Source organism: Diceros bicornis, assembly GCF_020826845.1.
Source record: "Diceros bicornis minor isolate mBicDic1 chromosome 30 unlocalized genomic scaffold, mDicBic1.mat.cur SUPER_30_unloc_1, whole genome shotgun sequence".
Taxonomy (NCBI): domain Eukaryota; kingdom Metazoa; phylum Chordata; class Mammalia; order Perissodactyla; family Rhinocerotidae; genus Diceros; species Diceros bicornis.
Genome location: NW_026690899.1, coordinates 971,271 through 1,043,359, shown reverse-complemented (window position 1 = coordinate 1,043,359; position 72,089 = coordinate 971,271). Strand labels below are relative to the sequence as shown.

The 72,089-nt window shown below is 42.7% G+C and overlaps 1 long non-coding RNA gene across 1 annotated transcript; it reads right to left on the bottom strand.

Annotated features, from left to right (window-relative positions):
- Positions 1-43,049: 43,049 nt before the first annotated feature.
- On the bottom strand, positions 43,050-46,861 carry LOC131402085 (uncharacterized). Its single transcript, XR_009218256.1, has 3 exons — positions 46,755-46,861; positions 46,338-46,405; positions 43,050-43,111 (listed from the first exon to the last, which is right to left on the bottom strand). It is a non-coding gene; the product is annotated as an uncharacterized LOC131402085 (long non-coding RNA).
- Between the last annotated feature and the right edge of the window lie 25,228 nt (positions 46,862-72,089).

Here is a 72,089-nt window from a genome sequence, read left to right as displayed (position 1 = left end):
CAAAAGACATAGACCAATGTCCTAAAATGAGTTACTTGGAAGGGTGCTTAAGGGGAAAAGACCAATTTACATATTTGTTTACAAGTCAAGCACTACTTCATGCAGTGACAGCAACATGAGTTTCATCATGGCCAAGTGCTGGTATAATAGGATGAAGAAAAAGTTCACGATCCATACAAAGAAACTAGGTAGGACAGGGATGTGCAGAAGAAAAGCTTGGAGGAAGGGCAAGTCGAAAATAGAATGGTGTCATCAAAACATTTGCAATATACCTTTCTAAAACTGCCTGCCTCACAGACTTAGGAAACACATACTACCAGAAGCAGGGAAACTGCATCATAATAAATAAGGAGATAGTCTTAGGGAGAAAACAAAGAGAAAGGCAATTTATGACTCTATGTTTTTCTAAAAGAGTAAAAACAATTCAGAGTCCAAGGAGCAGTGTAAACTTGCAGCTTTTCATCTATTTCTTTACAGATTAGAAAACCATCATAGGCAGTGAGCTTTAGAGCTTATCTTTGGGTTGATTCCGCTCTTGCACATCTAAGTTCAATCCAATGTTAATTTTCAAACAATTTAATTGAGAAGGTACAACACACAATTCCAGAAGATTGCACAATAGAACATAGACTTTTGTTGCTCTAATATTAAAATATTTTCACTGGTGTATATAGCTTTAAAAAACAAAATGTGATACTGTAATTCTGAGTCACCCAGAGACACTCAGATTGGATTAAAAGAGGACTTGTATTCATTTCCTATTGCTACTCTGAGAATCTACCACAGATTTAGAGGCTTAAAACAACACAAATCTATTATCTTGTACTTTGGTAGGTCAGAAATCTAAAATGAGTCTCACTGGTGAAGATCAAGGTGTCAGCAGAACTCCATTACTCCTGGAGGTTCTAGGGAAGGGTCCTATTTCCTTGCACATTCTGGCTTCTAGAGTCTGCCCACTTTCCTAGGTAATAGCCTCGTATCACTTCAATCTTTGTTTTCATTGTCATAACTCCTTCTCTGACTCTGACTTTCTTGACTTACCCTTTTACATGTAAGGACACTTGTGATTATATTGGACCCATCCAGATAATTCAGAATTATCTCCTCATCTCAAGAACCTTGACTTTATCACATTTGCAAAGTCTCCTTTCTATGTTAGGCAGCATATTCACAGATTTGAAGGATTTGGACTTGGTCACCTTTGGGGGCACATTCCACCTATCACAGGACCCAACTACATGCTTTCCAATACTTGAAGCAAAACATAGAAGAGATTAAAGTAGATAGAAATGATATTCCGTTTAAATATGAACCAAAACAAAGCATGGGTATCCTTGTTAATATCTGATAAAATCCGAGTTCAAAGCAAAAACATGTGAAATGTCAAAGGTGGTGACCATATGTCATATGTGATATATGTGATGACCATATGTGGTGAAAGGAAGAAAAGATCGAGTGCTAACAGTCAATATATATAGCCCCACAAAGTAAAATAAAGCTATTAGTTATAGACCCATGTACATAAGTACATATATGTACAACCAGATTTGGAGTATTAACACATCCTCTGGTCAGATTAAAGACAATAAAAAATATGCAAAGTTATGGAAGAGTTAAGCTTAACAGATATTTACATAAAAATGTAAATAACACTAGTATATTATGAACACCAAAGAATATAAATACATTTGACAATGCACTGGGCCATCAAGTAAGCCTTTGAACATTGAAATTATACACAGTGCATTCTCTGCCCACAGTATCATTAGGCTAACAATTAATAAAAGGACATCTATAAAATAATTATATATATATAATATATTATATACATATTATATATATATGATAAATACTTGATCTTTGATAAATACTAGGGATCTAATGTACACCATGACTATAGTTAACAACACTGTATGATATGAAATATGTTAAGAGATAAAACCTGAGTTCTCATCACAAGGAAAAAATATTCTTTGCATTTTTTGCTTTTTCTTTTTATTATATTTATATGAGATGATAGATGCTAACTAAACTTATTGTGGTCATCATTTTACCAAATATATATGTCAAACCCTTATGCTGTACACTTTAAATTTATACAGTGATGAACGTCAATTACATCTCATTAAAACTGGAAAAAAACACCTTTTTCAGAGAATACTCCAAATTATTTTAGACCATAAAGGATACTGAGTAAATGCATTTTGAAGAAAAATGAGTATCATCTCAATAAAAAGTTCGTTTTTGAATAATCTATATATTTTGATGAAACTTGCTCTTAGCACTAACTTCTAGCCAATATATGGTTTGCCCAAGGATTCTCTCCCCTCCCACATTATGGGTCAGGAGCAGGATGGCATGTGGGTCACTGCAGTGGGATCTTGGTGTTTTTGCCTGCAACTTGTATCCTTTAGGCTTTCAGAAATTAATCACTAATGGAGATTATTTCAAGGTAGGTGAAAATAAAAGATGCTTATTTCTGTCTTCTGTTTGGAAGGAAATATTCCAGAAGGGAAAAAGAAAGGAAGCCACAAATAATTATTAAAGGAAAAGAAAGGAGCTGATGATTCACAGTTTATGGGAGATTCTCAACACAGCTTTTATATTCAACTTTCATAACTGTCAGAGGGATTCACACACACACATGAACTTACAGGTAAAATGTGACATCTTTGCTTGGAAGAATCACAAAGAAATTTCTGTTGCATTTCGGATTCCTGAGTCAATGTATAGAAGGGGGAAAACCCACTGACCATCAAGTTCCCTTCCTTGTAGACACTGGGCCTTATGTAATCAAAGACGTCCAAATAACTCATCATGCACATGGAATGTGGAAATTTCCCAAGGAGGGGCAGAAGAAGCAGAAAGAACATCTCAGCTGACTCAGCAGCTTGAGGCAAGGCCTCTAGTCAGTTGTGACTCGGGGAGCAGAGCTGGAAGGAGACCTGCAGTGTAGCCCTCTGCAGAGAAATTTTACTCCTGTGCAGGGTACACGTGTCTAAAAGTGCTCTGCCATTCAAGACCATGGAAAGAAGATCTGTTATTGATCAGAACTAGGGCATTTTCAGAAGCGATATATACTGGCTCAGATCTTCCCTCAATGTCACTGTGGATCAGAATTGCTTCTGGTCTCTTCTCTCTGTCACTCCCCCAGTCCAGGCCTAACTGGTCACTGGTGTCAGAAAGGAGCTCTAGGGTCCCCCTGGCCCTGGGGCTCTGCACCTGGCACTCTCTGCCCTGGTAAGGACAAAGGTGAAAAATCTGTTTGGGTAACATCTTCCACTGCAGGTGCCAGAGATGTCATCAGGGCTGCGGGTCATCAAGGATCTGGGAACTACCCCATCCTGAGATGATTAGATTTTTCCTTTCCCAGGCAAACATTCTGTTTCTTGCAATTGACTGAGAGGTGTTGCATCCAGCAAAACACAGTATCAGAAAGAGCTGGTATTGCAATCAGCAAAAACAGCCCAGCATGATTCCTGTGATACCCAAGGAGGAGGTCATTGACCATGCCTTGGGTAACCCTCAAGGGTACTTTACAGCCTATATCGCCAACCTCACCCTTAGGTCTATTTGACCATTGTCTGAAGAACTGGTCTCATGCCCAGTTCAGGGAATAGATATCCATTTTCCAGTTCATATCAGTTTGTCATGAGATAAAGTCTAAAATCACATATATTTACACCTAACCTATTCCTTAGACCTACGTCCTATGCCAGGACTCCAGCACTTAGTTACTACATGTTCCAGTATCTTCCATTTAAAGCCAGTCTCTCCTAAACCCAAAGTCTCTCTTAACAGATCTTTTGCCATTTCTCTGCTAATCTTCAAGGCAAACATTTGCAAGGACTGTTAGTATTCAAATATTCCTCTTCCTCAATTCCCAATCTTTTCAACCCACTTCAATCAGGTCTGTCCAAGTATGTCACTCAATCTGCTCTTCTCAAGGACATCAGCAGCTTCTATGAGGCCCAAATCAGTGGTCATTTTTTACCCTTATTTTACTTCACCACACAGCATCATTTGACCCGGCTGACTGCTCTATCTTTAGGACACTACTTCTTAAGTGTTTTCATTTTTCTAAGTTCTCCATATTTTTCCTATCTCATGTATAACTTTCTCCTGATCTCCTGTACTGTAGTCTCTTTATTTTATTCACCTTTAAATGCTTGATTTTTTTTACATGGATCCTGTGTTCGCTCCATTTAAGAGTATTTTTATTCCACTTCAAACAATGAATATATTTGCTATATTCTAAAGTTTTGTTGTTTTACCTTCTACTTTTAGATCTAAAATCCACTGTGAATTGATTTTTATGTACGTTGCGAAGTAGGAGTTAAGATTCATTTTTGAATAAAGACATCCAACTAGTGGAGCACTACTGATTGAAAAGACTGTCCTCTGTCTACTTCTCTGCAGTGGTGTCTTTGACATAAATCAGAGTTCCATATGTCACCATGTCTGTTTATGGACTCTATGCTCAGTTCCATATTTTATATCACAATACCAGGCAGTGTTAATTACTGTAGCTTTATGGTAAGTCTTGATATCTGGCAGTGTATATCCTCTAAAATACTTCTTCCTTAAAAAACACCTTGGAAATTCTTGATCCTCTTCATTTCCTAATAAATTTTATCATCAGATTATCAGTTTCTACCTATCATCCTGCCAAGATTTTGATTGAGATTATGTGGAATCTATAAATCAATGAGAGACAATGTCCTTAAATAAGTGATCCTAGCAATGCATGATGTTGGTATTTCTCTCCATTTATTTATATTTTCTTTAATTTCTCAGAAGCATTTGGTACTTTTATTTGGAGAGACTTTGCACATCTCTCATTAGATTTAATTCTATTTCACAGTAGTAAATGTTGTTGATCCAGCCCTTGTCATTGTATGACACATGTCTCTAATGTTCTTTATTCTGTAATTTCTATTTGCTTTTCTTTCTACTTCAGTTTTGGGTATGTTTTATTTTCTGAAATTTTTAGCCTCTCATCTGCTATTAAATTAATAAATCAATATATATTGGCTCAGCGCTCCCCTCAAAGTCACTATGAATCAGAGTAGCATTTTATAAATGCTCCAAGTTTCTTTGAAAGCAACGTGTATTCTCTTACGTTTGGTTATAGAGTACAGGCCCAGTAACTCAAGCTAATTTTGCTTTTGGATATATTATTACATTCAGATTTTTCCCTCAAACTTATTTAGTGATAGAGGTGTATTGAAGTCTTCTACTACGGGTATAGATCAACAAATTCTTTTTTGTCATTCTGTCATTTTTTCTTTATATATTTGGATGTAATGTAAATAAGTACATACAGGATTAGGTCTTTTCTTGTCAATTGTTCCTTTATGTAATGCGGCCTTATTTTTTCATAGCAAAGTATTTCAGTACATTAATAAATGATCAAACATTTCTTCTGATAGACCAGGCACTCTTCCAAATGCCTTATGAATATTAACTTAGGGAGTACTAAATATAAACTTAAGAAGTATGTACTAGTATCATCCCCACTTTAGATATGAGAAAACTGGCATGTCACTTGCCTGAGCTCTCTGGCTAGCAAGTGGTAGAGCCCGGATTTGAGCCCAGTGTCTCTGAGTGGCATAAGTGGTGGACCATAAAGGAGACAGTGGTATATTTTCTAGATTCTTCTTTCAGGACTGTCATTCGCTTTTGTAGCTGCAGAAAGTCTTCTAAGGGCTCATCCTGCCAACCTCACCGGGAATTTCCTTGGGCCAAAGGAAAGTGCCACACCTAAGATTATGACCACTCCCAATGGCAGCCCACTTCCAATGATTGGTTCACGGGGGAATACAAAGGCCCAATTCCTTTGTCTCAATTTGAGAAAGCCCTGAAGGACCACCTCAGCTCCAGAGCTCCCACTGGGATAAACTCTTGTGTCCATTTTTAACTTATCATAGTTCAATCTCTTCTTCTGCCAATCTCAGTTCTCTTCTTTACAGATGGTTACCTCAAGCAAGTAACAAACTTTTTATGCCAAAGTTTCTTCATCTGTATAATGCGAACCATAAGAGTGCCTACTTCACAGACTTGTATTAAATATTCAATCAGCTACGATATGTAAAGCATTTATGAGACTCCCAGTATATAGGAAACATTATATATTACATCTTTATTGTGAATTAATTTAAATCCATTGTAGGATTATACTGAGAAAAATGAGCCACACACAAAAAAGAGTAAATATTGTATGATTCTATTTCTATGAGTTCCAAGAACAGTCAAAAAATAATCTGTGATAGGAAAAATAATCAGAACAGTGGTTTCATCTAACCTCAGATTGTGGAGAAGGGGTGAGGCAGGAGCAAGGATTGACCGAGAAGGGACATGGAGGAATTTTATGGGGTGAGGAGAACGTTCTATATCTTGAAAGGAGTGTAGGTTACATAGGTGTATGCATTTGTCAAAATGCATTAAGTTCTACACCTAAGATCTATGTGTTGTGCTATATTTAATATATACCTCAATTTAAATCAGATTCATTTTCCTAAGTGAAAGAAGCCAGAGACAAAAAGCCATTTATTGTATATTCCATAGTACGCCATTTGGGGAAAAGCTAAATTGTAGTGAAGGACAACAAATCAATGTTTCCTGGGGCAAAGAGTAAGAAAGGGGGATGTCTACAAAAGGGCAGCAGAAAGGAATTTGGGAGTGATGGAATTGTCCTATCAAGACTGTTCATGTGTGTATCATGTTCGATCATGACTATGTTGATGGACACATGACTCTATGCATTTGCCAAGACCCATAGAACTGTACACCTCAGAGTGGATATTACTGTAGGTTAAAAAAATTAATCCACCAGGTAGTGAAGGGAACATAAAATGGAAAACAAGCTATAACAAATGAATCTAAATATTGTGGAAAAGGAATAACACAGCCACAATGAAGGCTATGAAAAGGAAACCAAATTTACTTTGGAAAACTATGTTTTACCAGATCCTGTAAGCCTGGATCAAAAGAAGTGACCAGAAATCATGTATTCTAGTTCATACATAATGTTTCTCAGAATGGTATGGGTTAGCAATTCTGAAATTAGTTTATGCATATACTAGATCTGAAAAACTAAGTAAATATATTGTAGACAATGAGAGCCAGTGTATCACAGTCAAAGAAAGATGTTATAACCAAGGAAAGAGAGAAGGTTAGCTCTTATTACACTCCAACTGAGACGTTTGGTTGGAATAAGAGCTACTGTTATCAATTCCGGCTTTTCAGGGATGGATGGGTAGATAAAAAGAGAGAGATAATGTGTGCATGTAGAGGATAGTATAGATTCATATCCTTCCAAGGTCTCTCAGCTCAGAAGACCTAGAAGAACGACACTCCAGTAATAATGACAATACATATCAACCACCCAGAAATTGGTTTCTAAGATACTATTCTAAAGAAAAAGGAAGAAACCAGGGCTCTCTGGAGGAATAGTGGATTCCAGGGCTACGGTAAAGGAAATACAACCTGATCCTGAAATATCACTGAAGGATATTCTAGTGGAAAATAAATTCACAAAAAGAAGCCCCTAAAATGTGCTTAAAAATCCCCCCTCAGCTCTTTGAATAGCACCGGACTTGTGCATGTGCAGGGAATGAATCTATGAGACTTAGAAGAGAAAAGCCACTGAAAACTGAATATTGTACAGAAATTTCTAAGATCACATATGCCAGGAGTTGAAGGTTGGCTTTTGGAGTCATCTGGAGTGGAATGACCTTGATAAAAAAAAAAAAATCCTGGCTTTCAATTATGACCCTAGAAATGTCACAGCCTGAGAGTCAGTGCCACACACTAAGAGTAAGATCTACATCTCAGGAGTCAGTGCAAAACTGAAATAAATAAGTCATTTTAGGTTCTCCTTCAGAGGCTCAGCGTGATCCATTCGTACTGGAAACCTAATCTTTAGAGGAAGGAAACATGATTAAGAGCTTCTACAAGGTATTGTTCACAAGATCCAGCACACAATAAAAGATTAATAGACATGCAGAGCAGCATGAAAATGCTCTCAATTATGAACATATAATCAGTAGAAGCAGACCCAGAGACAATCCAGATACCGGAGTTAGCAGACAAGGATTTCAAAATAACTATGAATGAAAGAAAGATGGACAATTGTAGAAAGTGAAAGACAAACTAGAAATCTTAAAACAACCAAAAGAAAAGGACACGTTTCCTTCAAAAGAGCAATAAGAAGTCTGGTAACTTTTCAAAAGAAACTGTGGAAGCAAGAAGACATGAATGACATCTCACAGTTGAATGGGAGGGAAAAAAAACCTGCCAATTTAACATTCTTTGACTTAAGAAAAATATACTTCAAAAATGCAGACAATTTAAAGATATTTTCCAAAGGGGGTTTAAAAAAACAAGCTAAAACAATTAAACAACAGCTGAACTGATATTCAAGAAAATCTAAAGAGAGTTTTCAGGCTGAAGGAAAACAATTACACGCAAAGGCACATAACGTGAGGAATGATGATCGGCAGGAAACAAATGTAGCTAAAACAATTAAACAACAGCAGAACTGAAATTCAAGAAACTCTAAAGAGAGTTTTCAGGCTGAAGGAAAACAATTACACCCAAAGACACATAATGTTAGGAATGATCATTGGCAGGAAACAAAATGTAAGTTTTTATAATGAATATTGACTTACTAAAACAATCCTGTATACTTTTACAACTTTTACGTAAGTCTAAACATTTTCAAAATAAAATGCGTTTAAAAAGACGTTGAACTGATACCCGAAAACTAGCGATGATGGAATCCCTTCCAAGGGAATCCCCACTCCACCCCCCAAGACGAGAGATTATGGAACCCCAGCAAATGGTGCTCACAATCTGCATCCAAAAGCAGATGTGACAGAAGCCCTAGCGAGATACCACCAGTTCCTTCCAAAACTAGAGGCAAGCGAAACTCCGATAACATCTGTCATCCACAAACACAAATGCTGGGGTCTGAGCAAGCAAGACCTCCATCTCCTCAAAACTAGAAATTATGAGACTCCAGCAAGAACCCCCTAGTAACTTCTAATTCTAGAAATGACAGCAGCCCCATAAGTCACACTGTTACCTGCTCCTCAACACTAGAAAATGGGAAGCCACTGCCCAGTGACTCACCCAGTCTATGCCAACAATACCGACAAGGGCAGACCCAGAAAGAGAGACTTCTGATCTCCCCCAACACTAGAAGAAAGGAGTTCTATAAAGACCTCTCCAGAGCCCCCTGACTAAAGATAAGTCGAATCTCATGCAATTATCCTAATCCTCTCCCTGAATTAGACACAATGGCCCTCCATCTAGTGACCGCTCCATGTCACCCCAACACTTGAGAAGTGTGAGCCCCATACAAGCAGTGGTCCTCCAGCGTCCAAGCACCAGAGACAACAGGAACCGCACTCTCATACCTCCCAGTTATCCCCAACATCATGAGGACTGCATCAAATGATGGAAGCTTCAGGAAGTGATCTCCTATATTCCTGCAAGATTAGAGATGTGGGAAACCCCAAAAAGCAACTTACAACCCCCTATACACCAAGAAGAAGGGAGCCCCAACAAATACCACACCATTTTAACCAACACAAACCCCAGCTTGCCTCTTTACTCCTCAGACTAGATATGAGTATACCCAGTGAAGAGTAACCCAGTGTCCCTGCCCAGAAAAGAAATGACCAGAGTCTCCCTAGGCAACACACCAGGCTCTCCAATGTAAGTGTCAAACATATCCTCAGAAAACTCCCTCTCTTCCCATTATCACAAAATAAGAGTCTATAGAAGCATCAGCAAGCAGCACTCAACACAAATAAGAGGAACCCACAATGCAAGACCCTCAAGTCCCTATCAACATGAGACGACGGCCCCTGTGGTGATTGCTCCCTAATCTCAAAAACAAGGATCATTCTCAGCCCCAACTGCCAGCTCGTAAGCATCCTCTTGTTAGGTATATGTCTCTGTCCCCAACTGTAGTGGAGAGATGGCGCCCCATCTAATATCCCCTGCCCTGGGGAATGTTGAGGACTCAGTCTCAGAATAAGGAACACAGAAGTTGTCCTTACAAGCCACCAAACACCCCCAAGCTCCCCTTCTACAGAAGGTGACAGGAGCCAAGGAAGCAGACTTTCCCCCACCATTTCCTACTCCAGCAAACCCCTCTTATCTGTTGCACATCCTGCTGACCATTAGAATATCCTTTACTGCTAGAAGAGTCACTAGGAGCCAAGGAAGGCTGGAGCTGGGGGAGAGGCTGAGAAGGATAGAGAGGGGAGAGGAGCAAGAGCAGAGGGAAAGATGAGACTTTCCATGTTGTCCCAAACACAGCCATGAATTCCAGAGGGCCCAAATAGCTCCAATCAAACCAGGTTCTCAGGGGTGAGCTGGAGCAGAAGAAAAGGAATTCTGGGCTGATGAGGATAGGTCGCCTGGAGGAAAGGTCGGTGTGTAGGCTAGCAGCCAAGATAGCCACCTATGCTACTTTGTACCTGTATTTAGGCCCTGTGAAGTCTCCTCTCACATCCGATTTGCCGTGAATTGTCATGAACCCAAATGATCAATACAGTGTTGCAGAAATGACAGTGTCTCACATCTGAGGCTACATCCTAAAACACACTGAAGCTTCCTCCTTGGTCTCTTAGATTGCTCCCTCTCTAGGGGAAGCCATCCACCATGCCATGAGGATGCTCAAGTAGCCCTGTGGAGAGGTCCACGTGGACAGGAACCAACTTGTCAGCACCAATTGCTCACCATTCAGTGAGCCACCTGGGAAGCTCTTCCAGCCTCAGTCAAATTTTGAACTTTAATGACTATGTATGCTAGCATGTTTAGGAGTTAAGTATACTGCTGTCTGCAACCTACTTGAAAATGCATTAAACAGAGATGGATTCTTGGGTGATAAATAGATGGAGGTGGCAAAGTAAATATAGTAAATGATAACTGATGGAATGTAGGTGTGGGCTGTCTTCATTAGGGCTGCCATAGGAAAGTACCACAGACCGGGTGGCTTAAACAGCAGAAACTTTCTTTCTCATAATTCTGGAGGCTGGAAGTCCAAGATCAAGGTGCCTGCAGGATTGGTATCTCCTGAGTCCTCTCTCGTTGTCTTCCAGATGACCATCCTCTTGCCGCCTCTTCACGTGGTCATCCCTCTGTGCATGCATGCCCCTGGCGTCTCTTGGTCTATATGTCCTAATCTCCTCTTATAAGGACAGTGATAAGATTGGATTAGTGTCCACCCTAATGGCCCTATTTTATCTCAGTTACTTTCTATTAAGTCACAGCATCCAAATAAATTCACAATAAGAGGTACTAGAGATTAGCGGTTCAACACATGACTGTTGAGGGGACAGAATTCTGTCCATAACTTGACTGTTCAACTCTTTCAAATTATCTCCATGCCTGAACATTTTTCCTAATAAAGTGGGTGCAGGTGATGTTCTAAGGCAGGAAAGAAAAAAATAATTGTTAACAAAAAAATTATGTTGGAACCCCCAGTTGTTCTGTGGAATAAGGATTATCATGGATTTAGTATAAATATTAAAGCTGTGAAAGTCCTAGAAAAAACCAAGGGATAAGTATTTTATATAGAATCTCAGAGAAAAGATGGTCTTTTAAAAGTATAACATAAAACAAGAAACGAAGTTAACATGTTTGATTTCCTTTAAAAAATCTGCATGGCAGTCGTTGCATGGCAGCACTGACTAGAGGCAAAGACAAAAAAAAAGAAAATAGGAGAATGTTGGCAACTCATCACAAAAATCTAATTTATTAACATTAAGGAACACTTACCAACCAAAAACGAACAAGAATCCGTTGGAGAAATGGACCAATTACGAAGAACAGTTCACAGGAAACACAGAATGTTCTCAGTATAATAGATGATTCTCAGCTTCACCCACCAAAGGAAAAATACGAAGTAAAACACCAAGATTCTTGTTTTTATTTATCAGATTAGGAACATTTACTGTTTGTTTAATATGTTGATCTATTAGGATGTAGAGAAAGTGGCACTCTCATACCACAGTGAAGAGGGGGTGAATTTGAACAACCTCCGCCCCCAGACACTAGGAACTTGACAGTCAGAGAGAACCCAGCTGAGCCCAGGACTTGGCGGGAAAGAGCTGAACTGTGGCAGTGAACTCAGAGAAAGCCGAAACCAGACAGAGAGAGAGTAACCGGAACCGCTGAGCCGAGGAGTGGCAGGGAGAGGTGGAGGGAGCAGAGGCGGGCGGAAAGAACTGAAGAGAAACGGAAAGAGCCTAAGATGTGAAGACACAGCAGAGGCCAGGCGGAAGGGTCCTAAGCCTGGTTGGAGGAGCCAAGCCCAGCCGAAAAGCGGCGAGAGGTGGCGGAGAGAGCCGAGCCCAGGGGCCGCTGGGAATAGCTGAGAGGTCGTGGGCGGCGGAGAGAGGACAGGCTGGCGGCGCCGCAGGAGGAAGCGGAGGCGAGGACAGCGGAGAATGAAGGCGACCGCGCTGGATGGGAGCCCGGAGCCTCCCACGCGCCCGAACTGCTCCAAGCGCACCGCTGGAGGGTCGTCGACCCGGTCCCCGCTGCCCTCCTCCCTGCTCCTCCAGCCCCGCTGCTGCCCACAGCGCAGGGCAGTCTGGCCGGACAGCGGCGTGTCCTCCGCCCACGACGAGGACGCGGGTGTCCCCACGTCTGGATCCTCCGGACGTGATGGCTGCGTGGAGTCTGGAGCTGATGTCCAATGCGGGGACTGACTCTGGAGGTGCAGAGTCTGACCCGCAATGAGCCTGCAGCCCCAGCCTGTGCGGAAGGCCGCTGGGGGGGCAGTTACCACGCTGGCTGACCAGAGGTCTGGGAAGAGGCCCCCATCCTAGACCAAGACTGGAATGCGAACTGTGGGCCCCTCCTGACCATCTCCCCACTTCCAACACCAATGCCAGGCTTTCATTCAGGGCTCTTGATTGTGTCCAGCAGAGGATTGCTAGAGTAATCGCTCATGGAGCCTCTGGGAGGACGGGGATGGGCTGGACCCCCGCTGAGGCTGCTTCTATTAGCTGTTGTACAAATCCATCGTCATCAGAGCGTTGCTCCCACCTCCTGGTTCAGAGTCTGTGTGGATGCTTCTGATCCACAGAACTGTTACCCTGGCTGCAGTGTGAAGGCTGCAAATGGACGTATCTGGCATTTTCTGCTTTTAAATCAGGAAGCTGGTGTTGTCTTCCCCCAGGATCACAAAGTGAGGGAAGCCAACAAACCCAGGATAGGGGTTCAGTGGCTGAGAAACCAAGAAGGATGACAGATGTCTACTAGGAGGCCCTGTACTTGAAGTTTGTTAAGAGGAATCCCTGGAGACCACATGTGTCAGCAACCTTGGGAATTTCCACTCTAATTGTTTATGTTAAAGTTGCTGCAGCTGGAAAGCGTGTATTGGACTTGACAGTCTTCACCGAGGTGGCCACTACTGGTCCAAACCTCTGCCTTTTAGGGCCCTTGCTAAAGGCTCCACCAGTGTTTACATTGAGGAGACCTGGTGCCTAAGCAGACCTGAGCTGACTGGATGGCAGTGAATACGAAGGGTGATGGGAGACATTGATGTTGGGCCACTGAACGTGAGAGTGGGACCAGCAAATGGTGGACCAGAGCAACCCAAATATCATTATCTGATGAATGTATAAACACAATGTGATCTGTATCTCTGTACATTGTATGTTCTTCAGCTATAAAGATATGAAGGACACGTGCTACACCATGGATGCACTTTGAAGACCATCTGCTAATTGAAAGCATCTAGTCAAAGACGACCACTTATTATACGATCCCATTTACATCGAATGTCAAATATGGGCAAATCTGTACAGACAGGAATTAAATTTGTGGTTGTTTAAGTTTGGGGGTGGGAGAAGGAAGTGATGGGTAATACTCAATTATTTCTATTTGGATCTTTTTACAATTTCTATTTATTGATATTCTCTGTGAATTGAGACATCATTCTCTTTATTTTCGTTGGTCCTTTGTCCCTACTTTCCATTAGCCCTTTGAGCGTATATAAGAGAGTTGTTTTAAAGTCTTTGTCTCATGAGTCCAATGCCTGGGCGTCCTCAGGAAAAACTTATGTCAGTTTCCATTTTATTCATATGAACCGGCTATACTTTCCTCCAGCTTCACATCATTTGTAATTTTGTAGTGATTCCTGGACATTTTGTGTATTAGAATGTGGTCCTTGTGAGAATCAGATTCTTCTCTCTCTCCAGGTTTTGCTGTTGTGGCTTTTTATGAGCTGCAATCATCCTTTTGTTTAGTGACTTTTCAAACTATTTTTGCAAAGACTATATTCTTTGATGTGTGTGGTCACTGAAATCTCTTTTCAGTTGTCTTAACAATCAGCAAGTGACCTGACAGAGATTTCTTTAAATACAAGGATCCAAAAGAACATATTTTAACAAAAGAAAAACTTAAAATATCTCTAGTCTTTTTTTTTTTTGTGAGGAAGATCAGCCCTGAGATAATATCCATTGCCAATCCTCCTCTTTTTTTTTTTTTTTTGCTGAGGAAGACTGACCCTGGGCTAACATCCATGCCCATCTTCCTCTACTTTATATGGGACGCCATCACAGCATGGCTTGACAAGCGATGCATTGGTGTGCACCCGGGATCCAAAACTGCGAACCCTGAGCAGCCAAAGCAGAGCGCGTGCACTTAACTGCTTGCGCCACTGGGCCGGCCCCAAAATATCTCCAGTCTTTGCAGCTGGGCCCCCTGTAACTCTTCCTTAGACTTTACCCCCTACCTACATGGAACCAACAGATCTGCCAGAGGTGCAAGCTCAGGTCTTCTCAGTTCTTCTCTGAGCATCCGTCCATCCTGGGCATGCACATTGCATTCCGGCTTCCCTGGTAGATGCAGTGGCCGTTCTAAGCCTTGATTCCCCAATAAACTTCCTACTCAGATGCCTCCTTTCCAGATTTTTATGTATCTCTCCTGACCCAGTCATCATCCCTTACCCAGACATCTACCAGTAACATAGACCTTTAAATCTTTCATCAGACAATGACACCACCTGGAATGTCCCTCCTGCCTGAGGGGGAGAAATACATGTCACCTTCTGCACTGGTCCCTCAGGGACCCAAAAGACAGATCACTACCACCCAGTCACACAATCACCCTATTTGAAGAAGTATGTTATTATTTGTCATCTGTCACGAGGGAGCCATGTGAGGAATCTTGGCTCCCATCCTCTCACATCCTCCGCTGTACCACGGTTTGGCAACAGGTAGGCATTAACCAAAAACACCACAGTGCTTTCTTACCCAAATTCAGCTACGTTTTCCTTCATTAATCACTCCTTTGGATGCTGTAAGTTTTTTATTATAATTCAGAGTTCTGAAACACTTGATTCTGTCAGTTTTGTCCAACTGAACGGTTGCTTCAGTGGAGAGAATGATTCTGTGAGCACATTAATTTGCCTTTGTTGTTAACGGAACTGGGGAAATGTTTTGATATGTCACTTTGTCCTTATTCTCCTTCATGTTTATTTTGTTTGGTGGTTGGTTCTCAAAAATTCTTCTTTCATTTCATAGACTTTCTCTTCCATATGAATTTAAGAATCACCAACACGATTTCAAAAAAAGTTATTTTTAAGTTTATTATGTTGAATCAAGTACTTTTGAGGAAAACAACTCCTCCAATATTGTTATTGAAAACAACTCCTCTGATATTGTTACAATTCATATCTGCCTGACCCAGCTCCCAACCTCAACTTGAGGGTAGAGGATGTAGTCGGTTGAATAACATCTCCCAAAGATTCAAGTTCACCCAGAACCTCAGAATATGACTTTATTTGCAAACAGGGTCTTTGCAGATGTGATTAAAGATCCGCAGATGAACTCATCCTGGATTTAGGGTGGGCCCCCCATTCAATGACTGGTGTCCTTATAAGAAGAAGAGACGACACAGAGACATGGAGGGAAGAAGATCACGTGAAAAACGTAGGCATAGTTTGGAGATCTGCTGCCACAAGACAGGGAAGCGGGTACCACCAGGAGCTGGAAGAAGTGAGGAAGGATTCTCTGCTGTTGATAAACTGAATCAATTGTAGGGTTCCCCTTTTTTCTCACTCAAACCATCATATCCTAATCGTACCTTGTCTTAAAAATTCTGATTATCACGTGGCTTATCATATGGATGTCCTGAAGATCATGGACCACGCCCGATGTCATCATTTAAATTTCTCATGTCCGCAATTATCACATATGAACACCTTCGTTTTTCAATGTAACTCATTGAAATCGTGGTCTACATCTAAGAATTCATCAGGAATAAATTAAAGGTATGGGAAAGAAAACCCAACTAATGTTAACTTAAAATAATTTAACAGAATATAAGAGGGAAGAAAACATGCAATGAGGGAAGAAATTAGCTCATGGTAATGAGACTTGAAGAGTGGATTGTGTTCAGCCACTGAGATGCAGCATACAAATGAGGGGACAGGTCTTGTCCTGACCGTCTGCCAAACCCATCCCTACTCTGATGTCCTCCCAGGTGGCCTCAGACCCTGTCAGTGGCTCCTACACTGTGACCTCTCTCAGCTCCACTCCCCAGAACTCCAGGTCTGGCAGGTAAGAACCCCATGTATACCCAGCTCTACCTCCTGTTAGATAAAGGGTCCTGTACCTGGATCCTATTGGACCAGAGAGAGCCATTTGACACCCCCTGTCCCAGGACATCAAAGGGTTTGGAATATGCAGATTAGCTCACACTGAGGAATTAGAACAGCCTAATCCTAGGGAGAAGTCAGCCCCACACCAAAGCTGTGGGCTCCAGGAGGGAGCCATCGTTGTGTCAAATCCAGAGGCCATTGTCAGGAGGCACAAGGCACAGCTGTCCACCTCCACTCACTCTCTGCACTTCTGTTTCTCAATCACTATGAACTTCTGAAATAGCCTTCCTTCCCCATGACTGCTAAGACTGCTCTATCAAAGCTCTTCAAGAAAGTCCAGAAAATTCCAGATCCTTCCAAAACCACATCAGTCCTTTTCCATCCTGACCTAGTAAAAGAGTCCTACCATCTGACTTCTGTAACTTGACCCATTTTGCCACCAAATATTGTTCATCACATGTTTATTGAATAATTATGGTGTGACCTACTCTGTGAGCAGGTGGACAAGTATCGTTGACTCAGGACCTAGTGTCAAGGTGAAGGCAGGGAGCCTGCTGCCAAGATTCACTCAGTGCAAAATGCTCCCAAACAACATTTTCCTTGTTAAGAATCTAAGGTAAACTCTATTTGAAAAAAATCACCGAGGTTATTTTAGGTAACAGATAAGGCTGTAACAGGTAGACTAAGGGCTAGTTAAATTATATGAAAATGGCTTGTATTCGAGTTAGCATTTGGCAAAGATAAGGATACACCTTATGTTAGAATGAGATATAAAAGCAAGCTTAGTAAAGTAAGACTTTTATGGAATCAAATTAATTTAACGTTAAACAATGTTAAAGCTCTTTACAATAGGTATCATCTTTTCCTGATTGCAAGAATTCTAAAAAAATATAACTAAAAATACTAAATGATCCCTTAGGCCAAATTACCTTTAATATACAAGTGAATAAGAATCATGGTAAGCAGAAATTGCAGTATACAAGGACAAGTAAAGATCTTCTTTCCTGTCACATGAAACCCGAACTTTCACCCACACAACTGTCGACCCTTCACATTTATGTCTCTCAAAAGAGTTTAATAAAGTACAATTATAAAATGACAAAGCATCACGGTCCATAGCAAGAAGAGGGGTTGACATTAAATGAGGCGAGTGAAACTGGGGACTGTTCATGGGGAACCACTTCCCCAGGGCCACAATTCTTGGCTTCTTCAACATGACCTTCTCCTATTTTCCATCAGGTCCCAGAACATCGTTCTTGGCTCCTTGCTCTCTCTGCCTCCCTGTCAAACCTGTCTGCCCTCAGGGCCTCAGTCAGTCTTTCCTTTGCTTTTTTCACTTTCTGACTCTGTCTCCAGATGTCTACATAAGTTACGGTCTGTGTGTAGAGTGGTTGGGGGAGACTGAGACCCACTCCTGGGATCACCTCTGCCCAGTCTGAAGACTGTGTGGCACTGGGGTTGAGGCTGGGATTTAGAGACCCAGCACCAACACAGCCCAGGGATTCACCTGGACCACTGGTGCAATTATATTTAAGGTATTTGTGATATAGAAAGTACTTAAAATTTCTCCTTCACTGCAGCAGGCCCGGAGTCCCTGCAGTCTCCTGTATGCACAGACTTACTGAGGGTTCTGCAAGGTCTCCTCCCGTTGACTGTACCTGACCTCATTGCCAGGGTGGAAAGTTATCCTTGTAACTGGTCTCTTGAAAATGCACCTGGTGAGTCTTATAGGAAATACAGACCTTTCACGATGTCTCCACTTGCTCTTGGTTAAATGGACCTGTCTTTTCTTCTCTGAAGTCTGCAGCATCATATTTCTTTTGAGCTTCCCCTTTGAAAACAAAATGAAATGTGAAATCTGAATGAAATGGGGGATGCAGACTGCCAGCCATGGAGAATGTTCTCACCTCATTTGGATCTTCCATCCTCCTGTATCCTGGAGAAATATCTCTCAAACTGCCCTGTGCATCACAATCATCTGGAGAGTTGTTAAAACACAGATTGCTGGACCTCAACCCAAGGATCCTTGGGGAGGTCTAAGAATTTGCACTTCTCATTGTTCCCTGATGATGCTGATGCTGCTGGCACAGGCACCACACACTGAGAACTAGATCCTTGGACATCAAGATGATATGAGTCAAGGGCAGAGAGGACTATGAAAACTAGATGGTCGTGTGCCCAGAGCATAGTAATTTAGTGCCTCATCTCTAATGAAATCACGTTCCTCTCAGCAATTTAATGCTCACTTCACTTGCACACCTAAGTCCCATCTTCACTCAAATACTGTCCTGTTCATAAGTAAATAACTCACACATGCCATATTCCCATCACACAGTCCTATCCACTGTAAATAACCATTTTTCCTCCCCTGACTCTTCCTCTCTCCTCCTACTCCTCCCTGTTAATCTGGGCTACACCATCTGACTTAACACAATTGACGCTTCTTAGAAGTCAATCCTGCTCTCACATTTGTTCCACTTCCACACCCTCTTCTAGGCCATCGCATCCATTTCCCTGGCTTCAAATACCAGTAATGAACTAGAAATGCCCATAGAGTCAGCACAGATCTGGCTTCAACCCTGAGACCCAAATACCCATCTGCCCACTCACCACATCAGTGATAACTCGATGACTCAGCTTGCAGTTAGCAGGTCCCAAGTTGAACAAACCAGTTCTCCCAATAATCACCCATATCTCAGGGTCCCCTAATCTCACTTGTTTGTACTGATATCCTGTCTACACCTGAGTGTCATTCTGGACACCCTGCCACTCCACACTTGTACATCAATGAACCATCCGTCCTCCCTCCTGAATTCACCTAAAAATTCTCCATTTTTGAATAATGCTTGAGCACCTTTCAGATTTCCTACAAATTCTATTTCCACAGAGCGGCATTTCCTGATCCAGCCATCAAAATTAATGTCACATTGTCTCTGTTAATTTTTAAAATTTTTAATTGTACGTGTATTATCATCTATTTCTCTCATAGTGATTTTCTCACTGTATTGGATACTCCATGAAGTGAAGACTAATGTGGACTGTAATGTTTTACACTGCCGTATTCACTCACTGCTGTGCCCTTAGAAGATACTCAATATATTTATTGAAAGAAATTATTCAAACTCCAATAAATACTTTCTAAAATTTTCAAACAAATTCACTCGACTGAAGTTATACAAGGATATAACATGGTTTGTGGTATACTGCAATAAATTATCACTAATATTGCAAATCCTTTCTGTCTGTAATTCATTTTAAGACTCTAGCCACAATAATCTATTTGAATTGTAAACCTAATCAGTGCACCTTTCCTTTACAATCTCTCATTTCTGTCTTCAGATACTCTTTTTTTCTGTGTGTGTGAGGAAGATCGTCCCTGAGCTAACATCTGCCAATCCTCTCTTTTTTTTGCTGAGGGCTAACATCCATGCCCACCTTCCTCTATTTCATATGAGATGCCGCCACAGCATGACTTGACAAGAGGTGCGATGGCGCACCCCGGGATCCGAACCGGTGAACCCTGGGCTGCCTCAGCAGAGCGCACTCACTTTATTGCTTGCGCTATCAGGCCAGCCCCTCAGATACATTTTAACAGTGAAGTCATAAATCTCGTTTCATCCCTGTTGTCCTGCCATAATGATTAATACCATCCCTTTCATTCTTCAACATGTCCCAGTTTGGAGGGAAAGTTATTTGATCCTCCCATTTATAGAGCACCTATAATAAGCCAAGTTATGTACTAAAACCCATGATCCAGAATTTAACTTAAAAAGTCACTGCCCCTGTTTATTTTAATCTTAGTGAAAGGGATGAGTTAATAAAGAGACCCTACCACAAGTCACTTCACTCCATCCTCCTGCCCACCACAGACTCCCACAGAGATCAGCCTAGGACCCTCAGCAGCCTCCCCACAGTTGCCCCCTCCAGGACCACCCAACGTCCCCCATCAGCTACCAGGGGCGGCTTTTGGCAAATCCCAGGTTGTGCGGTCCCTGCCACACCCCCACAAATCCACCCTCTGCCCAGCCATTCCAGGCCTCTACCTGATCACTTCCAGGGCAGGCATTTCAAGCTCTGGGGCTCTAGGAGCTGGGCTGGAGGAGGAGGGACCCCTCTCTTGGGGAGGCCTCCAGCCGTGAGGGAGGAGACCCCCTCCTCTGACACCTGGACCCTCCCCCTCAGGCCCCCTCACCTGCTGCTACCTCTCCTGGGCTCCCTGGGGGTCCATCTCCAGGATGGGCCTCACAGAGGTCACATCCTGCAGGTTCAAGGACAGGCTCCAGAGGCCATGCACCCTTCCCCGTGTCTCCCAGGCCCCTGATCTTGGACCCTGGACATCTGGTGTCTATGGCTCCTCCCATTCTAGAGTGCTCTGATTCTAGTCAATCCCAGCTCCAACACTCTCTCCTCTGTGCCCTCAGGCCTTCCCAGACCCCTAAGCCTCTCTCTTCATCAGGAAAGTGTGAGAAGGACTCCCCATGCCTCTCAGGGTTCCCTGAGGACTCACTGTCATCTGACTGTCACCAGTACTCTCCCCTCGCCCCTCAAGGAAGAGGAGCACAAAGCTCTTCCACATTCCTCTCCCCCTTGTACCTCATCACCCCTGTGAGGCCTGCACCACAGATCATCTCCCTCCATTTCCCAGATGAGGAGACCGAGGCCCACAGAGGGGCGGTGACGTGCTCAGGGGCCCACAGAGGAAAGACCGCTCCCCCTCCCAGCCAGAGGCCCTGTCCCCCGGCCTTCACTCCTCCTCCAGACACACCTCTGAACAAGGTCCTGTCCTTTGCACTCTCGGGGTGTGTCTAGGTGCTTAGTCAGGCTGAGGCATGGATGGGGAGGCAAAAGGTGTCTCAGGGGGCATATCCAAGTGGCTTCTGCCTGTCCCAGCCCCTGGGATTTTCTGACTCCAGGCTGGACCTGAGGCCATGCCAAATGCCTCAGCTCCCTACAATCCTCTCAGGATTGTCCCTGCACAGAACTCCTCCTTCATTCACTCAGGAAGGGGACCACTTTCAGCCACATCTGAGTGACAGTGTAGGGGGTGACCAGGGTGCTGTGTAATGGTGACATTTGCATCCTTTTTTACTTGGAAACTTCTAATGTCCTGTCAGGAAGGTCCATTCAGAATCTGTAGGTTTCCCGATAATTCTCATGGCCATCTGGGGAGTATCCTTGTCAACAAGGCACCGGGGTAGACTCTCACTGGGTTTTCAGCAATGACCACTATCGGGATAGAGTGCAGAGTCCCAGAGAGCACACAGTTCTGTCCCAGATCCACCATACATTCCAAGCCTGGGCAGCCCGTGTGTCCACCTGGCCTGTGTGACCACACAGTGCACGTCCCTGGGGCAGGCAGGGTGCTCTTCCCTGCGAGGTGCAGTGAAGACCGAAGGAGCAGCAGGGGCCTGGCTTCCTGAGGACAGACTGGGCTGCTTTAGGAAGAAAGGAACCCCCACCCACTCCATCCACCCACCAGCTTGGAGGAAGAGGGCCAGCTGATGGGCCCGCATGGAAGCCAGAAATCTGCTCATTCTGCCAGCTCCTCACCTCCTGGAACAGTCCAACCAACACCACTCTACGCCATGACAAAGGCTTCCTACCCCAAACAGTCCCCACCTGCCCCTGCAGCTCACACCCCCCGCTTCCTGTCAATCTTGACAAGACACACCGTTATTTCTCAGGTAACCTTAAGTGAAAAAATTACCAAAGAACACCCTGCCTGGTCCCTCCTCCCCCTTTACCTTCCCTCCTTCCAGATCTCGAGCCTCCACTCACCTCCGTGAGCAGTTTCCTCCTCTCCCACTGGTCCATTCTGCACAAGGTTTTAAATTTTTTGCAGTTCCTCCTGAGGAGGGAAAAAAGGAATGAAACACTGTGGGGTGGTTTAAAGGTAAATCTCTTTTGTTTGAAAATGCAGAATTATACAGACGGCCTGGATGAACGTTTTCAATGTGTCCTCTGAGCCCAGAGGTCTCTGGGACTGGGGAGGGGGCTCTCCTGTTGCCACCTGGGGCCTTCAATCTCTTATCTACTGAACAAACCTGTTTTAAAGAGTTTTGATTTCAGGTAGACAGAGAGTTCTGTTGCTGCAAAGCAAACACTTGAAAATCTTCAATTTGGTTCAAGCCAGGGTCTGGCACTTCGGGAAACTGATTCTTGAAGCAGAACCACTGGCCTAAGTTTCCAGAAAGACTCCATGCCTCCCAACCAGGTCAGACCCTGTCCCCAGGGTTCATTGTCTCCCAGGAGGTCCCAGCTTACTGAAGGGCAATGGCAGCCCTGTGGGGGGTGTCTGGTCCACACAGGTGGTGCCTCTCATGGAGAGAGGTCTACCCACCTGGACACCCGTCTCCATGTCTTTTTTAAACGCTGAATGGAGGGGCTCTGCATTGCCCAGAGGATGGCATGGAGTGAAGACAGGATCCTCAGGCCTTGGCAATTCTGGGGAAGGGAAGAGAATGTGTTGTGAGGGGGAGCTGGAGCCCTGCTTCCTCTGGCTTCTGTTCCCTCATGGACGTCTCCTGTCCTGGATGAGACAGAGGCTCAGGAAACCCGGGAAGAGCACAGCTGGACCCTGAGGAGGAACACTCCCAGGGAGGAGGATTTTAGCTCAAGCCAAGGAAGGAGCCCAGGATGGGGTGAGCTTCCTACCACTGGGACCAGGAGTCAGGTCATCGAGGCCCTGGCAGGAGGGGCCTAAGGATTGTGTGAAGGCTCAGACCACAGACTTCAATCCTGAGAACTGAGTAAGGAGAAGGAACGGTTACCACGACTCCAGAGAGGGGTTCCCAGGGACTCCCACATCATACCTTGGCCACCTGGATCCAGAGCTCCACCACCCTGGCCCTGTCCTGGGCCGTCATGCTCGGGTCCCCGAGGCAGGTGGTGATGACATATTTGACCACTCTGCTAAAGTGGGTCATGGTGGCATGGATAGTGGGTGCAAGGTGCTCATTGGCCCTATTTTCCCACTGGGACCAGATGGAGTCCAGGAAGTCGTGGGACATCACTTTCTTGAAGAGCTCCTGGGGAGGACAGGGAGTGTCACCCAGCCCTGCCACAGCCCAGCTCAGCGTCCGCAGCCCCCAGTCCCAGGCCGGGTCAGTGATGAGAGCTGGAGCTCAGGATGCTGAGAATGCGGCCTGAGACTTGTGGGAGTTCCTGGGTGTTGCCTGTGTCCCCTGAGGGTACCCAGCACAGGATGACCCAGGACCCGATACTGTGGCCCAGGGAAATGACATTTGCTCACCGCCCAGTCTCACTTCGTCCAAGTACCAGAACTCGGCTCCTGCTTGACCATCTCTAGGGACATCTTCCAACCATTCTGATCATCCTGGGGTCTGACTCCTCTTTCAGATGCACATTCCCCCAAGGGAGCAACAACCACGGGCTTGGTTTGTCTGCCATGTAGTCATGTACACATGAGGTGCCTAATAAGTGCTGAGCCTGTTGAGGCCTCCTGGGCAAATGAGTGAACTACCCAAGGACGAGACAGCACTTCAGTGTGCTCCTTTCCCTCACCAAAGCACAGACTATGCCCAACTTCCTCTCTGCTCCACCTCATCCATCTGTACAGCCACTCTGCATGGCAGCTGCTCTCAGTGTCCATCTCTACTGTTCACATGAGGACAGCAAAGGCTTGGGAGTTAAGAAGGCTGCTCAGGTTACATGAGGGTAAGCAGGGAAGCTGGACCGAGATCATGGGATTCTGGATCAGGAAATGGCAGGTCTGGGGCAGCTCATGGCACAGGGAAGGCCGGCCCCACCTGCCCTGAAAGCCCCACTGCTCACCACATCCATCAGTGTCAACTGCTCTGCCACCAGCCAGGGAGGGAACTCCAAGAAGTCAGGCTTCTCCTCCCTCAGAAGGTTCTTGGTGGTCACGTCTCAGGGGCAGGTGGGTTCTGGGGCTGGATCTGGCTCTGCTGTTATCTCTCCAGGTGGAAGGAGGATTCTCCCTGGAGCCAATGGTCCATCTGACTCCTGCTCAGGAGCTGGCACTGGGGCTGGAGCTGATGTTGGTGGTGGCTCTGGCCCTGGAGTGACTGATGGAGGTGACACTGGCTCCAGCTCTGGCACAGGTGGTGGAACTACAGCTGGAGCTGGATCTAGCCGTGGAGCTGGCCCTTGCTCTGGCTCTGGAGCTGGGGGGAGCTCTTGAGATGGTACTGCAGCAAGAGAAAGAAACAATGTCACTCAGGTAGCTGACTTCCCCTGTGCCTGTCAAAGACAGGAAAGACCCCACTGTCTTGAAGGGAACAAAGCCTCTGAACACTCAGCAAGTTTTCTTCCAAGACTACTGTCACCTCACCTTCCAGCTCTGCCTCAATGAGCCGTGGATGCTCCAGCTGGACCTGGAGAAGGTACACGTGGCCCTGCAGCCCTGAGCCAGGCAAGCTGACATGCAGAGAGGCCAGCTTCACCGTGAAGCAGGGATAGTGGAGGGGCTCCCAGAAATCCTGCCCTGGGTCCAGGCAGGTTCATACCAGAGAAGAGATGGCACTGGGGGAGGCAAGTGGGCAACAGAGTCAGAGGCCTGGCCTTTCCCACCACACTTCTCCCCCAAGGCAACTGGTTTGGGACTGGGCCCCTATGCCTGCCCCTTCCCATCCAAGGGAGAGCCCCACGACAGCAGTGGTCCCTGTGAGGCTATCCTGGCAGTGGCAGGTCTGCTTATACAACAGGTTGAACACAGACTCTGTAGTGACTCTCTTCTTGCTGACACTCTTCTCCCAAAGGGCTGGGACACAGCCCAGCCCAGCCCTCCATGCACTTGTACAACTGGAGTGAGCACTGAGGCAGATTTGTGAGCAGGTTGCTCACACATCTCCTATCTTGGGCCTGGAGGTTGATTTCAGAAGAGGTGGGTGTGGGGAGGCAGATTTTGATGGGTCTGTGGTGGGAATGGGTCTCTTGGGGACAACTCAGCCAAGCCACCCCTCTGATTCCCAGGGGTCCTGACACCCATCCAAGCTCTTTAAGTCCTGTCCTCTTGGATTGGAAGCCACCAGACCTCGGCCTTCCCATGGAAATCAAAAGATGCATGAGGGAGCCGGCCCGGTGGCGCAAGCGGTTAAGTGCGCGCGCTCCGCTGCGGCGGCCCGGGGTTCGCTGATTCGGATCCCGGGCGCGCACTGACGCACTGCTTGGTAAGCCATGCTGTGGCGGCGTCCCATATAAAGTGGAGGAAGATGGGCACCGATGTTAGCCCAGGGCCGTCTTCCTCAGCAAAAAAGGAGGAGGATTGGCGGATGTTAGCTCAGGGCTGATCTCCTCACAAAAAAAAAAAAAAAAAAAAAAAAGATGCATGAGATGTGGGTTCTGAAAAGCCCGCCCCAGCCACAGCCCCCATCTCTCCCTCCACACATTGTTCTGTAGAGACAGGAAGCCCTTCTTCGGGACCCAAAGACCTCTCACGTTTTCCGATGGTCCTGCGCTCTGCCCTCCTGGCTGGAATAAGGAAAGATGCCTCTAGATGTAAAGGAGGCTATCAGGGCACCACTTAGGATGTACGATGGAGGACAGGACCTGCGAATGATGTCCAATGTGACTGTCTGACTCTCAGACGACAATTGAGGCCCAGCCATTGTATCTCCTTTATTCACTGAGCTTTACTAAGTGTCTCCAAAAGTCCCGCATGTAGTAGGTGCTTAATCTACATGGTTGCATGAGTGAAGTCCAACCAGAACCGTCCCAGACACCTGAGTGGTACTGGGGCCCCTCTGCTACCACAAGAGATCCCTGATTGGCTACCACAAGGAAAACGACCAAGACCAGCTGGACAGAATCTCCACCTCCTTGACAGGGTGGTTTCCATGTGCTTTTCCAAACTCAGAAAGGCCACATCCCAGAAAAGGATGAGGCAGACTACTTTTCGTGACAAAGAGAGAAATAATAATCATGAAAACCACAGCATGTCTACAGCCCTCTCTGCAGATCCAGGCACCAGGTAAGCACCTGCCATTGCTGATCCCATTAGTCCCTACATGAGCACCATGAAATTTATCCCCCCCCCCACTTTTCAGAAGAGCAAACTGAGGCTCCGTGAGATGCGGGGATTTGCCCAAGGTACACAGCTGGCAGAGGGCAGAGTTACCACTGTGCTGAGGAGGGAGTGGTTACTCACCTAGTAAACAGCTGGTCCAGGACCCGGTGGGATGTGTCTGAGGCTGATTAGTTGACCATGAAGGTGGTGAAGCTGGAGATGTTCCTACTCAGTAAAGTTGGTGCCATGGACTCTGTCAGCTTCTCCATCATGCCGCCTGGAAGGCACGCATCCTGCAGGCCTCATTTAAATTCACAGTGGACTCATGCTCACACTGGGGGAGAGGAGGAGGGACATACAGTCAGTGACACAATGGTGAACCACCAGGAGGACTGAGGTGACTTTCTATCCTCCTGTGAAACTTGTGGAGAGGGGTGGAGGTCCAGATTCCTTTGAGAGTGGTACTGTGGGGCACTCTAGTGAGAAAATTCGGGGCAGCTGTTCCCAGCGGAATCTCAGATTTGAGTCTGGATTCTAGTACTGCATTGATCATCTCAGGGCCCTGGGTGTGAAGAACCCTCTGCACCCACACTCACATCAGACCAGCCCTGGTCATTGATGGACTGGTGCACCTGTGTCCACTCCAGGGAGATGGCAAACTGGAAAGCATCCACCAGCTCCGTGACCATCTCCTGGGTGCAGCTCTGCAGTGACAGTACACAGTAGTCAGGCCAAGGGGGATCAGGGGTCTGCCTGGACTTTGCCACAGTGGGAAACCCCAACACACATCAGGCACAGAGCGGCATCAGCACAGACTCCACCAGGGAAGGAATGAGAGGCACCTTGAGGTCCTGGCATACACATGCGGATGGAGGAGCTTAGTCCCCAGCACTCACCTTCCTCTCCTGCAGCCAAGATCTTGAGTACAAACATGACACACTGCCCGAATCACACCATCTAGCTTCCTGCTACTGCCCAGCCTGGATCCTCCTCATCCCCAACTTCCCTAACTCCACCTCCCCCCCAAAAACACACAATGAGGGTCAAGGGGTGTGGGGCTGTCCTTTTGGGATCACAGTTCTGGCCTGACCTAGAGTGGCCTGCCCTGGCCTAAACTGTTACCTGATTGTTTCTCCTGCCAAAAGGCCACACACATTCGAGGTGAGGGCTGAGCCGATGTCTAAAGTGAATTAACATGCTCCCATTCTGGGCTTTCCGGGGGCCAGAGCCTCGGAAAGTCACGGGACAACATGAGAACATCATGCTGTGTCGAGTGTCTCCACTCAAATGAACATGACAGGAGGCTGTGATTAAAATGTGGGTGCCTGGTAACCAGAGTTCTAAGTTCTGTTGGGGGCTGTCACCAAGGACGTGAGGTCACTTCTTCAAGGTTCTATTACTTGACCCCTTCCTTCAATGAGACCCACCCTAATCCCCCACTAGGCTGTTGGCTGCTCTCCCTCCTTGACCATGTCATCTCCATCACTGTACACAAATACCCATCACCACCCTCCCCACAGCTCCTTGGGAGTGGATCCAGGTCCCAGCTTTGAGGAGACAGAGCTGAGGTCAGACCTCTTTTTTCCTACCAGTTCTGTGTCCTGGAAAAGCTGCTGTGCCTCTCAAGATCTCCCTAGTCTCCCAAGCTGCACAATGAGGATTGCACTAAAAACAGCTTCCTAGGGACCTCATCAGGTGTATATGCGATAATACATACAACACCTGTGGGCTGGTGTCACATGTGTCTAATGCAGACAATTAGAGATGGAGGAAGTACAAGGAGTAGGACATCACATAGAATAGCAGTCAGAACTTCTCTGGGTCCCAGATGTGTGATCTTTGGTAAGACACTGCCACTCTGAGCCTCATTTTCAGGTCTGCGTCCTGAAGGGGTTGAAATTAGAGGAAATTCAGACATTGTGATCCACAGGCATTAACCCTTCCACGGTCCCGTTTTACTCAGAATCAGTCCCAAGAGCCTCATGTTGGCCTATGTGGTGGCAGCCTCCACAATGTTCCCGATGCTCCTTGCCTCCTGGAGTGCACATCCTTGTGTCACCACTAAGTGGTCAGTATCTGGCTTCTGAACAACAGAACACAGCCAAGGTGATGGGATGTCATTTCCAAGTTTTAATTACAAAACGTCTGTCACTTCCCACTTACTGAATTACTTGGGTTCCCTACTTACCTCCCTCCTTCTGTTTCCATCTCTCTCTCTCTCTCACTCTTACTATCGCTCTCTATCAAATCACCAGAACTGGGAATGCAAGTGTTGATGTTGTCAGTTGCACTATGTAGAGGCTCCATAGGAGAGAACTGAGGGAGTGTCCAGCCAACAGACAGACAGGAGCTCAGACTCTCGGTCCAAATGGATCCTGACAAAACCCATGTGAGTGATCTTTGGTGGAAATCTTCCCCCATTGGAGCCCTGTGGAGACCACAGCCCCTGCTTCACAGAGACTTTGAGGCAGAGGCACCCAGCTAAGCCATGCCTGATGCTTGGCTCCCAGAAATTGTGAGATGATAAATATTTGTACTTTATAGGTGGCAGGTTTTGGAGTAATGTCACAGAGGAACAGAAAGTAACAGTCTGCCATGTCCCAGGATCCAGCCTGATCACCCTCCTCTCTCCCCTTCTCTCTCTTTTCAGGCTCCCTCCAGCCACACTGGTCACATTTCTGACCTTCCCTGGTCAAACTCGCTTATTCCTGTGAGTCTCTGCACCAGGGAGCCTGCTCCTTGACACACTAACTCTTCCCAGACATAGGCAGGGGTGCTTACACTTATCATTCTGGTCACAGCAAAGGTCTGAAATGCCTCAGGGCAGCCTTTCAGAACCTCCCAGCACAGTCTCTACCATCACAGATCTCACATCCAGAAGAGCATTACATGATTTCCTCCTCCTTCCTCCCAATGAGATAAAATGAGTGCATGAAGAAGGGCTGTCTACTTTTGCTGAAGCAGAGGCAACTCCTTCTGGTTATACCAGGCACAGGACTGTCTCTTCCAAGCCGAGTTTTTCCCACCACGAGTCCATTGTTTAAGGAAACCGTCATTCCCTCTCTTTCATGGGTCTGGTTTCCCCAAGAACACAGGGAACCAGCCCCTCTCCCTGTGCTGCATCACCATAAACCCACAGCCAGAAGATAAGCACCGGGTTAAAACACCACCAGATCCTGAATTCAGTCACTGCTGAGACCCTCCCATCAATGTTGTCATTCAATGGTGACTCCTGAGGACACCTTACCCCTGAGACCCACTCCCAGCCTGTCCTCAGCTTCTTATAACAACACTGAGATTCCCTCAGAGTCCTCCCAACCTGGGCAAGAAACATTCTGAAATGATCTCTGTATTGATTTTCAGGGACTGGAGACACCGGTAGATGTAATTTGAGTGTGTATGTGCAGTAGTTTCTACGCAGGTATTCTATTTTTCAGACACAGATAAAATAGTGTGGCTACTCAATGCACAAAGAAAATGGATAACCGATCAAATTTTTTCATGATGTGAAGTCTTTAGAGAGTAAATGTCATGGTTAAGAGCACAGACTATGGAGCTAACTCCTCACGTCCAAATTCCAGCTCAATCTCTTATTAGATATTTGTATTGACTGAGTTCTTTACCTGATTGGTGCCTCAGTTTCTTCATCTGTCAGTTGGCAATATGATCAGCATACCTATTTTGTAGGTTTATGGAGAGTATTAAAGGAGTTAATGTTTGAAAAATGCTTGGAACACCTAGTGTATTACCAGTGCTGTACCTATATTTTAGAAAATCTTCTGACACTGCCTGTGAGCCCCAGAGGGTGAGCCTGTTGTCTGGATGTACGCAGAAAGCACTCCATGACATACGATGAATAAATGAATGAACAACATTGGCGAATGCATTACCAATGTCACCTATGTCATCCTACAGGCATTCCCAAGCCGAAGCACAGGCAGAAATTCCTGCTCTGTCCTGCATCACATTCTCTCGAGGAATCACTGGGGCTTCTTGGACCCTGGTAACCGTGCACACTAAAGGTTCTTTTCTGTCAGCAAACCCCAGTCTTTGTCCAATTGCTGCAGCTCACAGGGTTTATGCTCTGATCCTTGTCTTCACTCGAGGGAGAAGTGCCATCCCCAGAGCTGGGCACACGCAGAGCCCGAGCCTTGGAGAAAATGATTCCCTGGCCCTGGGGCAGGTAGAAGAGCTCAGGGACAGAGTGGGATATGGGGAAAATCCTCCAGGTGTTGTCAGAAGGGATGGAGGCAGGGGATGTGTCAGAAAGGACTGGTCTGGTTGGTGGGCCTTGGTGGTTAAATAGTAGGAGGGGTTGGGAAGTTTCGTAGGTTCTGGCATAATACAATGAATATGATGGTCATGAAATCAGAATCAGCCTGATTAAGGCCAAATTAACCCAATGTCAGCTGTTCCCTGACTCTCTAATCCAGTAGTGACTTATAATAAGGGTATTCGTGTTCTATCATCTCCTTTTCATTGATTGGCTAGAGTAATTATTCTTTACATAACCTGTCTATTTTTACATAGTAAAGAAAAAGTGAGTTTTAAAACAACCCTCCTTGGAAAAGTCTCCCTAACATATTGAATTTATAACAGAAACCAGCACAGGAAATTCACCACATATCTTGAGCTGTATTCTCTGGTTTTAGATCTTCCTAGTTGGTAAATTACCTTGACTTCTGCCTTCTTTCTTGAGATTAGTCCACTTAGGACTAAGTAGGAGTGCAACCTCATGCCATGGGAGAAGAGGTGGGACTCTAGGAAGAGGTTTTTTTCATTCTGTCAGTGTGTGCGTGTGTCTGTGTGTGTGTATGACAGTTTTTGCTGCATCTTGCAGTGTGGGTCAGTGTAGACTTATATTCTAGGGAAAAAATGTCCCTAACCACTGTCTCTGGACTTTATTTTCACTGATGCCTTCAACGGCACTGTCCAATAGTAACATTAAGCACTCTATATTATAGAATTTAATTTTTTTCTTAATAGCCACATTTTAAAAAATGAAAGCCAACAGGTGAAACTAATTTTAAAAGTATATTTTAACCCACTATAACCAAGATATCATCAATGTGGGTGCACTCTACACAAAACTTCATAATGAAAGAATTTACATCTTTTTCCTGGGTTTAATAAATCCAGTGTGTACTTCCCACTTACAGCACAATCTCCGTTTGTAAGTTGAGTTTTTTCAAACATATTCTCTGTACTGAGATTTAATGTTCACAGTTGTCAAATAACAGTCACTAGGAGTGGAGTGGATGATAATTTCACTACTGATTAAAGCTCTAATGGAGCTATGAACACCAATTGGTCAATGGGCTAATCAAATGAATAGTCATATAGTACAGAAGAATGGTATGATTTGGGATTTAGAAAAGGACTTGGGAAAGTGTGTCCTGACAGGAAGCACCAGGGATTTTGTTGTTGAGAGTGACAAGGACAAAATGAGAATAAAGTCGTACTCATAAGTGTCTAACAAGATGGGGGAGAAGAAATGACATGCAGTAGTCCTGAGTTTTGACCTCGAGCTTTCTGTTATTGACTCAAATCTCGTTGATGATGTCCCAGGACACAGGTCAGATTAATCCCCACAGGGAGAGAGGGAGGGTAGAAGTACAAGGCATCTGACATAATTGTCCTGGGAAGACAGGCTTTTTTTATCACTCTGATCCACATTCACAATTTATTTTTATAGGGTAAGAGGAAAAGAAGTATGATGATCAAATCATCACAGAGGAAGAGACATGATTGTGGAAACCAATCCAACCAAAAGCCTGGTTTGAGAATCTCCATCCCTTTGAGGATGTCCAGTTACATATTCAAGAGGCCAGTTACTAGAATCTCATCCTATCCTGGCAATGAGGTCAGATGTCATCAAAGGGAGGAAACCTTGGAGCAGCCCGAACAAATCTGCTGAAAGAAGAGACTGCAAGTTTTTCAGGTCTGCAGAGTGCAAGAGAACTGTTAAGTCCTTTGGACCTTGCCAAAGCCCTGCTGAATCTTGCACTTAGTTGCACAGGTGCATCACTGCCAGGTGTGCTCGCAGGTGGTCTGAATTCCAGTACCATGCCCACCCCTGCCTGGTCTTCAGATTAAGCACAGACTATCCCAGGAGCTGCTCTGTACGTCCCACAGCTCCTTTGCAAACAAATTCTGGTGACTGAGGAGGATATCAGGAAACAGGACGAGAAAGTGAAGAGAGCAAGAGAGAGACTGGCGATAGCACTCATGCAGACAGACTTGCTAGCGAGGCAGGGAGAGTGAGTGGCCAAGAAAGACATCCCGACAAACACGATGAAGAAAAGACAAAACGGTGCAGATGACATGGAGCTCACACTACATTAATGCCTCTGCAGGGGTCCTGATGTCTTCTTGCTTTGAGCTCTTGAAACTTTAATATGTACCAATAGTTTTCTTTTCTTTGATTCCTTTGCATGACAGAGAAGATACAGACAGTGATCCTTCTGAGGTGAGAGATTGAGTTTCAGGTGAGGAGAGAAAGGAGATCTTTCTTTCTCATTTTGTTCTCTCATTTTCCTTTCCTAAGTGTTATGCATTTGTATTTTAAGATCAACAGAGAGTTATCACAGTCAGGGGATTCTTTCGAGTTTTGCCCTCACAGTCACAGAGAAAACATACCTAGTCCAAATGGATTGTCCTTTTTGTGTAATATTCCAATAGATTCCAACATAATATTTCACTAAAGAGTTGTTATATCTGTCTTCTCAAAAAAGACACCTACTTCTGGGTCTCTATGTTTCTGGTATTTGTTGCATGTTGAATCACAGCCGCACATAATGAAATACTGGATTGTCCCTTTTTTTAGATTTATATGTGTTGGAAACTTCATTCATGAAAATTGATCTGCCATTGCGGTATCATGCTGTCAGGAGAACGACTGTTTTCAGCATCACAAGTCTCACAATAAGCCAGTGTGTTGGGATTTGTCTATTTGCCTGATCGAGTATGTTGCACTGTTCGAATCCTCTTTTTCATAACTTACTTTTGTCCCACAGATTTATCAGTTTCTGAGAGCAATGTGTTAAACAATAATAGAGTGTCTTAGTATTTATATCTTCCCTAAAAAATGAGTTATTTTTTAGCTAAGTCTTCTCTCCTTTATACTTCCATGTGGTAATCATCTGGAATTTTGGTTCTAATGTATTTTTAATGTCTTGTTTTAAAACTAATACTAAATTAGACAGACTGTTTTTTCCTTTCCTCGTGACTCCTGTTATCTTTTCCTGGGTTCACTTTTCTTCTTCCTGATGTACATTTTTACCGCTTCTTTCACTGCGGGCCTGTGGGAGGTCAACTTTGAGTCTGTTTGTAGGTCAGATAACGTCTTACTTTCTTTGACACATATTTTGAACAGGTGTTTATTTAAGCTTTGTTGTAATTATTTTCCTTCTTTGTCAAGTTATTTAATATATCTGAGCCTCAATATCTTTAGCTTAAAATGGGAATAAAACCCTAAAAATAGTGACTGTAACTGAGATAATACACGCAGAGCTTGCCAGTCATGTTGCTTAGCAGAAATTAGTCAATAATGATAACTATTATTAATCATTATAATGATATTATTATAATAATGTAATATATAATAATATATTAATGTATAATAATAATTAAATATTAATTTATAATTATAATGTACAGTGTATAACGTATAATGTATGTAATGATTAATAATATTGTTAATCATTATAATCTTCAAGTGTGCATTCTCAGAGAATCACTGCTTAAGATTGAGAATGTGAAGCTCACACACAAAAAGTATGAGAGAGTGTCACGACTGTGAATTTAATTCTCAGCCCCTCGATATCTTCAGCTGTGGTCGTCTGCACAGTGTGTACAGATAATGTAATCTGTTCCCACAGACCCACGGCAGAACAGCGCAGCCTGCCTCATGCCTGGGATGCTCTAGACTGCTTGTTGGGGAGTCTCTGCTGTGAGGCTAATTGGACTCTGTACAGAGAAAGATGAAAAAGACTCTTTCTGTTCCCTCAGTTTTCTCCCCCCGAGTTTTATTCACTTTTACATCCAGAGCAGATACTCTCTTCCCAGAGCCTTGGTTTTTCTCTGGGATTCAGGTTTCCCAGACAGCTAGTCATTTCAGCTCCCAAGGCCCTAGGTGACTGCAGAGTCATGTCTCACCCACTCCTCCCAACTTGGCCTGTTTCCCATCATGGAGGACCCATGAGTGGGGAGAGGAGCCATCGAGGGAGATTGATCTGGAAGTCCTGGTGAATCTGAGCTTCAGAGAATGAAGCAGAAAAGGGGAAACTGAGACTGCCAGGGCTTCAGTGGGGGAGGAATATGGAGGAACTGAGAGGGGTGTGATGGCTGCACAGAGTCAAGGGGAGGGATGTTTCAAAGTTTCCTAAGAAGGGAAACCTTGCACTGAAGTGAGGATTCGATATTACACGATGGCAATATCTTTGCTGGTTTCACCAATTCTGGTATCCCTGAGGGATGAACTGGTGTGACACCACAGGACAGAAATTCAGTCATTTTCAGGACTTAAGGAAGGTGAAATCTTTCAGCATAGTCCCCTGTAAGCCAGTTAGGGGCCAAGTCTAGAAAGGCTCGGAGCCTGTGTCCGTCCAATGTAGGTTCGTTGTGTTCCAGGCAAGTTCCTCTAGACACCAGCTGGGAAAACGGGACATCAGACCTAGTCAGATCTAGTCATCGCAGCTTCCGTAGGTCGTCATGAGGCAGGTAATAGCCCAGGCGTCATCAGTGGACCTCATAGTTTTCCTCCTTCTTCCGCTGACAGACAGTGACTTGTGAGGTGAGGAGAGCGCATCAGAATGGTCCAGTCAGCTGCACAGTATGAGAGACTCCAGGGGAAGGAGATGCCAAAGCCACAGAGACCCGAGGCCTCCTATGTCTCCTTCTTCCTTTTTTCCACTTAATTTTGACCCTCAGTCCTCTTTTCCTCCCCTTTTCCCTCTTTTGGCTCTCTCTCCCTCTCTTTCCTCTACATGTTCTAGCATAATTGAGGTATTAACGACATACAGTATACTGCATACATTTAAAGTGAACAATTTGATACATTTTGATTATAACATATTGAACCATCACCACAATCAGGAAAAGGAACACCCATCCATCCCAAATTTCCTCATGCTCATTTTAATTCGTCCTTCCCTGCCGTTTGCAAACACATTCTCATTCCCAGGCAACCAGTGATCCGGTATATGTCCCTATAGATTTTCCTATATTTTCCAAGAATTTTTATAAATGGGATCATATACTATGTACTCATTTTTTACTGGCTTCTTTCAATCAGCATAATTATTTTGAGATTTATGCTTGTCATTGCATGTACTATGAATTCATTCCTATCCTCAACCCTTCCGTGGCAGCACTGTACACACGCCCGAGTGCTTCCCAGGTTGGCGTGAGAGCCAATAGTACTGCTGCATCCGCAAAAGTAGGAATGCATCTTGGTGCAACTCTGGGAGGGGTTGGCTGCAACCCTGGACCTGCACATGAATGCTTTCCTGGGTGGTTGGAAAGCCCACCATGTCACTGCAGTCCCAATGATTGGGGAATGCTCAGAACCCATGAAGAAACCCCACACGCCAAGCACAGAGGCTGGCATGAGCATAAGAAAAGGCAGCAGCAGATATACGTGCACATGCAAATGCTTTCCGAGATGGTACAAATACCCATAGTAGTGCTGCCGTCTCACAACTGAGTACGTGTCTCTGTGTAGCGGCAGCTCTGAGCCCATTGTGAATGCTTTCCCAGCGGGTGGGAACAGCCACAGTACCCACACAACTTCCAGCATATGGGGTGGGATCAGAGACACAGCTCATGCTTCCCCCACAGTGGCAGCAGGTGGAATCTGTGACCTGATACTACCACAAACACACAGGCAAATGATTAGTTAATCAAAAACCATAAGAAACTACACTAACAATTCAGAGCAGAAGGAAATGACAAATCTCCAGAAATGAACCTTGAAGTCACAGAAATTTACAATCTAAATGACAGAAAATTCAAAATCACTGTCATAAAGAAACTCACCAAGTTACAAGAATGTTCAGACAGTTCGATGAACTCAGGAATAAAATTAATGAGGAAAATGAATACTTCATTAAAGAGACTGAAACTATTAAAAAAAAACAAGCAGAAATTCTGGATGTGAAGAACAAAATTAATGAGATAAAAAAGAATCTAGAATCCTTAAAAAATAGAGCTGATATTATAGATGAAAGAATTAGTGATTTAGAGGATAGAAATATAGAAATGCTTCCAGTGGACGAGGAGAGAGAACTCAGATTTTTAAAAAATAAAGGAATTCTTGGAGAAATATATGACTCAATAATAAAAGCAACATAAGAATTATACGTATTCCAGAGGGAGAAAAGAGAGAGAAAGGAGTAGAGAGCTTGTTCAAAGAAATAATAGCTGAGAACTTCCCAAACCTGGGGAAGAACTGGACCTACAAGTACATGAAGCCAAGAGAACGCCTAATTACATCAATGCTATAAGACCTGCTCCAAGGTATATAATAGTAAAATTGGCAAAAGCCAATGACAAAGAAAAAATATTAAGGGAAGCAAGATAGAAAAAAATAACGTACATAGGAACCCCTATCATGCTTTCAGCATATTTCTTGGCAGAAACTTTACAGGCAAGGAAAGAATGGAATGATATATTAAAAACACTGAAAGACAAAAACTTTCAGCCAAGAATACTGTATCCAGTGAAATGATCCTTATGATACAATGGAGAAATAGAAGTTTTCCCAGATAAACAAAGGCTGAGGGATTTCATGGCCACTAGAGCTCCCATACAAGCAATGATCAAGAATGCCCTCATACCTAAAACACAAAGAAGGAAAATGTCTACAAATCTTTGACCAGAGTGATAAATAGACAGAGAAAATCAGAAAGCTACAGCTCTGTTTCACAACAGGGTAGCAAATACTTATTATAACTTAAAAGAAGAAGGGAAGGAAAGCATCAAAAGTAACTATAAACAATTCAACTTAGTCACAAATGCACAACTCAAAAATGAATAACTTGTGACAACAATAACTCAGAGGGAGAAGAGGAAAGAGATGGAACCTGCTTAGACTAATGGAGATAAGAGGCTATCAGAAGATGGACTATCTCATCTATGAGATCTTCATACAAACCTCACAATAACCAGCAAACAAAAAATCAGACCAGAGCCATAGATCATAAAAAAAGAGAAAACCTCCACAGAAAACCCCCAAAATGAAATGGTAGTCAGAAACACAAAGGAAGAGAAACAATGGAAATATAGATTAGGTGGGATTAAGCCCTCATGTATCAATAATCACTCTAAATGTAAATCGATTGAATTCTCCAATCAACAGACACAGAGTGGTGGCGTGGATTAGAAAACAAGACCCAACAATACGCTGCCTCCAGGAAACACATCTGAGCACAAAAAACAAACAGGCTCAGAATGAATGGATGGGAGACAATACTGCAAGCAAATGGCAAATAAAAGAAAGTAGGTGTTTCCATACTTATATCAGACAAAGCAGACTTCAAGATAAAAAAAGACTATGAGAGACAAAGAGGGGCAGTATATAATGATAAAGGGGACTTTCCACCAAGAGGACATAACACTTATAAAGATGTATGCACCTAACACAGAAGCACAAAAGAATATAAAGCAACTATTAATAGACATAAAGGGAGAAATTAACAGCAACACAATAATAACAGGGGACCTGAACACCCCACTTACATCCATGGATAGATCATGCAGAGAAAGGCAACAATAGTGGAATTGAATGAAACATATGATCAGATGATCTTAATCGATATAGAGAGAGCATACCCTCCCAAAACAGCAGAATACACATTCTTCTTAAGTGCACATGGAACATTCTCAACGATAGACCATATGTTGTGAAACAAGGCAAGCCTGAATAAATTTAAGATTGAAATCATATCAAGCTTCTTTTCTGACCACAATGCTATGACACTAGAAACCAACTACAAGAAAAAAGATGGGGAAGTCACAAATATGTGGAGACTAAAGAACACACGACTGAAGAAACATTGGATCAATGAACAAATGAAAGGAGAAATCAAAAAAATACCTGAAGACAAATGAAAATGAAAAGACAACAAAACAGCTCTTATGGGATGCAGCAAAAGCAGTTCTAAGAAGGAAATTCATAGCAATACAAGCGCACCTCAACAAACAAGAAAAATACCAAATAAGTAACCTTAAACTACACCTAATAGAACCAGAAAATGAAGAACAAATGAAGCCCAAAGTCAGCAGAATGAGGGAAATAATAAAAATTAGAGCAGAAATAAATGAAATAGAGACTAAAAAAAACATTAGAAAGGATCAATGAAACAAAGAGCTGGTTCTTTGAGAAGACTGAAACAAAATTGACAGACCCTTAGCAAGACTTACTAAGAAAAGAAGAGAGAAGGCTCAAATACATAAAATTAGAAATGAAAGAGGAGAAATTACAACAGATACCACTGAAATCCAAAGGACAGTAAGAGAATACACTGAACAACTTACATGCCACCAAATTGGATAAACTAAAAGAAATAGATGAATTCATACAACCTCCCAAAGCTGACTCAACAAGAAATAGAATAAATGAACAGACCAATAACAAGTAAAGACATCGAAATTGTCATCAAAAAACTCCCAAAAAACAAAAGTCTTGGACCAGATGGCTTTTATGGAGAATTCTCCACAATATTCAAACAAGATTTAATACCTATGCTTCTCAAACTATTCGAAACAGTTGAAGAAGATGGAACACTTCTTAATTCATTCTATGAGGCCAACATCACCCTGACAGCAAAAGCAGGCAAGGATAGCACAAAAAAGGAATATTATAGGCCAATATCACTGATGAACACAGATGCAAAAATCTTCAGCTAAATATCAGCAAATCGAACACAGCAATATATTAAAAGGATCATATAAGATGATCAAGTGGAATTTATACCAGGGATGTAGGGTTGGTTCAACATCCGCAAATCAATGTGATATTCCACATTAATAAAATGAGGAATAAAAATCACATAATCCTCTCCACAAATGCAGAGAAAGGATTTGACAAGATCCAACATCCATTTATGATAAAAACTCTCAATAAAATGGGTATATAAGGAAAGTACCTCAACACAACAAAGGTCATATATCACAAACCCACAGCCAACATCATACTTAATGGTGAAAAACTTAAAGCCATTCCTCTGAGAACAGGAAGAAGACAAAGGTGCTCACTCTCGCCACTCCCATTCAACATACTACTGGAGGTTTTGGCCAGAGCAATTAGGCTCGAAAAAGAAAAAAAGGAATCCAAATTGGAAAGGAAGAAAGGAATCTCTTGCTGTTTGCAGATGACATGATTGTAAATATAGAAATCACTAAAGAATCCATCAGAAAACTATTAGAAATAATCAACAATTACAGCAAAGTTGCAGCGTACAAAATCAACTTACCCCAATCAGTTGAATTTCTATACTCTAATAATGAACTAACAGAAAGAGAACTCAAGAATACAATCTCATTTACAACTGCAACAAAAAGCAAAATGTTTCTAGGGATAAATTTAACCAAAGAGGTTAAAGACCTATACACTGAAAACTATAAGACATTATAGAAAGAAATCAATGATGATCAGAAGTAATGGGAAGATATTCCATGCACATGGATTGGAAGAATAAAGACAGTTAAAATGTCCATATTACCTAAAGTAATCTACAGATCCAATATGATCCCTATCAGAATCCCAATGACATTCTTCATAGAAATAGAACACACAGAATCCTAAAATATATATGGAATAACAAAAGGCCTCCAATAGCCAAAGCAATCCTGAGAAGAAAGAACAAAGCTGGAGGCATCACAATCCTAACTTGAAAATGTATTACATAGCTATAGTAATCAAAATGGCATGGTACTGGCACAAAAGCAGACTCATAGATGAATGGAACAGAACTGAAGGCCCAGAAAGAAATCCACACATCTGTAGTCAGTTAATCTCTCACAAAGGAGCCAAGATCATACAATGGAGAAAGGAAAGTCTCTTCAATAAATGCTGTTGGGAAAACGGGACAGACACATGAAAAAGAATGAAAGTAGATCGTTATCTTCCACCATACACAAAAATTAACTCGAAATGTATAAAAAACTTGAATCTAACACTTGAAACCATAAAACTCCTAGAAGAAAATATACGCAGTACAGTCTTTGTCATTGGTCTTTGCTGCACCCTTCCCAATACCATGTCTACTCAGGCAAGAGAAAGAAAAGAAAAAATATACAAATGGGACTACATGAGACTAAAAGGCTTCTGCAAGGCAAAGGAAATGATGAACAAAACGAAAAGCCAGTGCCGGCCCCGTGGCTTAGTGGTTAAGTGCACACGAACCGCTACTGGCGGCCCAGGTTTGGATCCCAGACGCGCACAGACACACCGCTTGTTCGGCCATGCTGAGGCCGCGTCCCATATACAGCAACTAGAAGGATGTGCGACTATGACATACAACTATCAACTGGGACTTTGGGGGAAAAAACAAAGAGGAGGATTGGCAATAGACGTTGGCTCAGAGCCGGTCTTCCTCAGAAAAAAAGAGGAGGATTAGCTCGGATGTTAGTTCAGGGCTGATCTTCCTCACAAGTAAAAAAAAAAAAAACACGAAAAGACAACCCACCAACTGGGAGAAAATATTTGCAAATCATATATCTGACAAGGGGTTAATCTCCAAAATATATAAACAACACATACAACCCAACAACAAAAAAAACCAGACAATCCAATCTAAAAATGGGCTGAGGATATGAACAGACATTTATCCAAAGAAGATATATGGAAGGCCATCAGACACATGAAAAGATGTATAACATCGCTAATTATTAGGGATAGTCAAGTCAAACCTACAATGAGAGTTCACCTTACACCTGTCAGAATGGCCATAATTCCCAAGACAAAAAATAACAAATGTTGGAGAGGATAAGGAGAAAAGCGCACCCTCACACACTGCTGGTGGGAGTGCAAACTGGTGCAGCCACCAGGGAAAACAGTATGGAGATTTCTCAAAAAAACAAAAATAGAAATACCATACCTTCCAGCTACTGGGTATTTATCCGAAGAAATTGAAATCAACAATTCAAAGAGATTTATGCACCCCTGCGTTCACTGCAGCATTATTCACAATAGCCAAGACATGGAAGTAACCCAAGTGCCCTGCTACAGATGAATGGATAAAGAAGATGTGGTATGCATTATATACAATGGAACACTACTCAGCCAGAAAAAAAAGACAAGATCGTCCTGTTTGCAACAACCTGGATGGACCTTGAGGGTATGATGTTAAATGAAATAAGCCAGACAAAGGCAAATATGCATGATTTCACTCATATGTAGAAGATAACCATACACAAGAATAAAGAGAACAGATTAGTGGTTTCCAGAGGGGAAGGGGGCTGGGTGTTGAGTGAAAGAGTTAAATGGCCACATATGCATGGTGATGGATAAAAGTTAGACTACTGGTGCTGAGCACGATGCAGTCTATACAGAAAGTCACAAATAATAATGAACACCTGAAATTACACAATGTTAAAACCCTTTATAATTTCAATAAAATAATTAAAAAAGAAAAAATAATTCAGTCTATTTTATGGTTGAATAGTATTCCAAGGTGGGGATATACCACACTTTGCATATCCGTTCACCAGTAGATGGACATTTGTGTTGTTTTCCGTTTTTGTCTACTATAAATAGGTTGTTATCAACACGTGTGTACAAGTCTGTGTATAGACATATGGGTTTATTTCCCTTGGATGGATTCCTAGGAGAGGAATGGCTGGGCAGACGTATGTAATTATTAAAGACACATCCAAGCTATTTTTCACCAGCACTCGATGAGAGTTTCAGTGACTTGACATCTTCAACAACACTTGCTATAGTCAGTCTTTTTAATTATAGACATTCTCAAGTGTGGTGGAATCTCATGATGACTGTCACTTGGATTTCCCCAATAACGCATGTTGTGAAGGAGAAAGCAAGACACGCACAGACTGGGAGAAAACATCTGCAAAACATATCCCTAGAAAAGGACGTGTATTTATAATATATAAAGAGCTCTTGCAACCCAATAGTAAGAAGACAAGCAGCACGTCATGTCTAACCAGGAGACAGCAGGTCAGGCCTGTATAAGCACCAGGAGTCCCACCAAGAAGATGAGGATGAGGGCCCAGAAAAGGAGGTTTGGGGAGACAAGTGGTGGGGTGAACCACCTTCTGTCATCGCCCGAGGACTCCTGCTGACCCCACTGTGCCTCAACCATCCTTGACAAGGTTTGGTCAACTTTCCTCATCATCCAAAAACCTGTTAACCTGGTTCTCTTGGATGAGGCACAGGATCAAGATACTCGCCTCATACCCTGGGCTGGGGCTTCCTGCAGGCTTACCAGGCTTCACAATCAAGGTGTCATCTCTGTTGGGAGTATATTCTGGAAGTGAATAAAATGGAGAATGCATGTGAGTGTGTTTCACTCTTTTTAATATAACTTTTTAGACACACAGAAAAATAAAGGGAACAGTCTCATAAACATCCATCATCTAGATTTACCAATGTATATTCCATCCAATTAAAACAATATTTCATCAATGTATAAATTATTAACACTTGCCACACTTGATTCATCCCACGTATTCAATGAAATATTAAAGTCAAGTAGACATCATGATGTTTCACCCCATTTTAGTTCCATCTCTAAAAAGTGGGCACACTTTGCTACAAAATCCAAGGCCATTATCACAGAACAAAAGTGTAATTAATTAAACCAAATTCATACATCTGGGCACAGATGAGTTAATTTGAATGGACTTTCTTACGACAGCCATGGGGAGAATAGGTCATCACTGTTGGCAAGCCTATGGGATCTCTCTAAATTTGTAAATTCACACTGAAAAGTGTTCTTCCGTGCCTAGGAACACATCATCCCCTTCTCCTTTATCTATTTGCTTAATATTCATTTTCTAGGATTAACCTACAATGTAATTTCCTGCAGGAAGTCTTTTCTGATTTCCGCCTGCAAGTATGAGTTCGTTCACATCAAATAATTGATAAGTTTCAATTCTCTATTCTTGTTATTGCCAGCTATAACATAAACTCCAGGAGAGTAAGACACACAGCATCCAGTGGGAATGAGTGGAGGGGTGCAGGTCCCCCTATGTGTACCTCTATCCAGACAACCACTTAGAGGTGTGCTGTCTCATATGCAGCAGCAACAAGTCTCTTTTTGAATTAAAATTAACTTTAGTTAAATAAAGTAAAAATTCTAGTACCTCAGTAACATTAAAAATCAGTAACAATATAGACGAGTCACAATATCATCCTTCGAGCACTCAACAGTCACATGTGGCTATGCACTGGACAGCACAGATATAGAACATTCCACCACTGCAGAAAGTTCTAGAGCATTGGTGCTCATCTAGAGTGGGACTTGGCAAACTATAACCTGTGGATCAGGAAACAGATCCACCCCCAAACCTGCAAGTCTGCTTCACACACAGCTGGAGGCCCTCACTGACCATCTGGCCCAGTGGCTTTCAGTGCAGAGATAAGGAAACTAATGTCCAGAGAGGGGCGGTGACTAGTTTGAGGTCACAGAGATGTCTAGGAGAAGGTGAGGGCCACCTATATTACACTGGTGTCTTTTTCTCTCTCTCAATGGTGGGGAAAGACTGGGGGACTGTGCCACCACCTGCCAGCCTGAGAAAGTTCAATGCTCTCTCAGCCTCAGGTATCCAGAGTCCCCAGAAATGCCTCACTTCCTTTCCCAATGACCAGGGAGCCTGACCATCCCCAAGGACACTCTTCCTGTCCAGGGTCAAGTTCTGCAGCTGGGTACCATTCTGGGTCAGCCACAGGAATCCTCATAGATGGCAACTCTGTCCAGTCTCTGTGCCAAGGTGGCAAGGTACACAGGGAGTCCACTCCAGTGTAGTTACTGTGGGGGACAGACCTGGAAGGGCACAAAGGATGAACAAGGGTGTCTGGAATTCTACCTTGATTTTAGATACCCTGCTTCTGGGTCCTGTCCAAAAGAACTTTCTGCAGTAATGTAAACATTTGTCTGCACTCCCAAATACACTCATTATTAGCCCCATGTTGGTATCGAGCACTTAAAATGTGGCTAGTGTGTGTGAGTGAGGAACTGAATTTCTCATGTAATTTAATTTCAAGTACGTAATATATAAGTAAATAACCACAGGGAGAACATTTTTGAAACTTTGGAGTAAGGACTTTTGAAAATGCATAAAAACAATGAGAACACTGGTAAAAATGGTCAAAATCAACTTTTCAGAAGCCTAGAAATTAATCAAAGGCCTGTGAGATTTTGAGGAGGGTTTAGTGAAGACACACGGTGGAATCTTGATAAAGGTAGCAAATTTTGCGGCACTATAACTTTCGCTATTCCCATCCTGCTCTCACAATATCCTCCATAACTTTGAAAACCATCAGTCTTAGAACCATGGTAGCTGAGACAACCATCAGCCAAGCAGCCATAATGGGTTTAGAGTTCTAAAAAGAACCATCCCCATCGAACTGTCACTAGCTGACCTGCCTGGCAGCTCCCTGAAAAAGCCCCATGTTAAGGGCTTGTCCTTACTTGACTCAGAGCTTGCCCAGGGTGGAATGTAGGTCCCCAGGTACTTGGTAAATACAATCAGCGCTAATTGTTTTCTATTGTAGTGGCCTGAGGGAGTGATTCCAGCTGAGGCAGGTAAGAGGCGAGCCAAAACCTTGGAGGAAAAATTGGAGGAATGAGATGTCCACGGGGGGCTTTGAAAGCTGCAGTGTATTTGCGGACATCTAGAAGACCACAAAGGCTCAGGGATGTGGCAGGCCCAGGACAGACTTGAGAACATCTTAATCTCTCACCTCTAGTTGAAGGGTTGTCTTAATATCTGAAAACTTGATTATATAATACACCATATTAATAGACTAAGGACCAATACCACGTATTTTCAACCATATATATAGAAAAGAATTTCACAAAATACAATGCCCTTCATGCCTAAAAAAGAAAACACTCAACAAATTAGGAATAGAAAAAAACTTTCTCAACTTATAAATAGCATCAATGAAAAACCCAAGGCTAACACCATGTTCAATGTGAAAGACTGAAAATTTCCCCCTAAGACAGGGACAAGACAAAGATGTCTTCCTTCATCTCATATGTTAATAACAGGTACTACAGGTTCTAATGAAGGCAATTAGGCAAGAAAAAGGAATAAAAGAAACCCAGATTGGAACGGAAGAGGTAAAACTATTAGTTTTGCAGAGGAGAAGACATTGTATATACAAAAACCTAAAAAATACAACCACCCCCACACACAATATGTGAATCGTATCCCAACGGTGTATAAAAAATTTAAATTGCCCCATGTGGTTAGTGGCTTCACTATTGGAGAGCACAGTTAGACTGCTGATATTTGTTGAAAGTCTCCAGAAGAGGAGGAGGAGGAGGATGCTGGAGGTTGGTGGCCTCAAATGTTAATGCTTTTCTCAACCACCGAAAACCTATGGATGGAGATGGTAGGATTAGCTGACAGGGATGTGGGGCAGAATGGGCACCATGTAAGTGACTTCCAGATCAAGGATGTGTCACGGGAGCTCAGAGCCATCAGCCATCAGCTCAACCAATGCTTCCAATCTCCTCAACCTACATCAAGTCGGTGACCAGGCAGGAGTGGAATATGTCTCACAGCTGGCTGCCTCTGTAGAGCTTGGTGACCTAGAACAAATGGGAGGGAGAGTGGCTGAGACGGATGTCTCCTGTGGACGCAGGGGGCCACTGGAGCCAGTGAAAGATCACAGATCTTGGGGCAAGGGAGACCTGACTTCAAATTCTGGCTCTGCCCCTAACACATTGTGTGACCTTAGGCAAAATACTCCCCTTTCTGAGCTTCAGTTTACCTACGTGAGAAATGGGGAAGGCAGCTAGGACATCACCTCTGGAAAGTGAGAGAACCCAGACAAGCAGGGAAAGTGAAGAATTGAAACAATAATGTAACAGATGTAAGTCAAGCAGAGGAATGAGGGTGCTCTCAGGGCAAGGAGAGACGGGAGAGGGGAGACCCCACCTGGTCCTGGGTGTCTCTCTGCAGGGCGGTGTACTCCGAGGATGTGAGCTCCGGGTTGCTGAGGTTCCAGCTGATGCTGCGGAAATGTAACTGGTGCTCTCTCTGCATGCATAAACTCCAGGGTGCAGAGCCTGGAGACACTGAGAGGAATAGCAGACAGGTGGAGACTCTCAGCTCCCAGCACAGAGGCATGGTGGCCGACGGGGTCAGGGTGGTGGGTGCAGACAACGTCCACACTGGTGGCTGCCCCATCCTTCTCAGTCCTGGGGAGAGAGGGACGTGGCGAATCAAGAGAGAGGTCCTGAATCCTCTGGGGTTTGGGCCATAACAGGAAGGAGGAAATGGGAGGTGAGTGAGGAAACTGAGAGAGGGGTGGTCACAAAAGTGGTCATTAGGGGCAAGTGCTCAAGGGAGGGCCTTACCTGAGGGAGACCAGTCTGACACTCAAGGAGAAGGAGCCCAGGCTTCTCTTCTTGAACAAGGATCCAGCTGGGGAGGAAGGAGGAGGAGGATGAGCAGGAGGGACAGGGGTTGGGGGAGGGGCTGGGTGGGATTTAACCCACCAGGAGCTGCTGGGACCAGGGTCTCACCAGGCTCTGCAGGACACTCTCAGTGGAGTTGAACGTGGCTGAGCTGTTGCTCCTGTCTGATGAATACCAGAAGGTGGAGATGGTGACATTGACTGTGAGGGTCTTCAGGTTGTGCCCCAAAGCTGCAAGACGAGAGGAAGAGCGATGGCCATCACTGAGAGCTGACCTGAGACCACACCAGAGTCCTGCATTCATTATCATCTGTCGTCTTCTCTCACAGTGGCACCACCACCCACCCGTGTGGTCACCCAAGTCAGAACCAGCATATCTGCTCAGCTCCTCCTCACTCCCTGTAACACCCATTCACCTTGCACACTCGTCCTCACATACACTCCATCCCTGTCCCAACTCAAATCTTAACTTCCTTCACCCAGACCAACACCCCAGCAGGCACAGTGGATGCTCTGTCTAAAGGATGTTCTACATGGACTACTACAAGAATCTTTCTGAAATGAATACCTCACTAGGGCCACCACTGCTCTAGTACCACCCATGGCTCCCTATGGCCTTCAGTGTTTAGTTCAACATTCTTGACCTGGCACTCAAGGCTCTACTCAATCTGGCTCCTGCTGATATTTCAGTCTCATTTTATCCATCTACTGCGACTTAAACTTCATGCTTCACGCAACCCAAATTCGTTTCAATTCTCCCCATATGGCATGTTGTTTCTGGCTGGAGTCTTTGCTCATGGATTCCCCTCTGCCAGGAAAACTCTTCATCCTCTATTTGCCAGGGTCCATCCTACTCATTCTTAAAGACTCCATTCAGGTGAACCTTTCACTAGCAAGCTCTTCCCTTCCAAATTATGCCAGGTGCCACTCCCTGAATCCTCCCACATTGTGTTATAATGGTGTGTTAATTCACAAGACTAGGGGCTCTCTGAGGCCTGACCTTAGGACTGAATCATTGGTATAATATTTGTGATCAGCATGATTGTCCTAAAACCAGAATTTCACACCCTGTCTTCCCAGCTCCTGGATCACAACTGGCTGGTAGGGGCTGGAGAGCTTCTCTTGCGAAGGAAAAGGCACCCCCAGATACCTGTGGTGGCTTCTGGTGGCACAGGTGTTGATCAAGTATGCAGGGATGTGGTGGCCGGCTAGGGAGCTGTGGAGAGGGCTGTCATCAGGGAGGGACAGAGTGGGAGGAGCTTCCAGGTTCACCCATGCTCCAGCAGTGGCTGTCCCAGGACCACCATTCACAGGTGAAGCATAAATGAGAGTGAGGGGATGGGTCCCTGTGTGAGTAGAGGGATGAGCAAGCCTGTGGATGAGAGAGTGAGATGGGTGAATAAGAGAGACTGAACACAGAGGAAAGAGAGATGGACGGACAGAAAACTGGACAGACGGATATGATACCTGGAAAAGGAGGACCAAGGGCGGGGCTTCAGGAGAATAAAAGTGAAAACCATGTGGGGTCAGAATGTGGTGGAGAACATGTCTGTGTCTAAGGCTTTCTCACCCTGGGCTGGGAATCTCCACCAGAACCCAAGAGAGAGAGAAGGGATGAGTTAGGACCCTTCCAGGTCCTTCCCTCACCAAGCACAGCGGGTGAAGGAGAACAAGTGCTCCCCAACCCCAAATGCGATGAGACCCAGGACATCAGGGCCAGGAATACTCACTGGTGGTAGTCGGGGCTGCGGCTCCATAGGTATAACCTGGGGAGAGAAGGCGAGAGGAGCTGAGCGAGGGTTGGGGTGAACATAAAGGATTAAGGGTGAGGGAGGATGTAGGGACGTTTGAGGGAAAAGCAGAGGGAAAAGCAGAAAGGAAGAGGGGAAGGGTGTTCAGGGAGGTGTCAACGAGGTGGAAGCTGGCTGAACCCAGCGGTCACACCGTGATGAGAAGACTGAACCCTGACCAGAAGGAGAGAGAGATGGATCAAAACTCACTTTAGAGCAACGGAGGCAACACAGAACTTTGACTGGCAGAGAGAGCATGGCTGTAGCCCAGCCCCTCATCACTGATGTAGAAGCTGTCCCGGTCCAGGGTGAGAAAAACAAGGTGGGTGACGCCCAGGTTCTCATGGCTCAGCTCCCAGTAGAGTCGCTCTCTGTCCAGCCCGGGACCTGCGGGGCTCAGAGTGGAAGGTGCAGACGGTGTCCACCCCGCTGGCTGCCCCACCCTTCTCAAGCCTGGTGGAGGAAGAACATGGGGCTGTGCAATACTGAGCAGGTGTCCTTCTGGGTGTGGAAAGTGGGAGAGTGGAAGGGAGGAAGCTGAGGGAGAGGCTGAATGGGCTGCTCTGATGTGTGGAGGGGCTCTCCTCGATGTCTCCCGTCTGAGACAACCCCCTCACAAGTAAGACCTGACTTCCTTTAGGATGCGGAAGGGGGCCTGTGAGTGGCCAAGTGGGGTGAACACACAGACCTGGGTGAGGGGACGCCTGCAGGTCTACACGGACAGCAGCGAGGAGAAAAGTCAGTGCCCTGCGCCATCTGACACATGCAGGCAAGAAAGTACCGTTACATTCTCTCGGTTCTACACTCCAAGGTCTTTTCTTTCTATTTCTTTCCTACTCCACAGCCATCACCGAGACCTAGGGAACAATCATCTCACTCGTAATCTTCTTCCCAACACCTCCTGCCTCATAAGTATTCAATCTTAACCCTCAGGTACATTTTAACCAAAGTGCTTAGACCAAACGCCAATCACATCAGCCATCTGTTCGCATCTCTCCAGAGTGTTCCCACTTGTCTTAGAACAGAGTCCCAAGTCACGCCTGACCTGATCCAGCCTGTCCCCCTCGCTGTTCTGGCTCACACCTCTCCCCCTGTGTTGACTCCGCTCATCCATCCCTCTTCTCAGTTCATGGACACAACAGGCTCTCTGCTTCAGGGATGTCCTCATGTGGGTCCCTCTGCCTGAAACGCTCTCTTGAACATACTCCCACACCCCCACTCCAGTCTACCCTTCAGACCAGCTAAATCCAGTCCCAACTCTAGCTCTCAAGCTAAATATCAGTCCTTCTCAAGAGGGCTTCCCTGCCCCCTCAGGTTGAGTCCCCTTGAGCCAAACTCCCACATCACTCTCATCATTAACTGTCTAAAATCCAAATTCCCAAATACAATATAAATTCCATGGAGGTGGGACAAGGTCTCTCTGGTTCTCCAGGAACCCATGCATGTGGTCCAGGGCCTGGCTTATGAGATGAGGAAACATCCTGGTTTGTCTAGGACTGCCCTGGTTTGAACACTAAACATCCTGTATCCTGGAAAACCCATTCGTTCTGAATAAACGAGGATGGTGGGTCACCATAAATTATACACTCAAAGACTATCTATTGCATGACAAGCACATATTCCCCTCAAGAACGTTACAGGAAAGCTAGAATGAAAAAGGCACACACACACACATACACAAACACAATTAGTAGAGGCCAACAACTAAATACAAAATCATTTAACAAGATTCTCTGCAACATGAATCACCAGACTGTTCTTCCAGAAAAGATTCAAGAAACAAAGTTAATTCCCTTTAGAAGGCAAGGTGGTGAGGACAGTCTTTTTGGAGACTAGTGCCCTTCCCTTCAATCTACAGTGTTGCTTAGTATTTCTCCAAATGATTTGAAATGTCATAAAGAAAAAAATGCTCAAAATAAATCTGGCTACTGGTAAATTCAATTTTAAATTTGTTATTAATACAAAGTTCCAATCATCTTTTTCCCTGAATGCTCCTTTATTTCAAATTTTTGTGGAGGATTTATAGGACTTTAGAAGTCAAATTGAATGGGTCGTAGGAATGTTGCTGAGTATCCCTGCTAATATTTCCTGGGATGTCTTCTAATACTACATACACACGCAAAACATTTCTGTATTTATATTATATATAAATTCTGACTTTTGAGTATTATGCAAGTAAATCTATATTTTCTACTATAATACACATTTGCAGTAATTTACATTTGTTTCATGTGTTCTTATTTGCATGTAACTGTACTTACTGAAATATTTACCACACAGAACCACCACAGCTTACCATCTTTCCATCCAACAAACATCAATAATTTTTCTCAAGATACCCTCACTCTCAGTGACACCATGTGGTGACAACCCGAGCACAGGAAAGCCCACTGGCAGGTCTTCGGCACAGCGGAGGCTGCCAGAACCTCTTGGTACCAAGTCCACAGCGTACGCACCTGGTCACACAGAAATCCATGGATCAACGAGGACGGGTGGACCCTGAGCCTGTTTTCACCTCAAACTTGAGCTCCACGGATGCTTTTGGTGTCTGAGGGGGGAAAATAAGGCGCATACAAGCTTTTGAGGCCTTTTATAGGGTGTTGGATGGAAAGGCCACCCCATTCACTTTTCTTTTTTTTGTGTTTACTGATTTAATTGTAAGTGTTGGCTGTGACTGGATTTTCCTGATTCCTATCCAGCCACCTGCTGCCCAAGATGGGAGAAAGCAGCTTCGTGCTGTGTGCACTTGAGTCGCTCAACTCACTTGGCTGGACAGAGACTTTTTGGTGACTCTGGACCCTTTAAACAAGCTTGTCATTTAGGGACTTTGTGACTCGCTGACCTGTCAACATTTTCCACACGTCATTCAGGGCTCGGGAGATTTTCAGGCCTGGAGCAGATTTCCCAACCTTGGCACAACTGACATTTGGGGCCGGATAATTCTCTGTCGGGCCGCCCTGGGCCCTGGAGGACAGTGAGCAGCATTCCTGCCTCCCCCTCTAAACGCCAGGAGCGCCCCCATTAGTAACAACCCAAACACCGCCTCCAAAAGCAGCTAAAGCCCCCTGGGGACAAAATCAAAAGGAGGACGGTGACGAGGAGTCTGAGGAGAGGATGGCGGCATCCGAAGCCAGGAGGAACAGCAGCCTCGGGGGCCCTGAGCAAACAGCCCAGGTGAAACGGGGGCTGTGTGGGGATGGAGGGACGCCGGGCCCTGACGGGGCTGCCCAAGGACCAGGCCCCTCCCTGGACCCCTACCCAGCCGGGACTGCCCGCCACTCACCGCGCCCCGCCCCTGAGGGCGAAAGTCCACGGGAATCCGGTTGGAGCCCACAAGACGGGACACACCGCGCAAACACGCCCCATCCATCCAAGGCCCCGCCAGCACTTCCGCTTCCTGTCTCGGGCGGGCATTCGAGGAGGACGAAAGTTTGGGGGCTGCAGTTGAGGCGGCGGGCTGGTCGGGCCTGGCACCCCGGCCTCGGGGGAGGTGTCTAGCTTCTAGAGTGAGTGTCAAGCTGGAAAGCGGGCTGGGTGAGCACCAGGGACAGGGACAAAATCTAGGGGCGTGGCTGTGTGCGGGAACCAGTTCTAACCGTGGGCTGTGGGTGGGGACAAGGGTGTGAGTGACACCAGGCCCAGGGGGCGGTTCTGTGGATGAAACAAGGGCATGGGAGGGGCAATGATCCAGGACCAGGCTGTGGGCGTGGGCCAGGCTGTGGGCGGAGCCAGGCCCGAAAGTTGTGGGCGGAGACCAGTTCCAGGGGCGGGAAGAGGCCGGGGTTGGGCTGGAATAAGTCAGGCAGACTTCACAGGGGGAGGAAATCAGCTCCACGTGCCGGGCTGGAGGCGGGGCTTTCCGTGGACACCTAGACTGCACAGGTAGCTGGATGTTGAACAGCTGTTCTTCAATCCTTTCCCCACGTTTATACAGCCTAATAGAATGATGTGCCTATATTTAGAATTCTAAATTTTTGTGCTTGTTTGTTGTTCTTAATTTCGTTTAAAAATTGGATCATATATTCACATTTCTCTACAACTTGCAGTCCCAAGCCAGTAGATAAGGATATAACGCTATTTTAATTTTAAAAATCTGGGAGGAGGGAGGCCAATACGTCGAAGATGCACGTATAGGAAAACTTCAAAGAGTGGTGCAAAGTCAGTAAAATATTCTCCCTCTACCACTGTCCCCCAGTCCTTTTTCACAGAGATAAACATCCTTTTCTCCTCTATCCTTCCAGACATACTGTGTATATGTGGGCCTGTATATATGTTCAAGACCAAAAGGGATGTCCCCAAGCAAAACCTGAAGCCCATGAATTGTCTCATGCATCAGAAGTTACTGAGAACAGATTTAAGTTTCTGGTGGAAGGAGATGAACCAGTGATGAATCCATAGGAAGACAACAAAGAAACAAGAGAATTTTACCATTTAAACGGTCAAAGGAAAAAGTGAGAAAGAAAATGTATTCATACAATCTGACGTAGCACATCTCTGGATAAGATTCATATGCTATAAAATGGTAAACACTTATGTCATAAAACAGTAGACATTGAATTTTGATTTATCCTAATTCATTAAATAGTTATATTGAGAAAGGGGAATTATGTTTTTTTTTTTTTTTTTTTTTTTTGTGAGGAGATCAGCCCTGAGCTAACATCCGCCAATCCTCCTCTTTTTGCTGAGGAAGACGGCCCTGGGCTAACATCTGTGCCTATCTTCCTCCACTTTATATGGGACGCCGCCACAGCATGACTCACCAAGCAGCGCGTCTGTGCGCGCCCGGGATCCGAACCAGCGAACCCCGGGACTCCGCAGCGGAGCGCGCGCACTTAACCGCTTGCGCCACCGGGCTGGCCCCGGAATTATGTTTTTAACATATGTAAGAACACTTCATGCTGGATTTTTCAGAGAAAGAAGAAACTATAAATACTCAAAAGCTGAAAAATGAAAAAGCTGTATGAGTAGCTAATTTAGAAATACAGATTTTCAACCAGAAAATTAAAGAAGTTGTTTTTGGAACCAGAGTCAAGAGCGGGGAAGGTAGCTTTTCGTTATAAGGCTTAAAGTATTATTTGAGAGATGTGCGTATAGACACACATACACACACACACACAGGAGCCTGAATTTGTATTCCATAGGGATCATCTAACTCTACAAAGTGTTTGTAAAAAGGATTCACTTTACAACAGTAGAACGTATTTTGAAAACTACAGACTTCAAGCATAAAAAAAGCTGTCATCATCCCTGTGGAAAAATGAATAGGACATCACTTTCCCACCGACAGGGTGATAAGCATTTTACATACATTACTCTTGAGTATTTTCACAGCAACCCATAAGGAAGATGGTATTATCTATCTCCATTTTGCAGATGAGGAAATTGGTGACAGCATATTGCTAAAATTTTCATATAAGTTCTCAATAGATCTTGTTTTATGTTAAAATTGTTTACTGAATTTTCTTTTCATTAATAAAATGATATTTGCCATTATTACAAATAAGCAAAGGATGTGTAGAAACAATTTAGCAAAACGACAGTTTTCTTTTAATATAATTAAATATAGCAATCACTTTATTATTTTTCTGCTCTCTGCCTCACATCAAGGAAGATACTTCCTATCCTAAAGGCTTACTAGAAATCTCTACTAAAAATCAAGTATCAGGGAATACCCATATTACTAAAGTTCCTGAATACATGCGAAAAAGGCATTATACCAAATTTTTGTACAAAAATCTTAGATCATTCACGAACTGATAACAACACAAATCATGATTAGGCAAGGTGTTTCTGTAGAATGACAAATATTTAAACTTTAAACATTTGGAAAGGTAGTTCATTACAGTAACTAATGTGTATAAGAAGAATTTTTTCAAACTCACTAAGTGCCAGGAAATCGTTTGACAAAATGCACTGCAATATTATTCACAATAACCAAGAAATGGAAACTACCTAATTGTGAATCCGTGGGTGAAAGGATGAAGAAAATCTGGGGTATCCATACAATGGAATATTATTCAGCCTTAAAAATGGAGGAAATTCTGTATTCAGAATTGCTTGACCAGATCATTTCAGTAGCCATGTGTTTTCTTGCTTAGTCCCCTCTGGTCCATTCGCCAACCAGGAACCAGGGTGATCCTTTTACAGTGTAAGCACCATGACGTCTAATGTATCCCTAAAAGAGCTTTTGGAAGTAGACTGCCTGGGTACCAGCTGTGTGACCTTGGTCAATTATATAACCTCTAATATTCCTCATCCATACAATAGGGGTTAATAGTATTGTCTTCATAGCATCGTTGTGAGGATTAAATGAGGGAATACATGTCAGATGCTTAGAGTGCCTGGCACATGGTAAGGCAACATAAAAAATTTAGCTGTAATTATAACCAAATTAAATATTGTGATGGCCTATTAATTAAGTTGAACCATATGAAATTTCTAATATTCAACCATTTTGACCCATTTTATTGTTGAATAAATGATAAAACTCAGTCTAGGTAGGTTGCATAGAGTCAAAAAGGATTGTATAAATGAAAATATTATTAGAAAAAGTAAGCTGAAATAGATTGCTTTGCAATTTACAAAGCAGTTTCTCATACTTTGTTTCATTTAATCTCTATAGAATACTTTTCAGTGTATTATTAACACTGTCTCTGAAGGAGTAACTGACTTGCCCCAAATCACACCACATTAAATAACACAATTAGAGTGGAAAGATCATTTCGTGTATAAATCCTATATGATATTTTGTTTCCCCTTCATAATATCATCCGTCCTCTCAAGAAAGTGATGAAATAATGTTGATTCATAGGAACTTAGTCTTAAAGAGACATACTCTCAGATGATAAACACTATGTCTTTGAAACAGGGGTGTTGCGAGAAGAAACTTGGGACCCATGCTTTCTGTATTTTCAAGTCCATGCTTAGAGTTCTGGGAAACAGTCAAAGAAGGGAAAGGGTGAAAAATAGTCCAGAATGAAAAAAGGTTGACGTATATGTAACTTTATTGATCACCTCAAGATTCTCTTTTTGTTTATGGTCTGAGTCACACTACTAGAATACAAATGCTCTTAAGGTAGATCACTGCTATCTTGAAGCAAGGGTAGGCACTGAGTAAATATTTATTAAATGAATGAAAGTGGCCTTGAATACACCTGCTCTTTACTCACCAGAGAACAGCCCCATACCAGGCAAATGGCATCACTAACAAAATTTTAAAAATCATATCCTTATTAGCTCGTAATCATGGATTCAAGGCTCCGATTTGTTTCCTACATGTAAGTCCAGAAGAATTCTGGTGTATTAAGGAATGTTTCCACAGCCTCACTGTAAAATAAAGCAAGACTTTTTGGCCCATTGATTGCTGGTTCCAGCAGGGCCCATCTCTATACTTACCTCTAAACAATTAACTATAGATTTGTTATCCCAATGAACAGTGATTTGGTATGGAACCTGTTTTATCGGTGTCATGCAAAAGTAGACATTTGGTATGTCTTTAAGTCGTGATATGGATAATAATGTTGATGCAGAGAAAGACAACTAAAAATTCTCTCTGGTCTTTGTCAAGGGCATGTGGGTGAAGGGTATCTAGGAGTCACTGGATTTCAGAACTCAAAAAGACTCGTCCAACTCTTCATGTTACATGTGAAGAAAATGAGGTCAAAAGAAGTTGAGAGATTTGACCAAGACTAATTCTTGGGACTGGAGAGAGATCCTCTGATTCTCAGCTGGCCTCATTGTAATAACATATCCAGCTCCAAACAGCCAAGATAAGCAAGTCTGTTGATTTCCAGCTAGCAATGATTCTCCTTCACGTTTTCACTTTCTGTCTCTTCGAAGCCTGCTCTGCCCTGACAAGGAAATTATCTGATGTTTACACTACACTTAAGAAGAGGAAAATTCTCCTGGCAAACACTGGTATGATTCAGTGTGGCACTGGAGAGCACAGTCATGAAAAAAATGAGAATCAAAAGTATAAGAGGTAAATAATACTAGAGAAGAAGATAAAATCTATTACTTTAGTGGAACATAACTTAAAAGTTTAGAACTGATAAATAAGTGGAATAATGTGAAAGGAAGCTAGATTCCTATATGAAACATCAAAAATACTGTTACATGAGCAAGAATTCATTTAAACATGTAAATAATCATTCCATTCACAAGAGCAATGAATTCTTTAAGATAAGTAGTTAAAATAATTGGAACTGCACATTAGTTATATGAAGAAGATTATAAAGAGATACAAAGCATGTAAAAGCTCTGATTAAATGGAGAGATATGCTATACTGTGACTGAAAGTGTTTTAAAGATCTCAGTTTTTCCAAACATTATTCAGATTCCATATGCTTCAAATCAACTTTTAAAATGATGCTGTATTTGTTTTATAGACTAAATGATATCCATTTGTAAAATAAAACAGTGGACCATCAACTAACATTATTCACAAGTAAATCATTCCAAATGGATTATAGGGCTACAATTAAAAGTAAAAATCCCCCATGTATAACAGTGGTGGATGACAATATAGAAGAATATCCATAATCTTAAAATTAGTGAAGATATTCTTAATATATATGCTTAAAGATGTCTGGTTGAATAGAGGAAGGAGAAAAAGTAAAATGGAAGGTGATATGGTCTCTGATTTTCTTTCAGAGACTTAATCTAGAGAAGGATATTCTAGTCTACGACATTGGTTAAAGAAATAGAAATCTGTGATAATTACACAAATAATGAGAGGACATATATAAATGGTAGCATAAGGTATCAGTTAGCTTCTGCTGTATAAAAAACCATCTGAAAATTTGGTGTCTTCAAATAAGAATAGTTTATTTTTTCTCAAGATTCTGTGAGTTAACTGGGCAGTTATTTTTATCTTGACAAATTGGTGGTTCAGCTGAGATTGGATAGTCTAGTATGGCCTTACTCACATGTCTGATTGTTGACTTGAAGTCACTTGGAGTGATGGAGATGTGCAGTCTATCTAGACTCATTCACATATTGATGGCCTCAAGCTTCCCAAGGACAGCCAGAGAAGGACAAGTACCAACAATGAGCAAGTGTATTTCAAGCCTTTGCTCATGTCATTTGCTAATGTCCCATTGGCCAAAGCAAGTTACAAGGCCAAGTCTACCCAGAGTCAACGTGGGATGCTATGACCAAACAGATAGAGGGAGAGGACTAATGTGTGGCCATTTTCGCAATCTCTCACACATAATTTTAGAGGAGTATTAGTATGAATGTTTTTGTATTTGTTCATTTGAATGTCCGAGGAAGATTGTACAAAGCCAAAAGAAACGTAAAGCAAATAGTTAACTGGAGATGTAAGGTAAGTTTAGTTGATACTTAAAGTGGGTCTGGAAAAATGTGGTAGTTTTGTTGTCAAGTGTATGCGAGTTCTTGTGACCTATGAAAAAAATTTACATTTCGATTATTTTCTCCCTGAATGTGTTTTATTCCTTAACACTTTTGATGTGTTTCTCTCTGGCCTTAGGAACATAACGTAGCACTTGGGAGCAAAGATGCAGCCTAATAGCCCCACACTTGAGGCCAAGATGGAGAAGACCACCACGGCCACCATGCCCTTGGCGTTGGTGCTGTGGTAGACGGGGAGGAAGGTGACCCAGATACTGCAGACCACCAGCATGCTGAACGTCATGAACATGGCTTCATTAAAGGTGTCAGGCTGGTTCCAGGCCAGGAAAGCCACAGTGAAGCTGCCCAGGACCAAGAAGCCCAGGTGTCCCAGGACACAGTAGAAGGCAGTGACCGAGCCCTTGTTGCACACAATGAAGATGTGGCCGTGTTCAGAGTGTGCATCTGTGTCAATGAAGGGAGAAGAGGTTCCCAGCCAGATTCCACAGAGACTCAGCTGGATAAAGGAGCAGATGGGAATGATGAAGTTAGGTGCCCCTGACACCAACCACTGCCTCATCCTTCTCCCTGGTGCAGTGACCTTGAAGGCCACAACCACAATCATATTTTTGGCCAAGACACTGGAAACAGCCACAGTAAATACAACTCCAAATGTGATTTGTTGAAGAAGGCAGGTGGCTGGTTGGGACGACTAATGAAGAGTAAGGAGCAGAGGAATCAGAGGGTGAGGGAGATGAGCAGGATGTAGCTGAGAGTCTGATCATTGGCCTTGACTATGGGAGTGTCTTGGTGCTTCACAAAGACCCCCAGGACCACAGCTGTGAGGACAGAGAAGCACAGAGCTGTGCAGGCCAGGGCCATCCCCAAGGGGTCCTCATAAGCCAGAAAGATCACAACATTTTGGAGGCAACGATCTTGCCCTCTTTTGGCCTACTGATGATCTGGACACTTCACACAATGATCCACGTCTGGGGAGAGATGCAAAGTGTCCTCAGCCCAGGTTCAGTCACTCTCTCTTATTTGCATGCCCACAAAGAAGGCATTGGGTAAGTTTAAAAACTGTCTTCCTTTGTTGCTCCATGCACCAAATAAGAGAATACTCTGCAGAGAACCATTCCCAGTTAATAGTGCCCATCTTCTTTATGGTAAAGTAAACAAAGCTATTATGCTTCTCAGTATTTTTCTTGCATAATCATGAAAGCACTTTTTTCTCAGCAGAAAACCAAAAGTGCTCCCTGTCTCTCTGAGCTATACCCCTGTAAGCTATGGCCTAGATTTACTCATTCAATGAGCAAGCAGTTATTGGAAAACCTCCATGAGGCAGATAATATGCTACGTTCTAGGGAAACAGAAATTACAAAGTCATAGACCTCACTCCTAGGGAGTTTCAAAATGAGACCCTTTCTACCATCTAAAATGATCTCCAGTACATTTCCTCTTGATTTCACTTCCACCACTTCTGTTAAGATTTTCGTCACTTCTCTCCTATGTTATCATAAGATCTTTTTTCTCTGGTTCCCTGCCCTTGTCCTGCATCACAAGTGATACTTCTACATGTAAGTGGGATCATGTTTAGCCTCCATTAAAAATCCGACAAACTCTTAGGAAGACCAAAAAAGACTGTCTAACCTTGGTCTTTCCTACTTCCACTACCTCTGCTCTGATTTTTAAGATTCCCAAATCTTCCTGTGGTTCTGAAAGTGTTCCGTGCCCACTCATCCCTGCAGGTATAAATACATGTTTTTACTTCTACAGGGGCATTGCTCCTTCCTCTTTAAGTCACCTTAAATTTTCTAACTTTTCATGTTTAGAACTACAATCTGCCTGATGATTTCTGTGGATGGTGTGAGTTCGGGTTGGCGAGTCATTGTCTTCTCCATGAAGACAGCCAATTTACCCAACATGCTTTATTGAAAAGTCTTTCATTTACCCACTCCTCCTCAGTGTTTCCTTGTAAATCAGACGTCTATACATGAGTCCCTATATGAGCAGCTTGTATCTGAACTTACCATTTCGTTCCGTTGATTTTCTTGTTTATCCTCTTGATGAACCTCCTCTATTGTGATGCTATAATACTTGATGTCAGGTAGAGTAAGTACTCCCACTCTATTCTTTTCTTCAAGATTTTCTTAGTTAAGTTTTTCCTTTATCATTTCCATAAGAATTGTGTCAATTGTAATTTCCACAGAACGGGTCAGCATTTTAGCTGCAATTTTGTGGAAGCTGTAGATTAATTTGGACAATTTTGGTATCTGTTGACTTTTCAGTCTGTTCAGTCACGAACTTGGTTTATCCCTCCACTTCTTTCAGTCTTCCTCTATTTTTCTAAATGCTGTTCTACAAATTTTTGGACAGAAATCTTTTGAAAGTCTCATTAAAGTTATTTCTAGATACTTCATACTTTAAGATGTTGTAAATGTCATTTTTTAAAATTTAAATTTTGGATGCGTTATGACGGGTAGATGGAAGCAAAATTTTCTATATTAACCTTGTATTCAGCCACCACTAAGCTCAATTAATACATTAATTTACATGGATTTTACATTTATACCATAATATCATCTGAAGATAACATCAATTTTACGTCTTCCTTTGAAGTAAATTATTCCTTTTATTTATTTTCCTGCCTATATTGTATCAGGCAGGACCTCCAGTGTAACGTCTAATAGAGGAAGTGATGTTGAACCTTCTTCTCTTATCCTTCCTTTCAACACTGCACCTTAAATGTCCATTCTGTGACTACTGTGTATGGGAGTAAGAGAGTTTCAATCTGTTTCTGATTTTGTAAGGGTTGTTCTGTTGTTGTTGTTTGTTTTAACATATGAATAGGTGTTTAATTTTACTAGTTTTTCTTACAGTTATTGCGATTATTATTTGTCTTTTTTCAGAGATTAGTGTACTGAATTACATTGCATGAACCTAATTTGGTCATGATATGTCCTTCTTATAGAATATAGCTAGATTTGGAACATTGATTTGATTTGATTTTTTTTTTAGGATAAATGAATTTAATCCAAGAAAGAGAGTGGCCTGTAATTTCCTTTCCTGCAATGAATTTGTTAGATTTTGGTACCAATGTTAAGCTAGTCTCTCATAGTGAGTCAAAAATTTTCTGTTTTTCCTATTCTCTGGAAGAGTTTGAGTAGATGTATATTATTTTTTTCTTGAATATTTGGGCAGATTCATCAGGTTTGTATCAAATAAATAGCTTACAATAAAATTTTGTAGAAATGTTTTAAAGTATGGTCTCAATTTCTCTAATAGGTATGGCAATATTCAGATTTTTCATTTTTTCGTGAGACGGTTTGGTAACTTTTATTTGCCTGGAAATTTGTGAGTTTCCTCTAAATTTTCATTGTATCAACATTATGTTATTTATGTTTTCTTCATGTTAAAAATTTTCCATATTATCTGCACAGATTACTCCTTTTCAGCCTTGGTATGTTTTTGTTGCAAATTTTCACTTTTGTTGAACACTAGTACTAGGATTTTATTGAGTATATTTGTCATTTATTAGAATCTAATTTATTTTTATTTATCCTTTTGATGTTTGTCTTTTATTTTGTTAACACTTCCTCTAATATTTATCATTTTGTGTTTTCTATTTTCCTTATGTTTAATTTTCTGCTCTTTTTCTAGCTTGTCATGAATGCTTACAACTTAGAAATTCAACCTTTCTTTATTTAAATATACAAAATAATATATAAATATATATAATCTAGGATTATACATTTCTCTCTAAGGATAGTTTTAACTCCACCACATAAGATTTGATGAATAGTATTTTTAATTGGAAATACATTCTAATTTCCATGATAGTTTACTCATTAATCATCGGTTGTTTACAAGTGTATTTATTAATCTCCAAGCATGTAGGAATTGAAGTTAGTGGACGTAGTGTTCTTTAGATGTGTGTATGGAACATATACCAAAACTTACCACACGACAAATATGCACGTGGAAGCTTTATCCAAATTGACGATATGCCAGACTATATCATCAATCTCAGTACATTTCAAAAAAATTGAAATTATACAAAAGATGTTGTGAAATTAAGCTTCAAAATAAGATAATGCCACCATTGAGGGGATTCCAGCATTGCACCATTTAATATCATAAATCTGAGTAATTCCAAGATGTTAATTATGGTATGAAAAATCTTCAGTGTTGGTTTTCTGTCCCTCTTCTACTTTATGATCCAACTCCCAAACCCACATTTTCTGGGTTATAGTCATGTTGAACCTTTTCTGAGCTCCCTAGAATATTAAATGCAGGGTTAATTTGCCAGTTTCTGCCATTTCTAAGAATTCCACCAAGAATTTAATCCACCTTCATTAGTCTGACATAATACTAATGCTACTGCCTCTATGAAGAAGTCCATGAGAGTTGCCTCCCCACAAATATATATACTATCACTTATTTCATCCCATGGGTCTCTGCGTACCTATATTGCAGCCCTATGTCACCACCTTGAATTCACTTCACTGCATGTTGTCTCCCCTACTCACATGCGAACTCTAGGACATCAGAGAAAAGATGTATGTACTCATTGAAGGAAGCTGGACGCTAAGCACGTTGCATACCATGTAAATACTTACCCCTTAAATCAAACACAAACTTTCTGAGCTCTAGCTCTGTGTCAAGAACAGCACCAGACTCTGGAAAAATAAGGATTAGTTCAATGTGATCTAAATGTAGATTTAAAGAAGATGAAAAGTAAGGACTTATGATACCATGTGTTAGATTCCATGAGAAAGATTTATGTTTGGTTTCTGTGGAGTGGTCAAAAAGGGTTTCCTTGAGAGGATAATGCCTGCAATGATGCTAAAATGAGTCAAGCAAGCTAGTTCAATGTAGAGAGTGAGTGTATCTTTCTGGGTGGAAATGATAAAAAAGTTGGCTTTTTTGGCTATAAAAGTTAAATTACTAAATGGAGGAAGGAAACATTTGGACCCTGCAGTCCTCATCCAGAGCTTTTCCGTTTCTTTGGGAGAACGGTGCATACAAAAGAGCGGTGGAGAGCCAGCCCTGATAGCCTAGTGATGAAAGTTCAGTGCTCACCACTTTGGTGGCTCCCGTTGGTTTCCTGGTCATGGAATCACACCATCTTTCTGTGAATTGCCATGCTGTGGTGATGGCTCACATAGAAGAACTAGAATGATTTACAACTAGGATATACAACTATGTACTAGGGTTTTGGGGGCAATAATAAAAGAGGAAGATTGGCAACAGATGTTAGCTCAGGACAAATGTTTCCCTTCAAAAAAAAAAATAAAATAGAAGTGGAGAAAGTCGCTGCAAGGCATATCCTCACCTATCTCATTGGAAATCTCATTCTCTGGGAAAGGAATGCAACCAAAACAACATGCAGACTTGCTCTCCTGAGGGGTCTTCCTGAATCCCGGGCTGCAACTCTCACTGTATACAGAGTGTGGAGTCTGGAGAAAATCAGATAACACTTGGTAACAGCTGTGACTTTTACCTAATTTTCAAGTAACTAGAGTGTTTTAGAGTATTGGGCCATAACAAACTGAAGCTTGAAATATCTAAATCCAATTCATTGGTTGGATGCCATGCTTATTGTATGATATAAAAGACTGATACACCTCAGACGTATTGTAGGTTTGTTTCCAGAGCACCGCAACGAATCAAATATTGCAATAAAGTGAGTCACACGAATTTTTTGATTTCCTAGTACATAAGGAAGCTATGTTTACACTATACTGTAGTGTACTAAGTGTGCAAAAACATTATCTCTAAAAAACATGTACATAACTTAATTTTTTTTAATTATTCCTAAAAATTACTAACCACCTTCTGAACATTCAGCAACTTGCAGTCTTTTTGCCTGTGAAAGTCTTGCTTCGATCTTGGATTATTGGTAAAAGAAAAAATTACTTCAGTTGGAAGTGAATTGTTAAATTCCCATATGTGTCCTTTTATGAAGCTCTGAGGCGGTACAAAACCCCAACAAGATTTTGGTTATTCATGTGTGGTGTAAGTAATTGTGATTGGGATCAACCCCTCTCAGTAATTCCTTTGGCACACTCAATCACCTCCTCAGATAAAGACACTTCTTGACCACGTGGAGCATGTTGGGAATATTCTTCTACTTTCACCATAAGTCTAAGACCTTCTGAAAATTCCAAGAGTTGAGAATAGTGTACTCTTAATCTGATTTTCCTCCTTCAGCCAAATTCACTGTGTCACCAGCAGGATTGTTAAATTCTATGTTCCTCAGAAAGTGGTGCAGCTAGAAGTGACACATCATCCTGCGGTGAAGTAGGCCCAGGTGTTAAAGAGAAAAACCCTGAATTGAGGACAGTCTTTCATTGTCTGTAATCCTTGCTTCATAATATAACTTTATTACAAGTATCCAATGAAGTAAAGCAAATGAAAGCATATGGAGAACTACAATAGCATAATGTTTCTAAAATATCAGGTGGTTGCAAGAGAAAATGCCTAAAGACAAGAATATCAAGATGACCAGTGGTGATAGGATTCAGACAAATCTCAAGTACAAAGTCCAATCTAGCCACGCTCATGCACTCTCTGAATTTTCCCAGACCATCAATCTGCAAAATCATGTTAGCAATACCTAAAGTGGTTGCAGAATTAAATGAGATCATTTATGTAAAGTATTTACCATCATGTTCAGCACCAGATAGGCACGGAAAGGACAAGTTCTCTTCTTCTTGTCATTGAGGAGCTGCATGGGAGAAGGCTGGATAATCCCTATTGAAACAGTAGGCAAGCAGGATGTTGGGATCCTTTGTAACACAAAACATTGATTTTGACTCATAGCTCACTTTCTCGTTGCCACTAGAACCTTCTTGTTGATGACTTACTACCCAGGAAGATTTACCTCCTAGAGAGTGAAACAAGTACAGAAACTCCTCTGCTTTTCATGGAGAAAGAATCCTAACTTCTTGGTTTGAACACCTATGGAAACCCATAAGAAAGTCACTTTTACAAGGATACATGCTGTTAAGTGGAAGAGACTTTACTTGCCAGGGAGAAAACACCAGATCTTCCCCACTTCCCATTGGCTGAATTTCTGGACGTTGAAGAAGCATCTCATGAAGGCTCCAGGCCACAGCATACACAGCATTGTACACATTGTAACTCCATTCAGTCATGGTCGTGTCAAATATCTGCCAAGGCAGCCATCCCAAGGAGGCACTGGGTGAACAATTCTCCAGTGTTTTACATTCAGGCTCAGAAACGGTGCAAGGAATAAAGGGGTACCACAACATAGTGAGGTAAATGTCTTCTGGATATTTGGTAGGGTTAACTGTCTGGATAAAATTTTCAAAGCCAGAGACATCACTAGGGTGGTGTCAAAAAATGAGAGTCCCATGGAATGAGTCAAGGACGAAATCGCTCTCACTGTGGATAAAATCCCACTCTGATGCCGTGACCCAGACTTTCCATATCACTAAATACTCCCAAGTAGAAAAGCTCAAGCTTACGAGAGAGTCGGCATCACCTTAAATGATAACCACACTCCCTTCTGTTTCTTCTACTTGCAAATCATATGGCCAGGTCATTGAGGAATATGACCTTTCAGTGACAGGGATCATTTCCACAAAGGCTGCACAGATTCCATTCTTGTCCATCTCTCCTCTCAAGTCTGAGAGAAACTCAACATCTTTCTTGTCTTCTGAGATGACCAGCCCCACCCAGCTCCAACTGAAATGAAGCAGCAAAGAGACCATGCCAATGGCTAGAGATGTGTCCCTGGGGGCCATCTGATAGAGAGATGGAAGCTACTCTTCATCATTCAGGATAAGATCACAAGGACCATATGTAAGCTAAAAGGAAAAGACAATTGGAAGCAATATGAAGATGAGGATTGGCAAAAACCACACTCTCAGTCCTGAAGGCTGTTCAACAACACTTGGAGGTGGTAGAAGGGGACAATAGATCATTTCATTTTCTAATCATTTTCCACTCCCTGAAAGCTTTCTAGAAAATAAGATCAGTAGACTTCCAGGAAACTGCTTTATCTCCTTCCCCCTCAGCCTTCTCTCTACTCCAAAGAAAGGAAATGTCATACCCCACCAAGATCCTGTACACGTGCCCTTTGAGATCATATCCTTTGAGAGATGCACAAACCCAGTCTTCTCCTCTCCTCCTATTTAGGCACCTGAGAATGACACCAAAGGAGACATGGTTTCATCTCTCCCCATCCCACCCAGTCTTACCTGTGGAAATTTGTACAGATCCAGCAGTGTTCCAATCTGGGCAGAAATTGCCCATGTGGTTCCCGTAAGGACCGCTAGAGACTTGCTCTCTCTCCTGCAGTTGTAATTAGGGATGTCCTTGCCCAACCCCGAGAATCAAATCAGGGAACTCTCCACTGGCCTCCGTTCACTGGGCAGGGCATTATAGAGATCAAATCCCAGAGATATGTTGGGCAAAATATGAGGGTTCCCGTTGATTTCCTCAATGGCAAAAACCAAGGCCAGAACATACTGGTAGATCTTGTACTGAAACCTGCATGGAAGGATAGGGATCCTTAGGGAAAATACTCAAAATGATTTCCTTCAAATGCAATACAATAACTTCATTCAAATGAATTTGCTATTGACTCGAAGGTCTGTGGCAACAGGTGGCTCTCCTGAAGCCTTATAATTTATAACTAAAGAAAATAACATGACTCCAGCTGTGGAATGTTCTTAGTGAATTCCACACTCATGAAGGTAACTGGTTAAGTACACAAAAGAAAGTACAATGAATGGAAAAACAGATCACATTCAGATTAGATTTGTAAATTGCTCTTTGGTTCAGGAGGCAAAATGTTTGTTTATATGAGCACACCATTAATTCCTTCCTAGAAGAGCAACAATATTAGCATGAGATTGGGGATAGCCCTGGGGAGGAAGAATAATCGCAACTGACATGTGCGTGACAAGCATAGACGCATGACATGTGCAGGTTGAGAATGGTGCAACAGAAAGCTGTCAATCAAATTGCCTAAGCCTCTACCCCCTCAAACCTGTGCATCTGCCACCATCAAAAGCCAGGAAACTAAGGTGAACTTCAGAGATCCAATGAACGAGGAATCATCAACAGGCAGGAAAAATTGAAAGACTCAAGAAGAACTGAAAGGACTAGAAACACTTTGGAATCTAAGAGAGACAGCATTGTAAAGTTTAAAAAGCTTCTCATCCATTTCTTTTTTTTTTTTATTGATGTTTTAATGGTTTCTAACATTGTGAAATTTTGGGTTGTACATTTTTGTTTGTCCATCACCATATATATGACTCCCTTCACCCCTTGTTCCGACCCCCCACCCCCCTCCCCCCATCCCCTCTGCCCTGGTAACCACAGTCCAGTTTTCTCTGTCCATGTGTTGGTTTGTTTATATTCCACATATGAGTGAGATCATACAGTGTTTGTCTTTCTCTTTCTGGCTTATTTCACTTAACATAATACGCTCCAGGCCTACCCATGTTGTTGCAAATGGGACGCTTTTGTCTTTTTTTATGGCTGAGTAGTATTCCATTGTATATATATACCACATTTTCTTAATCCAATCGTCAGTCGAGGGACACTTAGGTTGCTTCGACTTCTTGGCTATGATGAATAATGCTGCAATTAACATAGGGGTGCATAAGCCTCTTTGGATTGTTGATTTCATGTGCGTTGGATAGATTCCCAGTAGTGGGATGGCTGGGTCCTAGGGCATCTCTATTTTTAATTCTTTGAGGAATCTCCATACCGTTTTCCATAGAGGCTGCACCCATTTGCATTCCCACCAGCTGTGTATGAGGGTTCTTGTTTCTCCACATCCTCTCCAACATTTGTTGTTTTTTGTCTTGGTGATTATAGCCATTCTACCGGGCGTAAGGTGGTATCTTAGTGTTGTTTTCATTTGCATTTCCCTGATGATTAATGATGTTGAGCATCTTTTCATGTGCTTATTGGTCATCTGTATATCTTCCTTGGAGAAAGGTCTCTTCATTTCCTCTGCCCATTTTTTTTTTTTTTTTTTTTTTGTGAGGAGATCAGCCCTGAGCTAACATCCGCCAATCCTCCTCCTTTTTTGCTGAGGAAGACGGCCCTGGGCTAACATCCGTGCCCATCCTCCTCCACTTTATATGGGACGCCGCCACAGCATGGCTTACCAAGCAGTGCGTCGGTGCGCGCCCGGGATCCGAACCAGCGAACCCCGGGCCGCCGCAGCGGAGCGCGCGCACTTAACCGCTTGCGCCACCGGGCCAGCCCCTCCTTTGCCCATTTTTTGATCGGGTTGTTTGTTTATTTGCTGTTCAGTTGTGTGAGTTCTTTATATATTATGGAGATCAACCCCTTGTCAGATGTATGTTTGCAAATACTCTCCCAGCTGGTTGGTTGTCTGTTCATCTTGATTCTGGTTTCATTTGTCTTATAGAAGCTCTTTAATCTGATAAAATCCCACTTGTTTATTTTTTCTTTAGTTTCCCTAGTCTGGGTAGGCATGTCATCTGAAAATATTCCTTTAAAACCAATGTCAAATAGTGTGTTGCCTATATTTTATTCTATGAGTTTTATAGTTTCAGGTCTCACCTTCAGGTCTTTGATCCATTTTGAGTTAATTTTTGTGAATGGCGATAGCAGATGGTCCACTTTCATTCTTTTGCATGTGGCTGTCCAGTTTTCCCAACACCATTTATTGAAGAGACTTTCCTTTCTCTATTGCATGTTCTTAGCACCTTTGTCGAAAATTAGCTGTCCGTATATGTGTGGTTTTATTTCTGGGCTTTCAATTCTGTTCCATTGATCTGTGTGTCTGTTTTTGTACCAGTACCAGGCTGTTTTGATTACTATTGCTTTGTAGTATGTTTTGAAGTCAGGGATTGTTATGCCTCCTGCTTTGTTGTTTTTTTTTAGGATTTCTTTAGCTATTCGTGGTCTTTTGTTGCCCCATATAAATTTTAGTATTCTTTTTTCTATTTCTGTGAAGAATGTCATTGGGATTCTGATTGGGATTGCATTGAATCTGTAGATTGCTTTAGGTAATATAGACATTTTAACTATGTTTATTCTTCCAATCCACGTGCATGGGATATCTTTCCATTTCTTTATGTCATCATGGATTTCTTTCAATAATGTCTTGTAGTTCTCATTGTATAGGTCCTTCACCTCCTTGGTAAGATTTATTCCTAGGTATTTTATTCTTTTTGATGCAATTGTAAATGGTATTATCTTTTTGAGCTCTCTTTCTGTTAGTTCATTATTAGCATATAGAAATGCAACTGATTTTTGTAGATTGATTTTGTACCCTGCAACTTTGCTGTAGTTGTTGATTGTTTCTAATAGTTTTACAACAGATTCTTTAGGGTTTTCTATATATACAATCATGTCATCTGCAAATAGTGAGAGTGTCACTTCCTGGTTACTTATTTGGATTACTTTTATTCCTTTTTCTTGCCTAATTGTTCTGGCCAAAACCTCCAGTACTATGTTGAACAGGAGTCGTGAGAGTGGGCAGCCCTGCCTCGTTCCTGTTCTCAGAGGAATGGCTTTCAGGCTTTCCCCATTGAGTATGATGTTGGCTGTGGGTTTGTCATATATGGCCTTTATTATGTTGAGGTACTTTCCTTCTATTCCCATTTTATTGAGAGTTTTTATCATAAATGGATGTTGTATCTTGTCAAATGCCTTCTCAGCGTCTATTGAGATGATCATGTGGTTTTTATTCTTTGTTTTGTTCATGTGATGTATCACGTTGATTGATTTGCAGATGTTGAACCATCCCTGCGTCCCTGGTATAAATCCCACTTTATCATGGTGTATGATCTTTTTAATGTATTGTTGTATTCAGTTTGCCAATATTTTGTTGAGGATTTTTGCATCAATGTTCATCAGCGATATTGGCCTGTAATTTTCTTTCTTTGTACTGTCTTTGCCTGGTTTTGGTACCATTTCTTATTTAAACAAATATTAAATTAAAATTAATCCTTAACATCTTTAGCAGCACCTATTCCTGATAACCCATATTATATTCATCTTTTCTACAGACTTTCTACACAAATAACTCCAAACCAAAGAAAATTCTTTGTATTTTTATTGCCTGGGATCTGTAACCCCATCAAGAATAAAATAGAGCAGTCACTTGTACTTATTTCAAGTGTTCTATTATTTGAGGATTGATTAGTACCCTAGTTCATGCTCACTGCTTGTTAATGCTCCCCTTGTCCTTGTGAAGAATAGGTTTTCTTCACTTGTTGGGTATAGGGTTCAATATGTATCCACTAAATCAAACTTGCTAATTGGTTTTTCAAATACTCTATTAATAGATATGTGTTATTCTTTGTCTCAGAGGAATGTTGAAATTCTTCACTATGAAGATATATTATTTCTACCTCTCATCTTCTTCTGCCTTCTTCTCCTATACTTCATCCTCCTCCTCCTCCTTTTGTTTCTTCTGTCTTCTCCTTCTTCTCCTTCTCCTCCTCTTCCTTCTCCTCCTTCCTTTCCGAGTTGAATCTATATTATCTTCACATGACATCGTGTGTAGTACAACAACGACTATATCTTCATGATCAGTTGAACTTATATACCATTGGGAATTAACCACTTACTTCTCAATGATGGTTTTTTCCTCATCTGTTTTATCTCATATTATTATAGCTACCCTGGGTTGATTTTTGATTGGTAGTTTACTAGCATATGTTTATATGTCCTATTCTATTTTGAATTTCTAGTTTTCCATGTTTTTTAGTTTTCACAAGTCTTGTAAACAAGATACAGTTACGTTTGTCATTGTCCCATCAAATTTAACAATCTGTATTTAACTAGAGAATGTATTCCATTTACATTTGTTGTGACCATTGATATCCTTGTTTTGCCCCCATTATCTATGTTTTCCTTCTATTTTTTCCACAAGATTTATTATGTTATTTCCCTTTAAAATTTATTGATTTATACTTGTTTTGCATATTCTATTGTATCTCCTCTATTTGGGTCAGAGTTATATTCTCTGCTTCTATTTTACCACCAGCCCACATTGCCTGAAGTGGATATAATTTCTCATCTCCTGAGAAATTTATAGACCCTTTAACATTCAGTTTTACCCTCATGACTCACTTGTTTTTGTTGTACAGTATTATATTTCTCCTTTTTCTTTATTCTCTCGCATCATCTCCATATCTACCATATCTTTCATGTTTTCTACTTCCTTGTCTATCTATGCTGCATTCTGTTTCCTTCAGAATTCAAATTTAGTTTTGTATTCTCTCTTCTGTTGTAGAACCTATCTGTGGAGTTTTGAAACTCAACACTTAACTCTTTTTCATCTCTTAAAGTTCTATAAGGCCCTTTGGCAAATATGTCAGATAATTTCTAGAGTCTCCTGTTTGATTTTGTTATTCCAATTTTTCTGGTTCCATTTTTTATAAACAGTTTATACACAGTTATTTTATATCTTGAAGTTGGTAAATCTCATATTTGAGGTTTTACTGTTTAAATCTATTGTTTTATTTTTAATTTTCTTATGTGTTGATGACACTTATCGACAATGACATGTATTCCTTATTTGTTTGGTGAACTTTGATTATGAGCTCATTTTTGTATGATTTTAATGTGTACAGAATGAAAGGCTTTAGTTTAGATCCTTTCCTCCAGAAAAGAATGTCACTGGTTTCGGCTCACAGTCATGTGCGTTGACACCAAGCTAAGTGACATTTTTGTGTGACTCACAAG